This window comes from Alosa sapidissima, chromosome 5 (genome assembly GCF_018492685.1).
Source record: "Alosa sapidissima isolate fAloSap1 chromosome 5, fAloSap1.pri, whole genome shotgun sequence".
Taxonomy (NCBI): Eukaryota; Metazoa; Chordata; class Actinopteri; order Clupeiformes; family Clupeidae; genus Alosa; species Alosa sapidissima.
The window spans coordinates 37,143,445-37,215,533 of record NC_055961.1 but is presented as its reverse complement, the minus strand read 5'-3'; the positions used below and the strand labels follow the sequence as shown (position 1 = coordinate 37,215,533).

The window sequence follows — 72,089 nt, the reverse complement described above, 5'->3', positions numbered from 1 at the left end:
TGGCGTGCCCTGCGCGCGACCGCGCGAGTTCACGTGACAAAGGAAGAGCGCTAGGCTGATCGGGTGTGCGCAAGGAGGTGGCTCCTTTCGGGGCATTGTTTCAGTCATTTTTAATGGCTCAGGTTTTCAAAAGATCATTTCAAAACCGACCTCAGTAAAATCCTAATAATATTAATAATTAAAAAAAAAAAAAAAAAAGTTTCAAAAGGGCATTTTCGTTGATAAAGGGCAAACTTCCTAGTGCTTTAGCACCACCTAGTGTCTATTTATGCACACCTATGTAGGTATGTCTTGTTTAGGCTACACAAGCTTGCATAAATAACCATTGACAACTTGTTATCAGTTAAGCAAGTGCATTATTCACTCTTCATCTAGAAATTCACGTGTACTGTGTTTTCCTGCCATCCATAGCAGTTGCAGTCAGCCTGATCCTTCAGTAGCAGAGTGAAGCGGCACCTAACAGAAATAGAAGGGGGGCGGGGGGTTAGATAAATATGTTCAACTGAGCAAACTAACAGCTAAGCCTACAATCAAGTTATTGTATGCCAGTGGTTCTTAAACTTTTTCTTTCATTCCCCACTTAGATCAAGGGGGCATTTTTAAACCCCACCTGTCCCTCATCGCTCTTAGAAAGTGGTAGGTCAAGCTTAAAATTGTCAAATTTATTGAAATAAAGACAAGTTCCAAATATATCCTCGGCAGCAGAGTTAAAATCAGCTGGTGCTGCAGATATAATAATAAATAAATACATAATGTGCCATTGTAAATTAAACACACATATTTCTGTTTTACAGCAACATATTAGGAAGCATAGGCCAATATTTTACAGCATTGTACAATATTCAATGAAATACCAACATGCTGCATTAAATGGATCCATAATCCAGTCATACTGAGCACTGCTGGTTGGGAAATATTTTTGAAATAAACTTTGCAGGGATGTGATGTAGGCCTACTGTTTAATACACTGGATCACAAGAGTGGCTCCCGAATCAGACGTTTCAGCGATTTCACTCAGATTCTTAAAGATGAACTGAACTGGAATTTGAAGTAAAGGTGATATAACAGATGTATTTTATTTCTTCTCATTGGTACAATGATTAAAATGGCTGAATTTATTAAAAGGGATAAAATTGTACGTTGAAAGTGGTGTTGTTGTTACACGGGCGCCGCCATGTTGGATTTCAACAATTGGCTACGTCACTGGCATGGTAAGCTACTCTGCACTAGCACTAGCAGCCATAGCAGATAATGAGTCTGAGGCTAGTTGACATGGCTGAGGAAACTAACATTAGGCCTAGCTGAGTTACATATTGGCCATAAGCCATTTATCATAGGCTAGCCTACATCACAAAATCTCATACAAAATGAAACCAAACTAGTGAAACAAAGGCGAACACTTTAACAGGGGAAATTAATTGGGCATGAATCATACTGAACGCTATTTTGTCAATGAGCAGAAACACACACGGCATTCAAACTATTGATAAGATGTGCACTATGGAAACTGGTCTGTAACTTTGGACGAATAAATGCCATTGACTTGACATATCCTGAAAAACCTTTTCTTGCTTACTTTATCGCAAACTCGGTGGGGCAGCTTGTAGTCTTTTTCAATTCGTAGAAGGGCGAGCCCACTGTCTATGTGCCATGGAGCCTAAGTTTCAACTTCGGCTTCGTTCACCCAATGCAGTCACTGGTCGCAATTACAAAGTCTGGGAAGGTTCGTTCAATCGTTTAAAGTTTTAAGTGCAGTAGCCTATCTGTCCCCTTTGGAATAATATATCGAAGTAGCCTCAGATGAGGTCCAGTGTTAGATAAGCTACCATACGATCCAACCTAGGAAAGGGCTAGCAGCTAACACCTTGGAAACACACTTATGGCAAACTCCACAAGCTAGCACTCCGACCATAGAGAGTATAAACCATGACTCCGACGATATCACAGATCGATAATAATGCTTTTACTAGCTGGTAACTAAACCACAGCGGGTCTGTAAACAGAATCCAGTGTCCCTTTCTACTCACCCTGAAGCCAGTTGTTCACCGTCTCAGGGCAGATTGTTGATGCGAGGGAGTTTAACTCGCAGTGCTGCTATCCAAGAGACTCGTGCAATATCAACATCCACAAGGTAAAAATCTGCAAACTCTCCACTAATGTTAGCCTAAAATAAACGGCAAACTCGTGTATCCTCCGTGTATCTGGGGTCAACTTGGGGTAAGGAAGTTTTTAACAGTTTCAAGGGAGGGAGAGAGAGAGCCCGTGTGAGTTGCTGTTACGAGTGCCAGTAGTCCATACTGCGTTAGCCTACATTGACGTGACAATGCGTGTTATATAGCTTATTTGTATATGCACCGTAGCCTTCGCATAGGCCTAATGTAGTGGTGGTGAGTGAGTATGCAGTTGTGTGGAGGATGTACAGTAGGCAATGTGTGTGTGTGTGTGTGAGGGATGGAGGGAGACAGAGAGACAGCGTGCGTGTTGCTGTCTCAAGCGCCCCTCGTCCAGTTTTCTACATGACCTGTAGGCTAGGTCTACAGTAGCCTATGTTGTGCCGCACAAAATGTATCTATGTTGTACATTGCACAAAATGTATACACCCCGAAATAAACACATACATAAATAAACATATTTTTCCCGTCACTTTGGCTTCTTTGAACATTTCCCCTACGTTTCGCCACTGCTTTGCAACAGATAGATTCCAGTGTCCATGCTCCAGCAGCGCCCACACAGTCATTTTCACCCAAATGATCCTACTGAAGGTTGAGCTGGAGCCTGAAACCCATCTAGTGGTAGTCAAGACACTACAGGCCTGTCCCTCACAGGCTCAAATTTGTAACCCATGCCATTAAAATTACAAATTTTCGTGTATACAGAATATGCTGCAGCTGTTGCCTATAGAACTTCTCAGGTCCTACCATGCCAGTGACGTCATTGAAACTGGCAGCGTTCTAATACTAACAAAAGCAATTTTGGTGTTGCTTAAAAAAGGCTACGTATTGATTTTTTTAATTACATTTTTTAGTGTCATTTATTTTTAATTGTCATAATCAACACATTATCAATGTTGATTATTTCAGTTCAGTTCATCTTTAAAGGCATAATACTGTCGCGATCGAGGCGCCTGTGCCATAACTCAAGTTTTTTGGTGAATGCAGTAATCTTAGATCTGCTAGGTGAGGTATGTGCTTGTCTTTGCCTTGTAACTGGAGATTTAACTCATTGAGCCACTCATACAAACCTAGTTCAAAACGAAGGCTAAGTTTCAGCCAGTGATTGTTTGCGATTTCCCTCGTCAGGCCAGCTATCGCTATAGTCTGAACCAAACATTGAAAAAAGGCCTCAGAAAAGAGGCAGTAGGCATTTTTGAGGAAAAGTTGATATACAGCATTTTTAGATAGTTCAAAGGGTCCTTAATACAAATCCACCATATAACATTTTTTTTAGGTCCCAAGTTTCTCAGAATTTTCCTTCAAAAATGGATGCCTTGCTCTCAGGCGAGAAAATACTGGTAGATAGGGTAAAAATTCAAACCTTTATGGATCACCACAAAACTTTTCCAGTTTGTCATGTACATTAAGACAAGTATTTTTTGTATTACAAGTTTTCTGAAATGTAATGTTTTAAATATGCAAATTAGGCTTAATCTACTGAAATATGCGCTAATATGCACAAATTTCCAAACTTGACACGTACACATTGGATGAAGTGTAACGGATGCGTAATGAAGCATCAATTGCATTTTTGAGGAAAAATTGTTATACAGCATTTTTAGACAGTTCAAAGAGTCCTAAATACAAATCCACCATATAACATTTTTTTAGGTCACAAGTTTCTCAGAATTTTCCTTAAAAAATAGATGCCTTGCTCTCAGGCGAGAAAATACTGGCAGATAGGGTAAAAATGTAAACCTTGATGGATCACCACAAAACTTTCCCAGTTTGTCACTTACATTAAGACAAGTATTTTTTTGTATTTTGTAAGTTTTCTGAAATGTAATGTTTAAATATGCAAATGAGGCTTAATCTACTGAAATATGCGCTAATATGCACAAATTTCCAAACTTGACATGTACACATTGGATGAAGCATCAATTGCATTTTTGAGGAAAAATTGTTATACAGCATTTTTAGTTCAAAGGGGTCCTAAATAGAAATCCACCGTATAACAATTTTTTTAGGTCCCCAGTTTCTCGGAATTTAAATAAAAAAATGGATGCCTTGCTCTCAGGCGAGAAAATAATGGTAGATAGGGTAAAATGTAACTTCTATGTATCACCACAAAACTTTCCCAGTTGGTGTCTTTTTTGTATTACAAGTTTTCTGAAATGTAATGTTTAAATATGCAAACGAGGCTTAATCTACTGAAACTGCCTGGAGTCTGGATTAAGCAGACTAACGTTAACGTTAACGTTGAAGAACTCTGCATTACGGACCAACAAACTGTCGCTGTTATAAGTCCACCGAGTTGCTGATCTACAAGATCGCCCACGACTTTCGGACTGGTATGCTTCCAGTGATCTCCAGACTAATAAGGCCTAACGTTCACGTTATGTCCAGTGAGTGTAAAGAACTTTGTTGGTGTTGCATCAGTTGTGGAGACACAGCTGTGGGCAGTTTCACGCGAGTCATCATTGCCGTTGGACATTTTCAGCCGGTTGGAAATTGGACTAATTCTATTTTTATTTTTGATTTATTTTATTTATTAATTTGTTTGTTGTCTGTCTTGTATGTCTTGGTGTCACGGGTACGCTGCCGATTACGCCTCTCCTTCCGGCATCTTTTGCGTTTGTTATTTCTTAAATGTAGTTCTATGTCTTGGTGTCACGGGTACGCTGGCGACTACGTTGCTCCGTCTGCTATTGTCTTTGTTAGTCTATGTGTCAATGACAAGGTCTTATATGTGGAGCGCTTTGGGTTGCACTTTGTGCATGTTAAATGCGCTATACAAATAAAACTGACTTGACTTGACTTGACTTGACTTGAAATATGCGCTAATATGCACACATTTACAAACTTAGGCTAGGGGTACTACTATGATCGCATCAAAATGGCTAGTTTTAAAATACTAAGGCGGCTTGACACAACTTGACACTTTGCTTGTACTATTATCAGACAGGCTTCCTACATATGAACTCGAGCATTGATTGCAAAGAATTTACTTTAAATACGTTTTTGTTAGCACAGGACCTACATCGCCTTGTCTTCCGGTTGTTGCCATAGGTAAGGTCCAGTGTTGTTATTTTAAGGAAACTTCTTCTAGGCTACAGAAACAATATTCCCAATGCTCGAGTTCATGTGTAGAGACCCTGGTGATACTACGAGCAAAGTTTCATGTTGTGTCGAGCCTTCTTAGTGTTTTAAAATAGCGATTTTGATGCTATTATAGCAGTGCCCCTAGCGCTCCCAACCTGCCAACCTGTCCCAGACCCTGCAAAACATTGCAAACTTGGCCACGCAGGATATTGAAAGCGAGCTGTTGACAGCACCACAGAAAGGTCAAAGTCAATTAGATACATTTGTTGTTGAGAGGCTTGTTGCCATCTGGGGGGTGGGGGGGGAGGGGGGGGAGTCTCGTTCAGGGACAAACTTAAAAAGAACAAGTATTTAACGTTTGCGTCTGGAAAGGTGAAAACTGTCAAGGCAGACCGAAACATTCTGCAACGCCTCATTGCTGCATATGATGCAGGGCGCCCAGTCAATCTTGACAGCATTATGATGCATGAACTATTTGTTGTGCCCTTGTCTTGGCAGATGTAAATGGACAGCTTCGTTCAGGTTCAAAGGCAGTGTTTACTAAGATTCTAGCTGCTGGCATTCCATGTCCCAACCACCTTGATAACAGAGACCTTTGGGATGAACCAATGCTCATCATTGATGGTCAAGCTCTGGTCATTGCCATTGGAAATCCACAAGCAGCAAAGAGTTTTGGGGACCTTGCTGACGTTTTTGTGGAATCTGTTCTCAGAAGTGGAGCACAATTCCAGCGAATTGATGTTTTGTTTGATCACTACCACACACACTCTATCAAAAGTGGAACACGAAAGCACCGTGGAAGAGGCTTGGTGGCAATCAGAAGACCAATTGAGAGCAGAGATTTGCCTCTTCCTGCAAAGTGGGAGAACTTTATTGCTCATGCAGACAACAAGGCTGATCTTGCACACTTTTTATCCCAACAGCTGATTGTTGGAGCTCCAGCAAATAAGATCATAGTTGCTGCAGGTGGCTTCAGTGATGAATAGATTCTCTCTACTTCCACATTCAGCGTTCTCACTTCCAGGCTTTGGTCTGGCAGCAGGCCGACATGCAGCAGCCAATTCTGCCACCCCCTGACACCATGGGATGGAAAATGGAGGAAAGTTGACTTGTTCCTCAACTCATGTCACTACCTCCGGTTCCGGATGCTTGTGAGGGTTTGGTTGCACCAAAGAATGCAAGACAACTAGATGCAGTTGTAAGCCTAACCCATGTACTGCTGCTTGCAAACGCAGAATGTCATGTGATACTTGTATGAATCAATAATAAGTAAAAATAACATTTCAATCCAATGTGTACGTGTCAAATTTGGAAATTTGTGCATATTAGCGCATAATTTCAGTAGATTAAGCCTCATTTGCATATTTAAACATTACATTTCAGAAAACTTGTAATACAAAATATACTTGTCTTAATGTAAGTGACAAACTGGGAAAGTTTTGTGGTGATACATAAAAGTTTAAAATTTTACCCTATCTACCAGCATTTTTCTCACCTGAGTGCAAGGCATCTATTTTTGAATGAAAATTCCGAGAAACTGTGGACCTAAAAAAAATGTTATATGGTGGATTTGTATTAAGGACAATTTGAACTATCTAAAATTGCTGTATAACAACTTTTCCTCAAAAATGCCTACATGGTTACAGAATCCTGAAATCTGGTCCTGACTACTACGAAAGGCAGCTGGCTGGCAATTTGAGTGCTTAGCTAGCTGCTACTGCCTCCACTGCACACAAACTTACTATGTTGCTAAGCTACAAGTTTGAAGCTAACGCCAGCTTGCTTGCTTACTTGATTAGCCGAGTCGTTTTAAACAGACTTCACACACTCCATTCAAATAAAAAAACACAAATAATTGTAACTTATATTGGGTGTGGTAGGAAAACGTCTGTTTCGTCGTCGCTTGTTGGACGAACCAGACAACAAGAACGTAAACTTTCTTCAAGAGGATGCTGAACAGCAGCAGTGCCTGTAGAATCGGTAGGAATCAATGAGGCAAGGAGAACGCTACTGCGCATGCGCACAAGTTAATTACGGGATGTGTAGTTTTAGGGAGCACCAGATTGTATGCATTAAAAGCTGAGACGATTCACAGGTGACACCTGTGCCAGTGTTCTAATTGACCTGTCGCTAAGCCCCGCCCCCCATTGTTACTGTGTGAAAACTCGGACAAACAAACCAGACTTGATTAGAAATGCATTGTGGACAATGGCAGCTGACAGTATATGAAAGCAGGCTTTGAGGACGTTTTGATCGATAAGAGGATTTACTTTCCTCCAGAAGCTATCAAAAGGGACTTAATTATGCTATGGAGGGGTGTATTCAAAACTTTAGAATACATACAAGGTGACAAGCAGTTGTGGTGAGTAGCCGTGCAAATCACCGTGCAAAAACCACTGACGTTAATGCTAGCTAGCTAGCTAGTCGAAGATTGATACTAAGATATGTTAGGTTACGTTAATATTTGATGTAGTAAGAATATAGTAGTTGGTTAATGAGCATTTTTATCTTGGGATTTAACAGGGAACCTGTGCCCACGTTGTTGGCTTAGTAGCCTACATTATGTCGAGCTGTTGCAAACGCGAGAGACGTCCTGTAGGCTACTGCTGATGAAAATATACCCCGTTTTCTAGCCTCTCGGGGTACCAGCTATCAGAATTACACGTCCAATGCAAAACGTTTGACCATGGTTATCCGTCCGGGTTTTTTGAGTTAATAAACTCCATAAATAACCATTAATTTGTCATTTTATGCCTGCTCCCTGTTGTTTCCTATGGAGTTGTCCGAGCTGATGTCCGAGTCCCATTGAGGCTGGACTGTCATTGGCTCATCAGCGTTCTAAGGGTGGCGCTTAGCGACAGGTCAATTAGCCCGGGAACTACTCTGGGAGCTTAACAAGTGCAGCTGCCTTTAGGTCATTATGACATCACAGCCTTTGAAGTCTATGGGGGAAAAATAGACATGTCTGTACGTTAAGCGGTTAGAGTCGCATTAATTCTTGAAAAGGTAAAAAGAAAAAAAGGTTATAACTAGAAAAGCATTTCCTGAAGGAAATACAGTGCATGAAAATGCAAAAATATGATGTAAAATATCATACAGAGTAAAAACAAACTATATTGGTTGCTAGGTAGATAGTTGGAATGACTGAACAGTTAAATAGGTGGATAGTTTATGTGGTTAAATTATTTGCTAGGTAGATGAGGTTTAATATAGTTGGAATGACTGAACAGTTAAATGGTTGAACTGAAATGAACTGAAAATGGTTAAATTATTTAGGTAGATAGTTGACGATAACTGACAGTTGGAATGGCTCTAATGTTTGCTAGCAGTTGTGCTAACTATGTTAACAAAGATAATAATGCTAACCAAGTTAGTTAATTTAGCTAATGTTTTCTAGCAGTTTTTTTTTATGTTAATAATGCTAATGCTGTTAACTATGTTAACAATGCTAACTATGTGACTTAGCTAAGTGAGGAGAGGAAGCAGTTGAACAGGATGTGTAGTCTTAATAGAGCCAGTTTATATGCTTAAAGCCTGAGACTGGCAGTTGAGCCAGGTGGCCTGACCACTGAACAAAAATGCTGATGTGGTACATGAAAATGTAGCTAAAATGTGGAGAATGCAATGCAATCAAGCATTTTGGACGATATATTGTCACAAGCTGGCAGAATAGGCAACAGGCCGATGTGCGTTTTATTTGGAGACTGTTTTGTGAGACAGAGACTGAGTTTGCTGCTGATATTCTGGGGATAGGCTACAACATAGCCAATGTACGACTTTAGCCTTTTAATATATTTGCTGCATTGGATCAGTCTTTCTAGAACAGGCAAGGGCTTTCTAGCCTCACGTCAGCAGCGCTGCATCACCCATATAGCTAACAAAACAACCAGCGGATGGTGGGCGGGTGCGGTTTTGAAAATTGGTCAAAAAACTTTGGTGCTGATGGATGATAAGTTTTGCTATGCAGTTATGGTTGAAATAATAGCCCATCAGCACATCTCTAGTGTGTGTGCCTCTCTCTGGCTCAGAGGAGAGGGGGAGGCTGAGGGGTCGATCAAGCATGGATTGTAAACTCTGTGGTGGATAGGATCTACAATTAGGTGTTATATTACTACGCTAGGTTGAAGTACTCCCAGTGCTATTGCGCCACACATTGTAGTTCTCCTGTTTATTCGCTTGGAAAATCGCCACGTTTCATGTTGTGTGACCGTAGACATTTTTATCAACTACTCGTGCAACTGTATTTAAGTCGGGAAAACGTGGATGTTTTTGATTACTTCTACGTCTGGCTACGTCTGAGCCCGCTAGCATAGCAACATGCTAACACAGTCGCGCCGCGCACCATGAGTGCACGTACCGACACGGGAGAGGTATGACTCAACTCGTGAAAGTTAAGGTAAGAACATATATTACTACTGACATTGGGTGGCGTGTTCCTTTAAGTCTATGGGGAAATTTTGATTAGTTTTTAATTAATAGTTTAAAAAGTATAAAAGTTACAAAGATGAAATGTACATAGGCTAGCACTCATGTCCTAAGTAAGACCTACGTAACATAGTTTGAATGAAGTTTCTAGGTTAAACGGATGAAGCTGCATTAAACGCGTTAGAAGAAGAAGAAGAAGACGCCTAGGAAGAACAGTACAGTGCATTTTCATGCACTGTAATAAGAAGAAGCCAGGAGATTTCAAGATAGTGGATTCCATCCACTATAATAACCCAGGTGGTTCAGAGTAGGCCTATTGTGTAATAAACTGTACTGTTGAAGTAGATCTACTGTTTTGTTTTTTTTAGCTAGGTGGTCCGTGATTTTTTTTTATTGGATAAGTGGTCCTTGGTCTGAAGAAGTTTGAGAAACACTGATATAATAAAGCATTAAAAGTTAAAAGGAGAACCTTAAAATCAGCTCTGGCTTGAACTGGTGACCAGTGTAGAGCTCTTAATTGTTATGTGGTTTTTGTCAATAATATTGTTGCAGCAAGAACAAGTTGAGGACTTTGCAATAATCAAGTCTTGACGATATGCATGAATTAATGTTTCAGCATCACGCAATGACAAGATGGATCTAATTTTAGTAATATTGCTCAAATGATAAAATACCATTTTGGAGATGGTCTTCATGTGAGACTGAAGTGTTAGGTGACAATCAAAAATGACTCCAAGGTTTGTCGCTGTAATCATGCATCCATCAATACTATAACTCAATTTATCCGACAGGTTTCTTTGACAACTAAGAACTCTGTTCTATTGGTATTTAACAGTAGACAATTCATACCATCCGTTTCTTAATTTCTGATAGGCTTCTAAGATGGGAAAGGCAATTTGGTTGTACAGGAACAAACAGCGGTATCATCAGCTTAGCATTAAAACTGTATACTTGCTAATTAGAGAGTGCATAAGGCCAAGGACTGATCTGGGGTACACCAAACTTTACATCAGAAAATGCAGAAACCATGTTTTAATATACAGAAAAAGTTGGGGTATTGTGTAAAATGTGAATAAAAACAGAATGTAATAATCTGCAAATCTCTTAAACTCTTTTTTTAATTTCAAAAAGGACACAGGGAACATATCAAATGTTGAAAATGACAAATTTGAGTATTTCATGGAAAATATATGTTAATTTCGACTTTGGTACCAGCAACGTGTTTCAAAAAAGTTGGGACAGGGTAACAAAATGCTGGAAAAGTTGTGTAATGATAAAGAAAACAAAAGGAAGAATGTTTCACAACTAATTAGGGTAAGTGGCAACACGATTGGGTATGAAAAAGAGCATTCCAGAGAGGTAGGGTCTCTTAGAAGTAAAGATGTAGGGGTATTCATCACTCTGTGTGAACTTGTGCGCAGACTGCGCACAAATGATGAAACAATGTAATTTTAATGCTTCTTAACACAAAATTGTAACGTATTTGGGGAGTTAATCATCTACAGGACATAATATTATTAAAACATTAAGAGAATCCAGAGAAATATGAGAAATCAAACAAGGGATAGAGCTGAAAAACACATTGGATGGCCGTGGTCTTATGGACCTCAGATCAGTGTCGATTCTAGACATTTTTAGGGTGGCACTAGTGAGGCACTGATAAATTCAAGGGTGGCATGAGGCAAAACATCCAGATAAACAGAAACAGGCTCAAGATGTGAAATTAACATAAATGCATTAGGGAAACCAGGCACCAAACACCATACTCAAATTGAAGGACAAAAAAACACAAATACCTTACTCTCGCATACAATTTTTTGTATTTGAATAAAATGCAAATACAAATAAACAAACTTATTAAAGTTAATTATCTAAGTTGTTTGTCACTGGGCTATGCTGTGCTAAAACAAATCCCATCATGGGGATATTAAAATATATTCCATTCTATTCTATTAAATGAAGATATACAAATATACTCATCCAAGATATTTTCCCCCACAATAACTTATGCTATCTATGGCCATCTATTTTTGTAGCTGTTCAAATAATTTGACCTGCTTTTTGTCTATTTGTTTATTTTTTTATTAATATTATTTTGATATTATTGTTATTATTACTATTTTGATTAATATTGAGGATCATATTGGCCTATGAGGCTCTAGGGGTGCTGTTAAACATACCATTTTAACGAAGTTTGGTTTGGGAGGGACAGAAATACCTTAACAGAGCAAGCAGGGCTCGCCTTCTGTCTAACTCAGCTAGGTGACTTACAGTAAACATTGGCTACGTGCATATCACTTCACTACTTGACAGTACACTGCATCAGGGCCAGCCCTAGGTAGCACTGCAGCCAACAGAGTGTAGCACTGTAGCTGCCTGGCTCATCTAGCTGTTGGCAGGGATGGGCAAAAATACATCAAAATGTATTTTAAATTAAAATATCAAATATACCCTAATTTTAAATGTATCAAAATAAACTAGAAAATACATAGCCACACCATGTATCAAAATCAACTGTATTTTTCTATTTTGAAAGTACCAAAAATACTCTTTAAAAGGAGCAAACCTTTGCAAACCTTCCATATTTATCCAATCTATTCCTTCATCAGTACACTGACTCTGTTGATTAAGTGGACAGTGTTTGAGTTTTTCAGTTTTTCTCTGCCTAGGAGACATGCCATAACCTGCAAACAGATCAACTATGCTGAGCTGCCTGTTACATCTCATCGCCTAAACACTGTGAGATGCACTCAAAAAGTCACAACTGAACTTGTCAAGCGGTACAAAGTGGAGACAAGTCTCTGCATGCCCAGATTGAGCAGTGTTGCAGAGCAACCACATAACTGGTTCCATGTGTTCCAATTGGATGATTAAAGTTCTCAATAAACTGATCATTAAAGTTCTCAAGAAACTTGAGGCTGGTATGAGGGAGTGTATTGTGTGTGTGAGCAACCTACGTTAGTCATCTTGCACTGGATCATCTTCCTGAATCTCAATATGATCACAACAAGTCTGGGCAAATTATTAATTAAATAAAATGTTCAACGTTTTGCTTTAGGCAAAAACAAAGAAAAAAGTATGCCAGATGGCCAGTCCAGCTCAGCGTTCAGGAATTATTTAAGCAAAAATGGAACGTGCGCAATGTTTCATTAATTCCTCCTGATCGGGACGAATAAAACAGGCATGGGGGACAAAAGAAACATACAGTTTAGCCTAAGCTATGTAAACTTCCCATAATTTCAATATTTTACAACAAATGCTTGATTGGTTGAATGGTCATACATGTCATCAGAATATCACTACCTGTAGCCTAGATGCCACGAGTGTTGCAGTGTATGAGTAAGCTTGATGAACCATAAATTAAACGTTTTCCTAACATTAGATTAGGACATTATTGTCATTAAACGCTTTTACAAAAGTATATACAGTTAACACTTAATGACCTAGCAAATGTCGGCGACTTAGGTGTGTGATTAGATAAATAGGCACTGGCAGGTGCAATAGGTAGATAGATATCTTTGCCTGTTAGAACAAGCAGTAGCCTGTAGGCCAATAAAGGCAAGCGTGTTTCTAACGTCTGACACTTGTGCATGAAGAAAGGTCCCGCCTTAGATCATGTTAATGGCCAATCGTAGACTAGGACTAGCATATACTGCCATCCAGGCAATGTCTTTTCCAGGGACTACCTTAAATATTTCAGGAAAACAATGCCAAAATGAATTCTGCACATACTTAGTATTTCTTAGTAATAGTATTTCTCCATAGAGGAAGAGTCCAGGTGCTAAGATGGACTGTCTGCAGTCCAGATTTGTCAAATTATATGCATAATGGAATGAAAAACATGACTAAGAATACCCCATACAGTTGAGCAACTGAAATCCTATATCGGGGACTAATGGGACAACATTTCATTCTCAAAACTGTAGCAAATGGTCTCCTCAGTTCATAAACATTTACAGAATTTTGGTAAATGAAGAAGAGGTGAAGCAGCACAGTGGTAAACATGCTCCCGTCTCTTTTTTTGAACATGTTACTGGCACCAAATTCAAAATTAACATATATTTTCCATGAAATAGTCCAAATTTTCATTTTCAACATTTGATATTTTGTCTATGTCCTTTTTGCTGCTAAATATGGGTTTACAAGAGTTGTATACTATCACATTCTGTTTTTATTTACATTTTACACAATGTCCCAACTTTTTCTGTTTTGGGGTTGTACATGTTGAGTTCTATTTGAAAACTGAAACCAAGAAAACACGCTCGATGGTTGTTGTGTTGTTAGTCAGGAGCGGAGGAGCAGCAGAACTTTACTTCTCTCTTTCTCATCTCATTACATACTTGTCACTAGCGCCCGCTAGTGCCTCCAGTAATCAATGCATTTAGAAAACACAATGCATATAAGGTGAATAGACACAACATCTTCCCCTTTGAACAAAGAATGCCTCTAGTAACTAAATTAGGCTAAATTAACCTGGCATTATCACTCTTAACAGTGTATGTATTTCCGCAACACATTTCACCATAGTAAATAACACATTACTTTCCCATGACAAAGTCTTTTGTCCAGCTAGGTGCATTTCTAATCCTGACAGGTCTGGGCTGGGTATCACAGTCAGAGTCAGACGTTTGTTCAGTCCCTGTATTAACACAGTCCATTGCTCTATCAGAATCAGTATCTGTGCTCAATTCTGGAAGTGCTGAAAGGTGTGAGGCATTCCAGGTCCTTCCATCATCCAGCAGGTAAGTGTCTAATCCTTTTTTCTTCAGAACAGTTTTTGGTTCAGAAAACTTCAGTTCTCCTTTCTTTACTTTCCATGGCTTCCTAACCCGCACTTGGTCACCGGGTTGGAAGTTGGAGGTTTTGGCATGTCTGCGCAAATCAGTGTATTCTTTCATTTTTAATTGTTTATTCTCCACTCTTTCTTGCACAGACGTTTTGTCTGTTGGTGGGACAGGCATGTCGATTACCTGTAGCTTGGTTCTCATTTGCCGACCATGGAGCAGTTCTGAAGGGGATACTCGTGGAATGGGGTGTTGCTCTGTAGTCCATTAAGTAAGCTCTCAGGAATGACTTCCAGGGTTCACCTTGAATTGATGCAGTTTGTAAGCAGTCTTTAACACTCCTATTAAACCTCTCAACTTCTCCATTGGCTCTCGGATAATACACTGAAGATCTCAGGTGTTGGATTCCCCTCTTTTTGAGAAAATCAGCGAATTCAGAAGAGAGAAATTGAGGGCCATTATCACTGATCAATGTCTTTGGATTCCCTTCTCGAGAGAAAATTGAAGTCAGAAACAAGATGATAGTAGCTGTATCAGCCCGTGGAGCAAACGCTACTTCAGGCCATTTGCTAAAGTAGTCTACCATTGATATGGCAAACCTACAGTCAGGAAGTGCTATTTCAATTGGGCCTATGATGTCCACAGACACCTTTTCCCAGGCAGCAGCTGGTAGGGGAACAGGCTGAAGTGGAGCATCATGGGTGACAGTGGATTTATCATTTTGTCTGCATGTAGTACAGTTCTTAATGCAAGTCTCTACCTGACAGTCCATTTTAGGCCACCAGTACAATTCTCTAAGGCGTTGTTTGGTGCGTACAATACCTTGGTGGGTTTCATGGCTTATGTCAATGAGTCTATTCTGCAGTGACAGTGGAACCAGCAAACGATGAGTACCTCTAACGATGCATTCATTCATGACTTCAAGTTCATGGTGAATTGGGAAGTATGGCTGTAAGTCAGGCTCCAATGTAGTCTTTCGTGAGGGCCAGCCTTTCTGTATCTGCACACGTAGCTTGGTGAGTACTGGACAGGCATTGCACTCTGAGCGAAAGACCTCCTCAGACACAGCACTCAGGTCAGTGAGGATAGCAGCTACAGACTCAACATCTTCTGCACATGCATTGTCTGTTTCAGGAAGTGGGAGCCTAGACAAACAATCAGCAACATGGTTCAGAGATCCAGTTCTGTATTCAACATCATAGTCAAACTCCAGTAGGCAAGCAGACCATCTCGCTATGCGGAGACCAGCACGATTATTTCCCTTGGTAGTCAGCAGCGTTGTCAGAGCTTGGTGATCAGTACGTAAGAGGAATTTTCTTCCCCACAGCCAAGTGCGCCATTTCTCAGCGGCCCAGACGCAGGCTAAAGCTTCCTTCTTTACAATTGAGTATTTCCTCTATGCATCAGACAGACTGCGAGAAGCGAAAGCACTGCTCTGCTCTGCACCCTTACTGTCCAGCTGAGTCAAGACAGCACCTACTCCGTAGTCTGAAGCATCCGTTGAGACAATGGTAGGCTTGCTGGGGTCAAAAAGCACGAGTGCAGGGCTATGCACAATCAACTGCTTGACTTGATCAAATGCTGCTTGAACTGCCTTGTTCCAGTGAAATGAGCAGTCTTTTCGCAGGAGAGCTCTCATTGGTTCAACGACAGTTGCATAGTTGGGAACAAACTTGCTATACCATGCACTCAGGCCAAGGAATGAGCGCAGGGTTGCAGGATCGGCAGGAGGTGGAGCTTGTAAGATGGCAGCAACATGTGAGTCATCTGGTAGCAGACCCTCTGGTCCAATCTTTTGGCCTTTTGACGGAGTTGGCATTTATCAACATTGAGTTTCAGTCCTGCATTGTTAATTCTGTGTAACACTGCACGCAGATTAGCCTCATGTTCAGCTTCTGAAGACCCATAAGTGATGACATCATCAAGGTAGCATTGTACCCCTTTAAGGCCCTTGAGGATTTCAGTCATCATCTTTTGAAAAGCTGAAAGTGCTGAACTCAGCCCGTAGGGGACTCTGCAATACTGGTACAAGCCTTCCTGCGTAATGAAAGCTGTGAGCCCTCTACTCTCCTCATGCAGTGTCAGTTGATGGTAAGCGGATTTCAAATCTAGAGTTGAGAACATGACAGTGCCTCGCAATTCTGACAGTATGTCCTCAATCAGTGGCAAAGGATGGCTATCCATAATCGCAGCCTTATTAGGTTCTCTCAAATCAACGCACATGCGTATGCCACCAGTCTTCTTTTTAGTGACTACAATCGGAGAAACCCATTCAGACGCATCAATTTTCTCAATTATACCATGCTCTTCCAGGTTCTTTAGTTCCTTGGAAACAGCTTCATGAAATGAGAAGGGTAAGCGTCGAAGTCTCTGCTGTACAGGCTTCACTTCAGGCCGGAGCTTCACTTTGTGCACAAAGTTCTTAGCACATCCAAATGCAACTGGAGATTCACATTCCTGTTCACATTGAGTGATTGGAGCTTTGGCTTGGTCAAGTGTAGCACAGACCTTCGGAGCCTCTGATATTAACTGTCCACCTTTAATGTGCAGCTGGAGGGCAGTCACCAGGTCCATGCCCAGTATAGGCGTCCCTGTGTTCACTATGTAGAAGTCTGTAGAGGCACTATTGCCATTGTAAGTAACATCAGCTCTAAGGCATCCTAATACAGTCAACTTTTCCCTAGAATAGGTCACAAGCTGCACTCCAGGATTTTTCAAATTAACTGGACTGAAATTTCCTTTGTAAACACTCTCTGGTAGAATAGAAACACCAGACCCTGTATCTATTAGCAATTTAACATTACATTTGTGTGCAGTATTTGGTACAGTGATAGTAACAGGGCACATTAGTTTTGCATCAGCAGTGAAACCTTCAACAGTTAGAATGGATATTTCAGGCACAGTCACTTCATTAACAGGCTTTTGGGCAGATTTGCACACTCTTGAAAAGTGTCCAATTTTCCCACAGGTGTTACATGTACAGTCTTTGGCAGGGCCTGGTTTATCGTTGGCTTTGTGATCTGCAGAACCACATCGATAGCACGTGATAGCTCCGTCATTCTTCTGAGCGGTTTTGGCTTTTGCCTTGCGGGCCTTCTTTTGTACTTGAACGGCAGCAACAGGCTTAGTTTCACTGACAGCTATGGCCTTTGCATCGGCTATGGCAGCTTCAGTGCGTCTAGCTATTTGCAATGCTTTTTCCAACGTTAAATCTTCCTCCATTAACAGTCTTTCACGTATGCGGGAGTTATTTGTTTTCTCTACAATCTGATCCCGTAGCATTTCATCCTCCATCCCTCCAAATTTACATTGTTTCAGCTCTCGCAATGCTACCGACATACAAATCTGTTGACTCACCCACAGCTTGTGCTCGTTGCCTAAAACTGTATCTTTCGGCGACAACGTTCAATTTGGGGCTGAAGTATTTTTCCAAAGCCTGTACTGATCCGTCGTAATTATCACTTTCGAGTGGTAAGGTGCTGTAGATTCGGTTACCCTCCGTTCCCAAGCAGTGAATAAGCAGGGCCCTCTTCCTCGCAGCAGAAAAACCGTCGCCCCCCAATGGCAAGCAAGTAGTTGTCGAACAACTTCTTCCACGTAGCAAATGGAAGTTTAGGTTCACCTGGGCAATCCAGGAACACGGCAGGCGGTTGCAAGGAGAGAAGAGCCATCACGTCTTCACTACTACTCTCATCGCCAATTTGTTGTGTTGTTAGTTCATATTCAGATTCAGAAGAAGACATGAACACACACGCAGTCAGGAGCGGAGGAGCAGCAGAACTTTACTTCTCTCTTTCTCATCTCATTACATACTTGTCACTAGCGCCCGCTAGTGCCTCCAGTAATCAATGCATTTAGAAAAAAAAAATGCATATAAGGTGAATAGACACAACAATGGTGTTTTATGGTCCCGTCTTCCAGGCAGCGCTGCCACTGCTGACAGGCACCTAATCCTAAACCTAACCCCAACCCTAATCCTAACCTTAACCCATGCCTAACCCTAGTGCCTTCCAGGCAGCGCTGCCTTGAAGACAACGTTGGGGGCATAAAACACCAAGAAACAGAAAACACTGTCCCGGGATCCCAATATGCTTCTCTAAATGGCTAAGACGTACACTGATAAAAATATTGAGCCAGATCTACTTAAAAAAGGAAAGGCAACTTTTTGCATCAGATTAATATGTAGTTAAAGCAAGGCTGGTCTTTGTATAGGCTACTTAATTTCTTGTGTGTAAGAAATTAGTTTTGTAAGTAAAGTCAATATTGATTTATCAAGTAAATTCAACTTAATCTTTCAAGTAAAGTCAACTTAGTTTTGTAAATGACTGAACCTTATTTTATGAGTATATTCTACTTAATTAAACTAAGTTGACTTTACTTCCAAAACTCATGTCTTACATTCAAGAAATTAAGTAGCCTATACAAAGACTAGCCTTGCATTATATACATAATCATCTGATGCAAAAAGTTGCCTTACCTTTTTTAAGTAGATCAGGCACAATATTTTGTATCATGTTTGGTCTACTTAAAAACTTAAGTATGTGTCATCTATGTGTTCGAAAAGACAATCTTATCACATGTCAAGATATGCTGCCGTGGAGCCAAGTGTAGACCATACTGATAAAAAGACAGGAGCTGCAATGATTAGTTGATTGATTAATTAGTTGCTAACAACTAAATAATTTGTCAGTAATTAGAATTTTCTTTGAGTCATTTTTTTTAAGAAGAAGAATCCCAGATTCTCTGATGTGAATGTTTTAAATTGAGAACTGGTGATCAGGACAAAACAAGACATTTTAGGTTGCAGCTTGGGCTTTGGGAAAGAGTGATCGATTTTTCACCATTTTCTTACATTGTATGGACGAATCCACAAATCAATTTATCAAGACTATCGACAGATTAATTAATTGGTTGCAGCCCAACACTGGAAACTGAGCAACCCACATGAGTCAAACAATCTCAGATATAATTATGCATCTTAACCCAAAACAAGACTTGGAAGTCATTTAGCTCAAATAAATACATTTATTTGACAAAAGCCAAAAAAACAATTCAAAATACATTCTATTACAAACAAATCAAAATACATTCTACTGTATACACCATCTGTATAGATTTTAAGCTTGCAAACAGACCTTGAGATCATGGACTTTGGAGGACAGTTTTTGGTTTGCATCCTCTAGCTCTAGGAAGATCTTGTGAAAGACCTCAAACGTGTATTTCAGTTTATTAGGGTACCTCAGTTCCAAGGCATAGATAAGGCCCATCAGATAGGTGCAAGCATGTGCCACATCTGGGATACCAAAAAGGACTTCTGCTCCCTCGATGGCTATTCCAGCTTGCTTGGGGAGACCATCCCTGGCTTTGCTGACAACAAAGATGCCGAGGGCAAATGTAGTAATAGCTTCTTGGATGGTCGCAGCATCGTCGTCATTAAAAACCTGTGAAATACAATAACACTTATTTATTGTATAGTAATGTGAAGGATGCATAACTCTTTGTTCCCCTCTCCAAACAGATGATCAGATTGTTATGTGGTACTTTTGAGTAGTATTGTAGCTTAACAAGGGTGTCTACAGGTATCACAGAGTTCAATCAAATGCCATTTAAGGCCATTTTAATTCAATTTGTTGGAGTAATTAAGCAATGCAGCTTTATACAGTATAAAGAGTATCATATATTTGGTTCTGTTAACTACATAATTATACAAATGTTTATACATCAGTGTTATCAACAAACCCTAGGATATTCGTGTACATGCCACTAGATATCTAGTGGCAATTAATAATTAAATACTAAAATATTATCAGTACCACAATGGAAAAAAGTCCTGAACTTTGTGTTTTTTTTATTCTTGATTATACTTTGTGTCCTTCATGCATAGTAATATCTTCTTTACCTGGTAGTCCTTCATTAACTCTCCAGTGTATTCACCAAGGTAGAGTGTGAGTCCTCTGATCACAACTTCTCTTCGCGACTCAATTGTGTCGTCCTACAAAAATATGGAATGAGATTACTAATTAATATGAGAAATATGAGATTAATATAAAATATGAGATTACAGACATCAGAAAGCTACTACATACAACTAATTACTACCACACTGTTGTAAATACATGCCTCATTTAACATGTCAAGGGTCTCATCAAGTTTCTTCCCAACGGCTCCACCCTTCCAGCTTGGCAACAGCTTGGGTGTGTGTTGGTCCAACTTGCCCAGGAATGTGGACTGCAATAGCTTCAGTGTGATCCTGCAGAATTCCTTCTCGATCTGAGAGACCAAGAGATGTAGACAAGACATGGAGATGTAGAAACATAATGAGACAGACACACATGGGCAAGAGAAACAGAACAAAGACATGGACAAATTAATCCAAAGACCACACTGAATAAATCAGTCTGCTGGTTGCAGAACTGGTTACAGAAAGACCTTGCCTCTCATAGACTTAAGTCTTACATGTACATTTTTGGCCTTTCCTTATCTTACTAAACTTCGAGAAAGTTCTATAACATTTGATAGTTTTGACATGATATACTCGTGTGGGAGATTACGTGTACCTTGGATTTTTTTTAAATTATGTAAAAACGGCAAACTTTCATTACGTTAAAAGGATATTGATGACAAAGGCTGCACTTTTAAGATTGACCATGGTTTAGTTTTCGGGTCAAATGGCTTTTTGAATGGGTTCGCCACGGGCAGTTGGTTGTAGTGTTACGGTCCCTTATCACTCAAGTTTATCACTGTTGGCTGTGCCCATTCGTAGCGAGCCCATTTAAGAATAGCCTAGAAATCCAGACGCACCCTAGCGGCAGCAAATAGTTCTAATTTGGCTAATTCAAGAAGTCGTTTGACCAGAAAACTAAACCATCGTCAATCTTAAGTGCAGCCTTTGTCAGTATCCTTTTAACCTAACGTTTGACTCGAGTATTTACACAAATGCATTTTGGCGAGGGTTTTGCTTTAATGTCACACACGACTAGTAGTGCTAGGCTAAGTCCACTAGTTGAGTAAGGCCACTTGCTAACGTTAACATTAATTTTCAAATTAAACAAAAAGACTCGACTAGTTCTACTGTTCTAGAGTCTTTTAGTTTAACTTGAAGATGGAAGCTAATCTAACCATAGACAGTAAAATAAATATAACCAAGTATCGATACTTGGCAAACTTTATTCTTACCTTAACGTTCAGTGGACTCAATCATAAACCCAGCCTCTGGAAATGCGGTCTTCTTCTGCTCTTTTCAACGGATGCGTGCCAGTTGGCGGGAGTACGAAACAGCGTAAATTAAAGAAGCTTTTTGTTTGTTGAGTGTTTGTACTTGAGAAGATCGACTGGGATAACTTAATAATGTATGTTAAATGAAACAACACACAATTTTATTGTAATTTGAACAAATGCAAATTAATTTCAAACAATACATTTTCATGTAAAGATACAAACTGAGATTTTTATTGTTAATTTCACAGATTTCATTTATGTTATATCTACACATGCTCAGAAACACTTTTTTCAGTGTATATGATCAATGTCAGTGTCAAAGGCTGCACTTAGGCTAAGTCAATAAGTATCAACACTGGTGATGACTGATCAGCTGCTAGAAACTGTGGGCCCTCTGACACAACAATTCTGGGCCCCCGATATGGTATTATCATAACCATAAACACACTCTTAAACCTTGTGGAAAGCCTTCCCAGAAGAGTTGAAACTGCTATAGCTGCAAAGGGTGGGCCGACGTCATATTAAACCCTATGGATTAAGAATGGGATGTCACTTAAATTCATATGTAAGTCAATGCAGGAGACCCAATACTTTTGGTAATGTAGTGTTTATATATGGGAAATTAAAAAGTATGTGCCTAACTTATTCTTAAATAGCGCAAAAACAAACTTGAACAACCCATTGCATTGTTTGTACTGTTTCAAACAGGTATATCAAACTTGGACCTTGCAAATGAGTTAGCCTGTAATTGTTTTCATGTTTCAAAGTAGCCTATACTGTACATTTTCTAAAAATGTTGTGGGCTATATAAAAATCACAATGAACAATGAATATGATCTGTTTGTCTGATATTGGATGAAATTGAGATGAAAATATCCAAAAATAGTTCAACAGGAGGAAGAAACCGAGGTTATGCTTGATAAGGCAAATATTTTAAATGCTGTAGCTAAAAGTAAGAGCTGCAGAGATTAATTGTATTTTCGATTGCAAACATATAGTAGGAATCGTGAGGTTCTGGCTCTTCACCCATACCACCATTAGATGAAGCCATTGGTTTCACCTTCCTTTAAAGAAGCCCTATGCAAGTCTGGTTATTCCTTCGCTGTTTCTGGGTTTTCGCCTGATTTGGGCTCGCATTTTTCACAACATAGCTCCCCCTGCAGCTTTGGTAGCAAGTAACTGCTACGCTAAACCCCCACTAGCTAGCGATTTCTTCGGTCCGGGACCAGAAAGTTGCATATTCGGTTTTTCTGCGGAGAAGCACTAGGGGGAGACGAAGCACCCACCAAACGACCCAAAAAGTGTTGTAGAACCATCAGAACGACTCTCAACCTGCATGATTAAGGTCATTTTTGCTCAAATTGTTGCATAGGGCTTCTTTAAAGACAGCTTCCATGTCTCGTCCTGTATAATACCTGGTCCAATATTCTCACCTTATGTGTATTGTCTGCTTCCAATCTCTTCTGTCAGCTGCTTTGAGCTTGGTCTGCTTTTAATCCCTTATTTTTTACTTTGTCTCTTGCTGGGCAACATTCCTCATTATTGTGGTTCTGGTGGGGCAATTGCTCTGTCTCTTAACCACTTTTTAGAGTTCAACACGGTTTCAAACTCGCCGGTGACTCAAGAGTTCACGCGATGTCTTAAGCTCCATTGCTGTGTCATATGTAGGCTACCTGTGGTTTAACCTGCTGCTGCGTTTGACCTTGATTTCAAATGATGGGGAATTTAATTCAAGGAATTCATATCAGACACTAGAGTGCGTATTTAGTGCATGTTAGTCTAATCTCGAAACTGATGTGGTTTTAGCAGAGACCTATAGATCTCTGAAGACTGGAACGACCCTCTTTTAATTTCCTTTTATATTGCTCTCTACTTACTTTTTAATTGTACTGGCATATGTCTATTACCTTCCACACTTCCAACTGCCACTTGTGTGTGCCTCCTAATTTTTATTTTATTCTACTTTCTATTTTATTCTTTTACTTTTAATCCTGCCTGCCTCCCTTTTTACCCTACAATGTTCAGTGCTTTGAGTACATGACTGAAACAAGCGCTCTACAAATAAAATGTATTATTATTATTATTATTATTGTAAATTGTCTGACACATTAATGTGCATTTCACAGGCATTAAAGTCAATTGTAACATTAAAGGTGCTATAAGCAGGGTAACGTCACTTTTGTTGACCTTCAAACAAAACAGAGAGCTAGCTCGCTACTACCTCCCATGCAACTGAAACTCTCCCAAACTCGCATCTTGTCTGTGATTTGCTGGAACAGTTTGTTATGTTTTTATGGGCAAGGTTTGCCCAAGTTGTTTTGTGGCCGTTCTTTGAGCCTAGGCTGTCCACGGAGACTGTGTTTTTTGTTTTGTTTTTTTACAGTGTATTCACTGCACAGGCAGCTAGTGGATGGTGAGGTGATGTTAGCTGTATATGACAAAATTGTTTTAGCTTAGAAACCGCATTACATCGCTTATAGCACCTTTAATTATAAACAGCACACAAATGCATTTTGCCTAGTGTACTGTATATTCGTTATGTTTAGGCAGACCAAATATCAGGGGCTGTAGTCCTATGGGCCACCCTATGTACCACATGGCAAACTGTGCCCTCATGGACAATTATCATGTCACCACAGCAGCGGAGAATTGTCCCTGTGGCAAAGTAGGCCAGGAGAACTTTGTGCGCTACTGGCACATGCATGTTCCCTCTACCTCTTGACCCAAGTTGATATGCCAACAGACTATTGCAGTGCCCGTTCAAACATGCTATTCCTGTAGCCCAAATACATGCCTGCAGGTAGGCCTGCTTTAAAAATAGGATGATAGGGAAAAACATAATTCCAGGTAAGCATTCAATAATGAATAGGCCTACAAATAATATAATAATATAATAAATGTGAAGTGAGCAGAATTTAAGCATGGCTGCATGTGACATTTTTTACAAATCAAAATTACATAATCCTAACAGCTGTTTTGAGTCAAGGTTATATGTTTAGCCTATTGAATAACTTGATGATAGAGAAAACAAACCATTTTGTGGAATGATGCATCATATGAAATTTGCAACGGTGTGACTCAAAAACAGTCTCTGGTGGCCTATAAGTGATATCAAACTCTGTCTGCCACTCGTTGCTTGTCGCTGGTTATGCTTGGCATGTGTGGCATTCTGAGACGTTCTTTAATTCGGGACCATTATTAGTAGAGCGGCTACAGGAAAAATCATGATACAAGCGTGGAATTCGGCAGGTACAGTATGTGCTCAAGACCAATACAGTCAAATCTACCTGATTGGCCACTTGAAATGGCGGCCATTTTCCAAGATGGCCGCCAAAAAAGACCCCAGAAATTGATTTATTGTTCAGAATTGACCAAAGATATTATGATACAAGCATGAAATTAGGCATGTATGTGCTCAAGACCAATACAATAAAATCTGCCTGATTTGCCATTTTTAATGGCGGCCATTTTCCAAAATGGCCACCATGAAAAACTCAAATTGATTTGTTGTACAGATTTGACAAAGGAAATTATGATACAGCCATGAAATTTGGCAGGTATGTGCTTAAGACCAACACAATACATTCTAACTGATTTTCCAGTTTAAATGACGGCCATTTTCCAAGATGGCCCCCAAAAAATACCATAGAAATGGATTTGTTCCACAGAATTGATCAAGCAAGTTATTATACAAGCATGAATTTTGGCATGAAAAACAAAACAATCAAATCTACCTGACTCGCCACTTGAAATGGAAGCCATTTTACAATATGGCCACCAAAAGACTGAATTTAGCCTAGAAGTGAGCAAGAAAATGATAATACAAGTATGTAATTTTGTGTGTTTGTGCTAAAGAGCAATATAATCAAATCCACCTCATTTGCAACTTGAAAATGTAATATGGCAGCCATTTTTAAAGATGGCCACCAAATAAGACACTAGAACTTCATTAATTGCAATTAATTTAGCAGATGTGGCCCAAATCAATGTTAACATTCACTACATTTCTGTTTCCTTCTATGATGAAGTCATTGGAAATTCAATCAAGCAAAAATCAAGCAAAAAGGCATATAACTGAGATTCAGTGTTTCACAAATGAACTATGTACAAAGACTACAAACCCTGGAAGAGCTAAATTAATCTTAGAAATCTCACTGAGGGACAATAGAAGAGAGCGTATGCAACAGCATCAGGACTGACAGAGTCGTGCACCAACTTGCCTATCTAAAATATGACTGTACAACCAGAGTAGGCGAAAACAGGTTTTTTTGTTAACTGTAACAAGGCAAAGAACTCGGATGCCAAGAAGAACAATATGGCAGTAAGTATCTCAGCATGGAAAAAATAACAGTCCATTTCACAGCAAATGTGAGCAATTTTTCAATTGTGTTTTTAAGAAAACACCATCAACATTTCACCCTTTGGAATTAATTGAGTCACTGTAAGAGTGCTCTACATCTACTATTCACATGTGCAACCACATAGTGCTGTGCACAAAAGCCCCAAACGGAAGCACTTGCATCTATGGGTGCAACCTTTTTTGCATGAACACTTAGTGAGTTCCTGACAGTATATGTACTGTATATCACTCTCGAAATCCTTACAATATTTAGACCAAAACTATCTGAATTAAACCAGCCACTGAGGTTATTTGGAATTAATTTTAGCCACTTACAGCGACATTGGACCACTGCTGATTGATTCACTCTGGTTGCCTTGTTCTCTAACTCTGGGGTAAATGTGGGGACAGTTGCAGAGAGCACAAATTATAGTGAGCGGCACATTATTACCATATTAGTACCATTAGCACGTTATTAGTGTTTTTAAACGCCCATATCGAGAAAATCTAAAATTACCGTTATTAGCATATTATTACCACAATGGTATCGCATCACGCACCACCCTCCATTGACATCAAGAATTGTCATTATTAGCATGTTATCACCATGTTATCAGTGTGTTAAGGGGCTTATTTGTCGTTAATAACTGTTACCGCTGTTATTTGCATGTAAAACCAAAAGCGACCTATGCGGCCGGAAAGACGGAAGTTATTATTTGTCTATGGAGGGTCGGCGAATAAAGCGACCAAAGTGAATTCGCCGGGAGCGAACCAATCTGGGCGACCAGAGCGATTAAGCGATTTAGCAATTAAAAGTCAGCTAATATAATGGCAATGAGCGGTTCGGCAAAAAACAATTGGAATGCTCTTATCTTCGAATGTCCCAGGCTGACAAGCCAGAGCCGTTATGTGATTAGCTAAATCAAACATGTCAATGTCACGTCCAGAGCGAAAAAAGCAAATTCATGACAAAGCTTCTTCAACGACCTTGGCTACTTGGTAGCTGCGGTTGTTTCTGGTGTTCACGCATCTTTTGTTTAACAGCAACATCGAGAAAACCATGAATTGCCGTTATTAGCATATTAGTGTCATTGTATTATTAGCATGTCATAACCATTTTATTTGTTTGGGGGGGTGGCATCACGCAACGCCCTCCATTGACATTAAGAACTGGCATTATTAGCATGTTATCACCATGCTATTTGTGTGTCATAAGTGGCTTATTTGTCATTGTGGAACATTTTTAATATCTGTATCACTTCATCATCTATGGAAACATATTTAAAGGAATTATCCGGAGTAAAATGCACTTTAGATCAATTTACGGATGATTGGGAGTACATACTGTACGTTGAGTTGACATCCAAATCATGTCATTCGGATGTGTTTTGAGAAAGTTGTTGTTACTGTTTTTAGTCAAAACTCTTTAGCCTGGAAGTGACACGGGCATGTCATTTCGCCGCTACAAAACGCTATTTTTATACCTCTTCTACAGTTCCAAACAACATTACAGTTATGTGGTAGTGAGTAGAGGGTCCCTAAAGCCAAACCGAAGTATCCCGAGGTCTTTATGTGGTCGGATAGAGTCCAGAATGAATTTCATCAAGCCAGTACCTTTCCGGAAATGTTGCCATCTTTGCTGCCAGCTTCAGGGGAAAGTCCGTAGGAGTCGATTGCTGAGTGTGGAGTAACACGCTCTGGAAATTCACAATTTCGTCGCCGTTTTTTTTTTTTTTTAGTCCAGTATTTCTTTTTTTTAGTCCAGTATTTCTTTCGAAATTGAAATGAAGTTGTATGGACTGGACTATGTTTTTTTTTTTTTTTTTTTTTTTTTTAAAACGGCGACGAAATTGTGAATTTCCTTTAAGGAGAGTGAACAATTATTTACACCACATTTGCAATTTGCACATTTGAAATTTGCAAATTTCTCGGGTCTTTTTGGACGCCATCTTGGAAAATGGCCAGCATTTCAAGTAGCAAATAAAGTGGATTTGATTGTATTGGTCTTGATCACATCCATGCCAAATTTCATGCGTCCATCATAATTTGCTTTGACAATTCTGTGCAATAAATCAATTTCTAGGGTCTTTTTTGGCAGCCATCTTGGAAAATGGCCACCATTTCAAGTGGCCAATCAGGTAGATTTGATTGTATTGGTCTTAAGCACATACATGTCGAATTTCATGCTTGTATCATAATTTGCTAGGTCAATTCTATGCAATAAATCAAATTCTGGAGTCTTTTTTGGCGGCCATCTTGGAAAATGGCCACCATTTCAAGTGGCCAATCAGGTAGATTTGATTGTATTGGTCATAAGCACATACCTACCAAGTTTCATGCTTGTATCATACTTTGCACGATTCTTGCCAAATTGGCCTTTGTAGCCGCTCTACTATATCGTTCGTTGGAATTGTCATTTGCTTATTCAAAGTCTATAGACAGTCCAAAGTAGCCTGGGCTATTTGAAATGTCCGTTTATTGCACATCATTTTTTACATCATTTTGAAGTGCCACTGCATACCTGTGTTGGCTTGTTGTTGCAAAATCCGCAGAGTCTTGTCATCTTGCACTCGCTTAATTTTTACCCGTGTAACCTACACTGATCCAGTTCTGCCAAAGCCCTGCTTCTATCCTCACTGGTAGCTTACAGTACAGTGCTGTGTGGCAGGGGGAGGGACTAGCGGCGAAAGCCAATGTGTGCTTCTTTTACCGATATATTTAACGATATCTTTTGCATTTCTTATTCAAACAACGTCAAATTTGGCACTGCACTTACTCATGCCCGTAGCAAGACACCTGCCAAGTTTGAAATCAGTCTGACAAACGGTCAGCTTCTTGCTTTATAGATAGATAGATAGATAGATGGTACCGTCGTCGGAATTGTTCGGCGTTGTATCTTCTAAAAGGGTCACAAAGTAGCCTAGCCTGTACCATCTGCTTATAATGTGTGCTGCTTGCAGTCTGCACACCATCACAGTGTTGTTTAGGGCATCCATGGCTGTTAAAGACTGCTACTACCACAATGACCATTTAAAGGCCACACCCAAGGCCTTAAGATGATTGCAATGATCATCTTACGACCATAGGCTAATTACGACCATATGCCAATGTAGACTAGTGTGATAAAGTACTTTTTAAGTAAGCTGTGAGAGAGAATTAGCAATGTCCCAACTCCTGTAGGCTACTTCAGAGACTATCAAGATTAAAAACCCAGTTGACCACCATTTTATAATACTTTTTTACGCCTCAATTTCATTTGATATTGCTTTTCAGGCTATGCATATATGAACAAATGTGAATTATCCATATTGTCATATTTGGTGCAGAAAGTAATATGCATGAAGTTGTCGGTTTTCAAGACGAAACTTAGTCACTTAGTCATGGTATAGGCCAGGGTTATATGGTTACACATCTCGCCCAGGCTGTGCTAGAAAGTTTAATTGTCTCAGGTAATGACAATGTAATAACTCACTACTACAGCTGAAGAAATAAACTCACTTAAGCTCTACACATTTGAAAAACGAACCTTCGCCAAGGTGCCTCCAAACACAACAAGGCATTTTGGGTGCAATGTATTTTTCAACAAACAAAAAAACAGTCAACAACTTTGCAAACAAAAAACACAGCCAAGCAGTTAACAACTCTGCAAACAAAAGAAGCAGAACACACACACACACACACAAAAATGGTAAATTGTTGTGCTCGATAATAGCGCATTTTGCACCATACGGCCTCCTTTTGTCTCATAGTGTTCTCCTCTGTTCAGTGTGCATCTCCTCATCGCGACGCGCTTGGGCCCTGATGAGCTCCAGCTTCATCTCATGTTCTTCCCGGCTCATGTCAAGCATGTGTTGCTCAAAGCAGGGGAATGCACGTTGGTGGACTATTCTATCTTTCTATTTGGACTATTATTGACAACCGTCCAACTATTGTCACCTCATTTGCGTCCTCTTATGAGCCATAATAACATAGCAAACAAATGTCATCAATGTTTTCTGATTTATTGCTGTAATCATCTTTATAATGGTGAACTTAAGAACACACCCAATACACTGCTACCAAAGATCCTTGATTACTAACTGCTCTACGCCAACCCTCACTGTTATTACTTTCAGTGCTGGTTCATCATGCATTCTTTACTTAGGCTGCTCTGTATGTATCCATTTAGAGCTTGTAAGTATCATGTACTTATACTGCATGTATATGCTAATGTACTTATCTGGATGTGAATTGTGTGAATGTGAATTAATTCATCCCTCTACCCAGCTGATAGGCGTATGAGTCAAGGTTTTTTTTCAAGAGTTTTTTTCTGGTCCTAGATAGCTTAGTGCTTGCCCTCAGGAATTAAGTTCAAGCTGGGCTCTGAGGCCAGTTCATATGGCACTTTATGGATAAAATTGATCTAAAAGTGGATTGTTAAAATCCTCTCAGTTTGCGACATCTCTGCATCTAGATCCCCTACCGCTCGGTTTCACGACATGGAGTCATTTGCCTCCACTTAATTCATTCAATTCATTCCATTTGTATATTGCAATACCTCAGTGGCCATTACCCCTTGCATAACCTAGCTATAACAGTAGTGTAACGTGGGGTTCCTCAGAGTTCCATTTCACAACCACTGCAGGGCAGCCTTTATAGACTGAATTTCCGAGGTTCACCAACAGTACCTCAGTTTTGAAAATCAGGCACACAGGTCAAGAGTTGCATTAACGCAACATCCAAAAAGCCAAAATGTGTTTGCTAAATGCAGTGCCCCTTAGAGGTCAAAGGCCACCACATTTTATGTGCGTCATTGTAATGGACCCATGTGTCCACATAACAAGTTAGGTTTGGAAACATGAAAGTGTTGCTGAGATATGACCTCACTTCTTGTTTGGTGGCTTTGCAGCTACTGACTGTACTCCTGTTTTTCTCTCTTTCACTCACATATTTGTGTGGCATCACACAATCACACACACACACACATTTACATGTAAACACACACACACACACACACACACTTAAACACACGCACACACACATACACACACAAACACATCTGTACATACACACACACACACACACACACTAAAAAAAAACTACAAAAGTGTGTTTATTTTGCTTAAAAACCAACATTTCTAAAGAGGTGCCAATACTTTTGTCAGTGACTGTAGTCCTGGGCATTACTAACAATGATGAGACGGCCTTCTTGGATGAGGTGGAGAAGCAGACTGCCTGGTGTCAGGCAAAGTGTCTCCAGCTGAGTGTCAACAAAACCAAGGGGCTAATTGTGCTTCCAAATGAAGCAATAAAGAGACCAAAGATGCAGCACAAAGACCACCAAGAAGCACAGAAGGGTCTCATTGTTGCACAAAACATCGCACACCCTGCAGCCCTTCATAACACGCCAATATTGCAGCAGCATATACCCTGATGGTAGATGTGGCCGCATCTAAAGAAGACTGCAAACATGACAATATGTGTGAAGAAACATGTCATGCCCTTTGGAGAGCAGCTCCCAACATGTTGCATATGGAAACCACCCTGGCTCCTTGAATAGTAAGCACATTTTTGTATTAAAAGTGCTCTAAGCGATGCTGGGTAACGTCACTTCTGTTGACTTTCAAAACAAAACAGAGAGCTAGCTTGCTACTTCCTCCCCCTCCCTCTCGTGCTGCTCCCGTGCAATTGAAACTCTCCAAAACGTGCATCTCGTCTGTGATTTGCTGGAACAGTTTGTTATGTTTTTATTTGCCCAGGTTGTTTTTGTTGCCGTTTTTGGAGGCTGGGTTGTCCACAGAGATCGCGTTTTTTTACAGTGATTCAGGACACAGACAGCTAACGGTTGGTTAGGTGATGTTTGCAGTAAGTGACATAAAATGTTTTAGCCTAAAAAAACGTGTGGCAACGCTTAGAGCACCTTTAAATTAATTAATTAATTCATTAATTAATTAATTAAAAATAAATAAATAATATTTCTCAGGAGCCAGGCCTTTGAGGGCAGCCAGAAGTGAACTGGGAAGAGGCAATTGATTTGCTATTGTAAGGCAAACTACCTCTGGAAACCAGATGGAGTTGTGACGTCCAGGCATCAATATCCCCGTCTAGCCCTCCACCTTGATCCTTTGGAGAAGTGGAGGGATTAATGGAACAGGAAGGAATGGCCCCTCTGGGCAGTGCCCTCTGTGTCCAGGTCCTCTGAAAGAGGGCATACCTGACAGCGCAGAACAGTTCTAACAAACTCCTGATAACTGGTCCAGGCCCTCACCACCACTGATGCCCTGACCCAATCCAAGGGGAGTCCCCTAGGAAAAAAACATTGAGAACCCTCCTTGGATGGAAATGGTGTTTCAGAGGAAACTGACAACTTGTAAACTTTTAAAACTGTGCAGAAGTTGGAGAAAAAAACATCAATCATGTCAAATCATCATTTTCCCCTGGCAGGATTTGATCTCAGACCGCCCACATAGCAATCTTATGTTATCCATTATACCGCAATAGTGGTAGTCAAAATCCTAACCTTTAATTAGGCGTTTGTAAAAAGACCGTCTAGCGTTTTCTCGTATTTTTCTGAACGAAAAAAATAACGTTTTTTTTATTTACCGGTTACTATTATTTCAAATACACGTTTCTGTTACAGAACATAAAAAAATAAGTCTCCGATTTTGTTTTTGTTCCTAGCAATCTATCAGGTTTTCATTTTCGGCCCATGAACCGGTTCAAAGCCTTGGTTATAACCTTTTTGAACACTTTAAAACTCATACAATATTTCGGTTGTACTTAGGGACCTCACCACACAACCACAGAAGTGTATTTATATTTTTTGAGCATTGTCAGTGGTATAAAATAGATTTTGTTTTTTGATGTGCTATGTGCTTTCACTATAAGCCATTCATTGCTAATGCAAACAATGGTCTTGCTCAAACAATAAAACAATTAACATAATTTTGGTCTCAAAAGAAAGTTTGAACATGTTATCTTCCCTAAATAGACCCTAGGTATTCATGACAGCACTGCAGATTATGGGAGACCAGGGCTGGCTGGACCAATGATCCCTTGTTTTGAGTTCTATGATTAAAGTGGTGTTGTGCACGTGTGCCAACCTGCCCCAGGCACAGGGTTAGTTGGCACATATAGTCGGGGTTGGTTGGATCACCTGTTATATATAGTCCTTGGCAGTAGGAAGTAGAAACCATCTGGTTTCCAGAGGTAGTTTGCCTTCCAGCCATCATGAAGGCCTTCTACACTTCAGCGGTTGAGAGTGTTCTAACTGGTAGCATCATCACCTGGTATGGGAACTCCACAGTTAGAGATTGTAGTACTCTGCAGAGAGTAGTGCGCTCAGCTGAACGTACTATAAGAACTCAACTCCCTGCTCTACAAGATATCTATTCCAGAAGAGTACTCCTAAGAGCCCAAAAGATTCTGAAGGACTCTTCTCATCCTAACAATGGATTATTCCTACCGCTGAAATCAAGAAGACGCCTATGTAGTCACAAAGCCAGAACTGAGAGACTCAGGAGAAGTTTTTATCCCCAGGCCATCCGAACTCTGAACTCACACTATACTGACTTTGCACACATTCACTCCTCAGTACTCTCAAACATTTCCCAACTCTGAACTCACACTATACTGACTTTGCACTCATTCACTCCTCAGCACTCATGACCCCCCCCCCCCCCCCCCCCACACCCACACACACACCCACCTACAAGACTTTTAGCACTTTTACATCCCTCTCCCTATGCTACAGACCTTTTATTTATTTTCTTATTTCATCACACGTCAAAACACACACACACACACACACATATCTGACTTTCTCCAAATTTTGCACACTTTTTATTTATTATTTTTGATTTCTCCTCCATCTACCCATGTCCTTGATTGCCTAGCCTTTCTGCCCCCCCCCCCACCCCCAACACACACACTTACATCATCACTGTCATCACTTCACATACATACAGCACACTGCTTGCTACAGTAAGCCTCCTCTACATACTTGCTGCACACTGCCACCCCCCCCCCCCCCCCACCCCACATACACAGCACATTGTCTTCAGGATCTTCTCCAACACACATCCTCTACATACTTACAGCACACTGCCCCCACCTACCCACACGCACACTACACACACACAACACAGCACATTGTCTCATGAGGAAGCTTCTCCAACACACATATTGCACACTGCCCTCTCCCCACATACACAGCACACTATCCCATCTCCCCTGTCATCCCCCCAACACACACACCAAGACCCCTGGCAGTTGGGTTAGCCCCTTGAGCCGTGGATCTGCCCAAGGTTTCTTCCTTGGTAAGGGAGTTTTTCCTTGCCCCTGTTGCTCTTGGGTGCTCCTTGTTGGTGCCCCCACCCAATCCCAATCCTCCCCCACCTTTTTTATGCAGCCCTTGCCACTTAATCTACTAAACCCCTCTTCTACTGCACTTTTTACCCCCCCCCCCCCCCCCCCATTAATGCACAAATAGGCTGACACCAGACATAATTTCACTGCATTTCTTACTTCCAGTAACTATATGCATGTGACAATAAACTTCCTTGTATCCTTGTATTGTATCTTGTAGGCCTACTCATAGACATAATATACATAGACGCTGCATTGGCTGCTGGAAACGAGAAATGCGGCCGCCATCTTGGACCGGTCATACTCCTCGTTGCGGTGCAGCAGAAGACACAAGATGCCAGCCCTGTGCAGGATGTTCCTGCTCAAATCGGCGGACCATCGCAAACAGGGCTCGGGGGATTTACTTTTCATAAGTAAGATTTAACATTACCGTACTATTGGTTGTATTTTGTGAATAGAATATTACCAGAGAGTTGAGAAGGAGCAATGATCTTTGATATTACTGTATGAGAATCGTAGCCAGCTAGCTAGGCTATGTTTACTCGGTGTTCACCCGGCTATGAACTGAGACTTGATAAGTCATATTCCATAACACTGACTTAGATTACAACTGACACAAAAAGGCTATTGTAGAAATAAATCATACTAGATTTGGCCGGCGAATTTTACACAAGTGGCACAGACTGTAGCCTATTAGCTGCTATTGGGCAATCGCTAGCTGCTACTTGTAGCCTTAGCGTGTTGGTAGCATAGCTTCACTATTTCCTGAATAAAGTAAATTTTCAATAGCTTAACTTCTTTATTTATCAAGTAGCTTAGCCACACAAGCTACACTTTTCTTGTCATGTGTAATTGGCACAATTTAAAATAGCTTCCTATGTAGAGAACTAACCTACTGCTGTGTTTGTTACTAATACATTTGACTGGGTGGTAGTATTGTGTAGTGTTTTATTCATGGCAGAGTAACTGATAGTTTAGCTCACTACAATTTCGAAGTAGCTTGCCCAACACTGTATTATTCACATGTCATTTACCCTAACAAGAATAAGATGCCTCTCAAATTCCTATTCATTTATTTATTTTATGTCTCCCCAGAACAACTGCCTTGCTCAAGGAGACTGTGAATGAACTGAACAGTCTCCTCACATCCCTGGAACTGAGGAAGGTGCAGCTCTTCATTGCAGTATTGCAGGGCATCTGCTACACTGTGACTGAATATTTGATTTATGAGCTCCACCTTCATCACCTGCATTCACCACTCTGTGTCCCATTTTCCCATCATCTGGTTGACTCAGTCCTCTTTTATGGAGTTTACCCAGTTTCATGTACTGCTATCTTATTTGCCCACCTGCTGTCTGAAGCACTTTTTTTCTTAGCCAGTGTACCCAAGCAATTTTAGCAAGGTGGGAACATACAAAATTACATGCACCAGTTGTCGAAATCATAGAACCAACTGCATGACCGTAGCCTCTGTCTCACTGAGCCTGTGAAGACACTCCCCGATTCTTTACTGATTGCAATGAACGGGGCTGATCTTAGCAGTTTCTAAAATGTTTCTTAATTCCTTTTTATTTAATCTCTTCATTGGGGCTGAAACCTTTCTGTGAACTGTAAATAACAGATTCTGTTGATGAACCCATTGACACTGTACAAATGACAAGTCACATTTTTGTCTTGAATTGATGAACTGTTACACTTACTATGCCAAACCAATGTCTGTTTTTTAAGGATCAGAAACAAACCTGCAAACTTGCACTTTACAATATTTATGGAACTTGTCTAACAAATGCTGTTGATATTGAACCCAGTTACTCCATTTCCTTTATTTATGCCACACCAATGTCTGTTCATCAAACTTTATTTTTGATGGCACTGAACTGAAAATGTTAATGGATTTTTTTCTGTCAATTTAACTCATTAAAACTTGTATCAAACTGCTGTCAATGCTGTCAAACATGGATTAGTTATGTTCCCAATGTTTATATTGGATGTCATCACTTTATAATCATACATCAGAATATTCTATTACTATTAAGCCCACTATGAATATTAAAATACACACAACCATGTTTCCTGTATCATACAGCTTTTCTACTGGGAGGTTTACAACTTATTCTGTCAGTTTACCCAAGTTTGTCACTAAACCACATAGGCCTACTTGGAATACCCCTCAGATGTCTGAATGGCACTGATCTCACTTAAATGTTTATGGAACCTTTCTATGAATAATGCTGTTGATGGAACTTTTCTGTCAACTGTGAACTATATTTAACTCATTAAACTTGTATTAAACTAGTTTGGTCTATGCTGTCAAACATGTATTATGTTCCCAGTTTTGATATCGGACGTCAGGTCACTTTATATCATATATCAGAATATTCTATTACTGTTAAACCCACTATGAATATTAAAATACGCTAAATCATGTGTCCTGTATCATAGCTACATGTATGACCTTTGCAGCAAAAAAAAACCTGTGAGAATCTGTTCGGTATTCAGTGAGATATGATTAATTAAGTGCGCTGACAGCTCATTGCACCGGCCAAACAGATTACACTGAGTGGAGTGGATGACCGGTTCAAGATGGCGGCTCCAAATCTCGTCAGCGCTAGTAGGGAGTATAGTATAGGAGATACATTGGTCTTGACAGTGGGTCCTGAAGAAAAACACACAGGAAAGACATCAGCAAAGCCTTACAGGCAGTGAGATGAGTACTTCAAACAAAAGCAAAAGGAGTAGGCCCATAGACATAATATACATAGACGCCGCATCGACCGCTACTAACATATAGTAGCGGTCGATGCGGCGTCTATGTATATTATGTCTATGGGCCTACTCCTTTTGCTTTTGTTTGAAGTACTCATCTCACTGCCTGTATGTAAGGCTTTGCTGATGTCTTTCCTGTGTGTTTTTCTTCAGGACCCACTGTCAAGACCAATTTGGTCTCTACTGATTTATATATATATATATATGAATCAGTAGAGACCAAATTGGTATATATATATATATATATCAGCATTTTAACCTTAGTGATATTAATGTTCAGCATACATTTAGGTTATTTGTTTGATATTATGTTATTGTCTTTTTAACTTAATTCAGTTGTTTGCTTTCAGTGTTCATAATTTGTCTCTGTAGTTCCCCTTTATCCTAAACACCCCCATGCATTTCTGGTGGTTTGTTGCACTGTTGTTATTACATGCAATTAAAGCCTGGCTGATTGATTGATTTGTTAGTTGGTTGCGACTCTGATTCTGTTTGGAGTTAACACGACCTATTATCACCGCTAGGCTATATTCTAATTGTTTTTAGTGCCTTCAGCTAAAGTGTCTTCATGCTGCTGAACATGGATAGAAGTTGAAGGTGGTCGCTGACAGTTGCTCTCTCGTGATTTGCTAAGTCATTTCTATCGCCCTCTCAAGGCTACAGAAAGTCTTCTTCACCACCAACCCAGGAAATGGGTTACCGAGCCTCTGTGAACTTAAACACGGTGAAGACTAAGCTACGTGTTTGCTGTGTTAGCCTCCTGTAACTTGTAATTCCCAAAGATCTTTTGGTAACCTTTTTTCACTAGAATACTTCATCATCAAAAAGTTGGCTGCGTGATCTGAAAATCAGATTCGCCTCTTCGCCATAATGAGGTAAGTTGACAAAAGACGAAATTATTCTGATTCGAATTAAAATGGTTATAGTTTTGATTTCCGTCAATATGACACTTTTGATTTAGGGATGACGACAGTTAGTGGCTTTCTCTCCCATTGAGATGTTAGCAAATTTTGACAAAAAAAAAAAAAAAAACTTTTGACAGGTCTATGACAGCTCATCTATACCACAGAGGAGGGATATTGGCATTCTGCCCAAGCAGTAGCCTATACATTAGTTTCCTAAACCATTGACAATCAGCAACATTTCATTATAAATAAATGAGAAATTGACTAAATTAAAGTGACACAATTTAGGTTACAAATTGCATTGTAAACCAAACACCACCACCTGAAATATTTCCCATGTCTATAGCAGGTTATATACATTATTTCACTGAGCTTAAATGTACCTCATCTGTTTTATATCAGATTTGGATCAAAGGAAATATTAACAATTTATTGTTATAGACTTGATGTAGGCCACTTTCTCCCAACCTATGGTGATTGCATTGCCATACAATATCAAATATCAATAAAACTGAGATCAGCTAACTGTGTAAAGAAGTCTCCTGGTATATCATGTAGTTATAGCTTCATTTGGTTGTCTAGAAAAGCCATTATGCTACACCTCCTCTCATAGGCTACATGTGTGCTAGGTTCTTATAGAGGACAAGAGTTCATGTTCCAAAAGCAAGTAAGTTGTGATAATGTAAGAGTGCTATCATTGTTGTGCATGTCAAGTTCCTTTTTAATTTAGCAAAAGGGAACTACTTACCATAGGCTCTTATCAAAACATCACAGACTTCCACATATTAAATGCACTTTCGATCCATTTGTCTTTTACAGTAGGCTGCACATTTCCAGTGTACGTCTACGTACATTGCTCATATTATGAGCAAGCAGAAGCGCTAAATGAGCATTTTTGCAAGATATGAGCAATGCACATGAAAGATGGTTTGCTGCACATGGGAGGTGCAAATGACAGATAGATAAAGGGTATATTAGTGACAGCTTTGGACATTGGTTAGTTAGTGGGGTGCATGTAGGTGAATGATGAGGATGGGAACATGGCGATTTGCTATATGCAACAGCAAACTATTGCATGACCCTGACAATCCTGAAGTGTGCAATGGACCACAATTTCCTGTTTACCCTGACATCTGTTGAGCTGTGTTACAAAATGTTAAGCCTACAATTTACCTGCTATCAGATTGCGCATTCACGCCAGTGCTGACATGTTGAGCTTTCACAGCAACAACAAGCTAAAAGACTGGCCCGTCCTTATTTGGTAGCTGTGAGAAAGTACAGTGACTGAAACTAGTGGTCAGAGAGTCAGTACTGTCACAGGAAGTATCACAGCAGATTCAGGGTTAACACTGCAGGGGTAAGAGGAAGCCACTTACACGCACATCCTGTCTTCAGCTCAGACGGTTAGATGAACTGTCTGAGTATTTTTACACCAGCCACTGCTATGCATTGAGCTTGATGTATTCTATTAAAGCAAGAGGCATTTCAAGCATTTAAATCATTCTGCACATTGTAACCTTATGATTATTGGCTATTATTTTAGTTAAAATATATTCAACTCATTTTATTTCTCTCCAAGCCCAATATCCGATGGCAAAATGCAACACTTATCATGTAATTCTGATTCACAATAAGTATACTCTGGACATTCCTGTTCTTTGATACTCTTAGATTTGAGGGACTTTAGGAACTGGTTTTATGGGGGCATTCAATGGTGTGTTGCCTTCTTAGTTCAGAAACGTGTTCTCTTTGTTGAGCTTGAGGGAAAGCGTGCACCCACCTTGTTCTGACAGTCGCTAGGGCAAACTGAGGTGAAGCTGTAACTTTTCTTTTTTTATTCGACCGCAGTATGAGCTGCATAGAGCATCTCCACTAGACATGACAGCCTCGCACACAAAATCTTTATCCTTTGCACCCCATTCTGCACAGAAATATGCAGAAATATGTTCGATGAACCATCTTTTGATAACTATTATACCTAATACCTTAGGCCTGTGCTTTTTTTTTTTCAAGCCTCAGTCAAAAGCTAAAAAACTGAGTTGTTTTTTAAATCAACGGGCTACTATTGATGACCTCTACCATCTTAGCAACACAACCACGGGTAAGGGTACCAGATATATGAGACAAGAAAGCATTACCGGTACTAGCTTCTGAGGTTTTGTCTTGCCTACACTTACTTTTACACTGAGATTCACTCCATAGAAAACACAGACATGGTTTCTTTGAATAATCTGTGTTGTTTCTTGGTCTGCTAAATCGAGATGTTGTTGGAAACTGATGGTGGAGTTCAGTGTTGTAGAACTGAAAGCAGTGGTTTAGCATCAGTCAGTTAAATAGGTAATGTAGAACGGCATGCTGTCTACGTGCTCATGACCCCGAGAAGGCAGAAGAAACATTTGAAATGGCCATAGAAACGTCTGTAACTGGAATCTGTATCCAACCATGGGAAGTCTGATAAGTCAGCAGGATCACTGGTTTCATTGGTTATCCATTTCAGCATTATCAAGTATTATTTATGTTATTATGTTATGTGTAAATATTTTTTATCTGGTACAGATTTTTATATCTGTTTAAACAATAAACATGGACATATGTTTCTAAATCATATCTGCCCTTTTCCCATGTCTGTGTCTCATGACAGTGAGTCCAGTATCTGCCAGGCTCGGGCTACTGTTATGATGTATGATGATGCCAGCAAACGATGGATACCTGCAGGATCAGGTGCTCAAAGTGTTAGCCGGCTACACATATACCACAATACCAGCAACAACTCCTTCAGAGTCGTGGGTCGCAAAATACAAGCTGACCAACAGGTATGATAACAGTATGCTGTTATTGTGTATGTGTTGTTGTGAAATGTAATCAATGTGTTTGGCGAGGACTACAAAATATGTTTTCATATTTTCCAATCTACCTAGAGCAGTATAAAACGAGAGTAAAGTAAACTAGTATGTGCTGTGTATACTCTACATCCATGAGAGGAAATCTTATTGCAATTTACCAGTATCAACTTTAGTCCTTCCCACCATGCTTAGACAGCCTGTGTAAAGTACTGTATATCACAAACCTCTTACTCAATCAGCAGACTAAGCTACTATTCTCTTTCCCTTATTCCACCATTAAAGGTGCTCTAAGCGATGCTGGGTAACGTCACTTCTGTTGACTTTCAAACAAAACAGAGAGCTAGCTTGCTACTTCCTCCCCCTCCCTCCCGTGCTGCTCCCGTGCAATTGAAACTCTCCTAAACGCGCATCTCATCTGTGATTTGCTGGAATAGTTGGGCTGTCCACAGAGATCGCGTTTTTTTACAGTGTATTCAGGACACAGAAAGCTAGCGGTTGGTTATGTGATGTTTGCAGTAAGTGACATAAAATCTTTTAGCCTAAAAAACGCGTGGCATCGCTTAGAGCACCTTTAAGTTAAAACATTTTTTGTCACATACAGCAAACATCACCTCACCATCCGCTAGCTGCCGTAACCCACAATCCACTGTAAAAAATGCGGTCTCTGTGGATAGCCAAGGCTCCAAAAACAGCAACAAAAGCAAGCTCAGGCATCATTTGGACCGTAGTTACTAGTTACTCAGTCATTCAAATGGTCATAACCATTATAGGCTCAATTTACAAACACTTCAAAGGATAGAATGCAAATTTCAATAAGACGATACCATAGACTGTATAGTTCTATATATATACAGTCTATGGACGATACACTCATGATAAGGAAATATGCATAATGTAGGGGTAGGCAGGCTATGTGAAATTATTTTATATGGCACTATATGATGCTATGCTATTTGTGTAACTATACATTTTGCCTACTTTTAGGTGGTCATGAATTGCCCAGTTTTGAAAGGGCAGAAGTACAACGAGGCAACACCCAATTTCCACCAATGGAGAGATTCTCGCCAAGTGTGGGGTCTCAACTTCAGCACTAAAGAGGATGCATCCCTTTTTGCTGCTAGCATGACGAATGCCCTTGATGTAATGAGTGGACAGTCAAACACAAGTAGGAAATATTCTCGACAAGTGCATTTATGTTATTTTCCTGTTTTTGTTTAGTTGTAAAGTTGTTTATTGTTTTGTCGTGTCATTCTTTCAGTGCCACCGCCTGTACAGAACGAGCCCTCTCTAGAGGAGCAGGAGGAGCAGAAGAGGTGCTCAGTCCAAGACATTCTATACATACAGATCAAATCTTTTCCTTCTGTGCAATATGCTGCCCAGTTTCTTCAAATTGAAAAGACATCTGTGCACACTTGTTGGTCTCTTTTTCATGAAGATAATTGTAATAAAAATGGAATGTTTGCCTCCGTATGACTAGACTGGAGAGGCAAAGGCAAGAGCAGCTGGCAAAGGAGAATCTGGAGAGAGAAAGACAGGCTGCTGCATCAGAAGCACCTCCTGCTCCCCCCTCTGCTTCTGCAGCACCTCCTCCACCTCCTCCACCTCCTCCACCACCCGGACCTCCACCTTCAACATCAACAGCAGCACCACCTGCCCCGCCTGGCCCTCCACCACCTCCTGGATCAGGCCCACCTCCTCCACCTCCACCTCCACCTCCCTCTGGTGGAGGTGGGGGAGGTAGTGGTGGTGGGCTTGCAGAAGCCCTCGCTGGAGCTAAACTACGTAAAGCAGCTAGGGTGAGAAAGAACTGCTATAGACCACATGCTCTTGTTTTTCTTGTCAAAACTGGTGTGTTCATCTGAAGTTCATGATCCGTTCAATTAGGCAATAAGACACAAGTGAGAGTAAGGGCAGTAGGTGATATCTCCATGTATATATCCTTATTCTCTATAGGTTCTTAAACACATAAATAAATAATGATGTTTCATGAAGGTTTAATTTTAGGCCATGTAAAACTAGGCATTTAACTTGATTGTGAACCCACCCATTTGTCAAAGATTATGGTTTGTTTTTCTTTGTTTGTTTGTCTTTCTTTTCTATTGAAATGCAGGTCTAAACCTCTACATGGTGACAATATGATATCTTGTGTCAACATTGCACCTTTTATGGGAATGTACATAGAGCCTGAAGCACAACACCTAGATTAACAAAGAACGTTGATAACGCCTGTTCTAGTACTAGTTATCTCTGATTGTGCATTTAGGGTTTGTCGAGCTGGTTTACTGGGTATATTGCATTTGCTTTATACACTCCTCTGGAGCATTACAAATTAATATTTACAGTGTGTCTGGAATCAAACAGTACTCGGACTGACCAGCAGTAAGCTAGAACATTCTAACTGAAGATGAACTCTGTCCGATTTCGGTGTTGCTCTTTCGTGTCAAATGCTGTTAGGACACAATGTGATGAAATGCATCTTAATCTGACTACAGATCCTAGATCAAGTCTCCAATGCCAATGTTAATTTTATCAGTCACACAGCCCACCTATTTACCAACTCGGTCTATTTGCAGTTTTCATATAGCCAACAGTATAATCATATTTCATGTAATATAAAGTGATGTCATTTCAGTTTAATTGAAGTGAGGAGATGGACCACTGGCAGCTGAGAGCAGCTATAAGGGGAAAAAAGTTACTTAATCACTGTTTCTACTACTGTACTGGCATGTCTGTGAAACATCATGCGGACAGATTGCAGTGATAAACCTGATAATCATTTTATAATGCAGGAGGAAAGTGAATCCAAAGCATCAGACAGCAAAAGTAGTGGAAGCTCAGGAGGCGGTGGTGGTGGAGGTGGCGGCGGTGGTGGTGGAGGACTCATGGGAGAAATGAGTGCCATGCTAGCAAGACGGTTGATTCCCTACAAGTTCTTCTGTTCACATTATTTACTACTTCTGTCTCTAAACAAACTGTTAGATGTGATGAGTTGCAGTAACAAATCCTCCCTCCTGTCTCTGTTATTCCTTCACCTGTGTTTTTAAGGAGAAAAGCTACTGATGCCCCTACTCCCCAAAAAGTGGATCCTCAAAGTGTAAGTTCCTGTGAACTCCAATCTGACCTAATCACAATGGCCTTGTTTTGATCCTCAAAGCTGTGCTCAAGTTAGAGCATTACAGATAAATATACAACACATTCATTTTAAGAGTGCATATATTCTCAAATGTATGAGATCAAAATATTTTACATGAATACTGAATTTGGCCCAAGTCTAGTCAATCCATGAACTCATTCTATACTTAATTGAGCGGGTGTCACAATAGTAGTAGTAATAGAAAGTAAAAGTGTTCTAAACCTTGTAACTGTGACATGGTGAATGCTTTGTGACAGTTTGTAGCAGCTGGCAACGATGTGCAACATTTAATTTACACCGCTACAAGTCCTTTCTGCAACGGTTTCGTCTTGTCGCGAATCTTTGGTGTGAATTGGGCTTAAGATTGAGTACAAGATAGGAAGTAGAACATTGCATTTGTGGAGTGTACAACTAAAAATAAATTGGTTTCATTTTCTGTCACTTCTGGTGTAGCCAGCTCCATTGTCAGTTAAAGGCCCAGTCAGGGATTCATGTTTGTCTGTGTTTGTGTTTACGTTCATTAGCAGACGCTTTTGTGCATAAAAACGTACATTATATTTTAACCAAGGACCAAACGAAACACTCCAGAGAGGTAGCTCACCCCTACCTTCAGTATTCCCAGAGAAATTCCTTGCAGGGTTTTGTTTTTGTTTTGGGGACAGGCTGCCCCCACTTTGTTTGTTTCCAGTTTTCGGAGCCTGAGCTCCCTACAGAGACTGTTTTTTTACACTGTACTCACGGAATGGGCAGCTAGCGGTCGTGAGGAGATGATTGCTGAATGTGAAAAAAAATGTTATGGGCTTGAAATCGTGTAAAATCCCTGACCTTTAATTATTGCAGCATACACTTCGCTAAAGGAACAATTGCAGTTGCACGCAGTTGCAATAACAGTTGATGTAGACTTACATTATTATTGTAAATATTACTATAAACATCAAATGTTAGTATATAATATACAATTATACTATTATATCATCATTACAGTTAAACATTTTCAGAATAATGTTGCCTTAAGGGTAATTATAGAAATTAATGATGACTTTGTTGTTCTGTTGTAGGGTAATAGCACTCAGGAGTCCTCAGCTTCAAAAGTGTCTGTCCAAACTGGTGAGTTCAGTGACCATGACTATTTTTTAATCTATCTCTATATCTATCAATCTATTTGTTTACCTGTCTGTGTAATACAGTATGTCACCAAAATGATAAACAACAAGAATAATTTTGAACCTGACTTTATCTAGTGTTGTAGGAGAATACCAGTGATTTTTCACATAGATCTCTGTTTCTAGAGGTCACCAAGTACTGTCGGTACAAAACCTGAAAACAATCGGTTGTACCTAGCTCGAGTTGCTGCAGCCAACAGCCAGAGCTCCCAAGCAGCTACAGTGCTACTACCAATGCAGTTCTAGAGTTGTATACCTTACTAAATATCACTGTGAGACTTATTCCCCTCAATTGGTACCAATGGACCAAAATTTGGGGGAGAGGCTCAAGGACTGCAAGTTGCACCCCAAGAAATCACTTCAGCTATATCAAGCATTTCATCATGACCACCGCGCTAGCGAAGCGGCGGTCATATAGGTTTAGTCAGAGTTTTTTTTCTTCCAGATTTTTTTTCTTCTTCTGTGAATTTCTGTCGATTCCTGGGACACTGAAAGACCATGCTGCACAAAACTTGTAGCCCACAAGGATGACACGGAACCATTAGTTTTGATCCGTTGGCCCCCCACACCGGGCCTTCCAAACGAGGGTAGGCCAGACCTAGGATGACCAAATTGTTTTTGCTTGTTGGTCTCCATATCAACACATCCCATATCCACTCATTTGAGGTATAGCGCCACCTAGTTAAAAATGAAAAGGCAAAAACGAGGCATTGTAATCGCTGGTATTTTTGGCTGACAGGTTCAAAACTGCACGCAATTTGTGGAAAGTGTAGAATAAGTATGACACCCTCTGAATGCCAAGTTTCATGTAATTCCGTTCAGGGGGGCCATATCAGCTACACACATACACACATGCATGCACACACACAAACACACATAAAGACATACACACACAGTACACGTGCACGCACAAGCACGCACGCACATGCACACACAAGCAGGCACACACTCACAAGCACGCACACACACACAGGCACGCAAACACACAGTGCACATGCACGCACAAGCACATATGCACATGCACACACAGGCAAGCACACACACACACGCATGCACACACACACACACAAGCACTCAAACACACAGACAGATAAACACACACACATAATCATCCAATTACCCCACACACACACACACACACACTCCACACACCCACACAGAAGCACACATAAAAACAAACACACACTATGTAGAAACTAATTTACATACATAAAATTAGGGGATGGAGTAAATGGAAACAAATTGACAAGCGTGATTTTTTTTGTGGAGAGAATGTGCAGGACTGGGCGCTGGTCATATTTTGTACATCTAACGTAACATTGCATGTGCAGACTATCTGTTATTGCACTTCTCCAGCTTCAACTTGATTTATCTTATATTTCCACTTAGTATTGTCTAATCTTTTTTGTCATTTATTTTAGATGTCAAAAAACCCTGGGAGAAGACTTCTACTCTGCCAAAGTAAGAATTGGCCTGTTATAGCAAGATGCTGTCTTGTAATCAGGTGGTCTGTGACTCTTCTGTGAACTGATTACACTCAATGCTAATTTTCAAACAGAACTTCATCCAGCCCTCGACCTCAGGAGAGCAGCAGCCCCATCCCATCATCCCCTTCCTCTGCAGCGGTGTCAAGGTATTCTTTACTGGCTCTCTGGGGGGATAGAGCAGTCTGCTATGCCCTCAACAACTAAGCTACAAAGTGCTGGTTGGGTTTACATACTCTATGTGCCTTGCAGTGTACTCTTGATATTAGCATGCACATAGGCAATGATTGCTACTGAATTATTAAACTTAATTCTATACATTTTGATATTATATATTATGGGGGGAGCAGGGTATTGAGGTTTATAGGGTATGAACTAACATATATTTTATATATCAGGGGTAATTAATAGAATGCAATTCTCTCAAATTCAAATTGGATAAATCCATGTCCTTAAAATAGAAACATCTGAAAAACAGATAACAGAAATCCTGTCTTTGCTATAAAGGTAGTAATATGTCTCTATACTGGTGTATTTTGCTTGGAGTATTGAGTGTGGTAGACACTACATACAGTCAATCATATGCGCTCGATTAGCATTTTCAAGGTTTAATAAAAGTTAAAAAAAATCCGCCATGCACTGACTGGGTGTAAGATATAGGAATAAGCTTTGTGTTCCGCTTTGCGCCAACTTGCGCCAGGTCCCAGATAGGGGCCATAGACTTACAAATACATGAAAAAAGACAGCATTTACCATTCTCTTTGACCATTCATTGACTGCAAATTCTTTATTCTTTTAAATGTCTGACAACACAACAAAAAAGGATCAAGCCATCAAACAACAACAGTGAAGTAGGCTCATGTAGTGAGTCTCAGTTGGAGAAATTTAAAGAGGTAAGTAGGCATATTATGCATGAATTAATGGATACTAAGTTTTAGCAGCCCTAGTCTTTCAGAAACAGATATATTATTATTTTGGTTTCCATTTTGGTTTCTGAATTTCTTTGTCTGAGCAATAGATGAAATTAATGAAATTGTATTCCAGTCACTCTGATTTCTGTGTATTTAGGACATCCTTGAGGAAATGCGCAAAGAACTGCAGAAAATAAAGGATGAAATCATTCAAGGTAATCATTTTTTTCTGCATTAATGAATAATTAAATATTCAGCATAACAGCATCAAAATGGTGTTTTTTGCTGACAACAGTCCAGTTGTCTCATTTGCATAGCATGTATCCCATTTGCATTGTTTCACAAGGGAATGCAAATCTAATAGGCAGAACTCAAATTTTTATATATATTAAATTTTTATAAAAAATTATTCCTGAACACGGTGACCAGTCTCGGTTTTGATTCTTTCTACTTGATTCTAATGTTTTGGTTCCCAACCCATTGCACTAAGTACTAAGTAGGGCAAATCGTTTATCAATAGTATCTGTAGTCACAATATCTTCGTTTTATTTCAGCTGTCATTCAGGAGCTGCAGAAGAATGTTGCTACACAAGATGAACAGTGAACTATCTGGCTGTTTTGAGAAAATAGCAATAGTTCATTTTTAATTCTAGAATTAATACTTTTTGAATTTCCAGAAGAAACTAAAGGTTCTGGATGTACTGGTGTAATATTTATCCTTGCTTACTTCATGGGATGGCAAATGATAAACAATTCTGCTTTCTTTGATAAACATGGTGATAAAATGCAATTTTTGTAGTCTGTATCGTGATGTAGGCTGAAACATCAGTTGTTTAAAACCAGATCCTAAATGACCATTCATGCCTTTTAAAACTTAGGGTTTTGATACAAAAATATTTTTTATTTCCAGCATCTTTGTTGTCTCTTATTTAGATACATTATTTAGAACCACATCTGTCACAACAGAAGTCATAGTTTGACTAGATGTTTTTGTAATAAAATACAAAATTAAAGGTACAGTCCTTGATTATGGCGTAAAGTTCAACAGCAAATTAAATTATATCCCTCCCCTCAATAATCCTGTAATGTGTTAATTGACTATAACAATAATGGAGGCTACAATGCACACCATGAACTGGCTTCACCATTGTGAGAACCAGGGAAGTGGTGATACCAGTATTTGCTAATATTGATGCAACACTGGGTGCAATCAAACAATTGGCCGAGTAAGTAATTTTTACCATCTAGAGGAACATGACCGAGGTTAACTTTAAATGAGAGTTGGTCATCTTTATTTTTTAGAAGTTTCACAAAAATAGTGTTGCTTCTTTGTTCGTTATGGCCACACCCAAGCAGAGAGCTGATCGGTGGGTTTCCATGGACACTCTTATTACGATTAGAATTGAACAAATGGCTCAATCGGAATAAAAATGACACATTTAAACACCTTGATCAGAATAAAACTGTGGATACGATTAGAATTTAATCAGAATGAAAGGGGTGGTGTACTTCCGATTGAATAGCCATGTATACGGTCAATCGGATTGCCTGCTGCATCTTCTCAAGGAGAAGTAAAGCAACAATGGCTATTCTGGTCAAAGATTCTAGTGTGCTGACACCCAGGACATTGCCTGCCATGTTGTGTGTCATACAGATTAGAGTCCCAGAGTAGGCTACACATGCACATAAGACAGATAGCTCAAGGAAAATGTCACTGAATTTGATGAAAAGTGTATAATCTATTATAATCACGGACTACACCTGCTTCAGGCAATTACGTTCATTTGAAATGATCTGAATAGTGTTGTGTCCATTCTTTTATGTTAGCTTTTGTCTTGAGAAACGATATGCACTAGCATTGGAAAGTGCATTGAAGTAATCTGTTGCTCATTCATGTTATATGCATATACACCCGCCTTAAAGGGACACCAGGCAACGTTTTCGTGTTAATTACTCATCTTCGTAAATCAGTATATGGTTAAATGACTCATTACAGGGCGAATGAAGACTCTCTCGCCCGCCCCTACTGCCTGTAGGAAGAATATCCCGCTTGCAAGTTCAGTGTATCCTACCCGCCGACCGAAGCAGGATCAATTACATCCTCAGAGGCAGGCTACTAAACGCTAGCGATTGTTGCAAACGTGTGTATAATGTCAGAGCCGGCGAAAAAGCAGCGAAAACCCTTGACGGAAGATGCAAAGAAAAGGAAAAGAGCTTCAGACCGAGCGAAGGGGGAGTTTCGTAGAGAAAAAGCATCAGGCTTGCCTGGTGTCCCTTTAAAATGGCTGACCTAAATCAACAGCGGTCCAGCCAATTGGTGCTAATAGTCTCACAATTAGTGAAATGGAGATGATAGATAGATAGATAGATAGATAGATACTTTATTGATCCCTCACTAACAGCAGACAAAGTAATTAAAAGTATATAATATAAAAAAACACAACTAAGCAATAAGGACTGTAGAAGATAAAGAATATACTAAATATACTAAAATACAAATTATACTAAATAACACTTAATCTAAATCAATTCTAAAAAACAGTATCCACATAGTGGGTGATTAATCAATCAGGTGTGCTTGCAATGACTGAAGCAGGGACTGAGCCTGTGGTTCTCTGTGCATAAGGTAAGGTAAGATGCTCTTTGTGAATGAGTGTCATGGTGATGGTGCAAATGAGTAAGTCAAACAGTGCAACAGTGCAAGAATAAAGTCTATATATCTATAAATAAATAACTATATTAAGAAAGGTATAAGTGTGGTCACAGTTCGGCTGTGGCATGGAGGGAGGGGTTGTGCCAGTGGTAAAAAGTGGCTAGTGGACAGACAGTTCAAGACATGGAGGTGGTGGAGGTAGACAGACTATGCAGAGAAGTCTATTTCTCCTCTTCCTTTAAGTGAAGCATTGAACAGTTCAATGGCCCTGGGGATGAATGACTTCCTCAGTCTGTCTGTTGTGCAAGGCAGTGAGCGAAGTCTCCAGCTGATCAGGCTCTTCTGCTTAACAATAGTGCTGTGGAGTGGATGACACTCATTGTTCAAGATGTTGATCAGTTTGTTCAGGGTCCTTTTATCAGATAGTGAAGTGATGCACTCCAGTTCAGCTCCCACTACAGAGCCAGCTTTCCTTACCAGCCTGTCAAGTCGCCCAGCATCCTTCTTCTGCTTCCTCCCCAGCATACCACTGCATAGAAGAGGACGCTGGCAACAACAGACTGGTAGAACATCCTGAGGAGCTTGCTGCACACATTGAAGGAGTGCACCCTCTTCAGGAAGTCAGCCTGCTCTGCCCTTTCTTGTAGAGTGCATCAGTGTTGGCTGACCAGTCCAGTTTATTGTCCAGGTGGAGACCCGGGTACTTGTAGGTGCTTACCACCTCCACATTGACCCCATCAATGGAGACTGGTAGCAGAGTGGGCTTAGACCTGCGGAAATCCACCACCATCTCCTTGGTCTTTGAAGTGTTGAGTTGGAGATGATTGAGTTTGCACCATTGCACAAAGTCCTCCACCAGGCTCCTGTACTCCTCCTCCTGCCCGTTCCTGATACACCCCACAATTGCAGTATCGTCAGAAAACTTCTGCATGTGGCATGTCTCGGTGTTGTAGCAGAAGTCAGATGTGTACAAGGTGAACAGGACTGGAGAGAGCACAGTTCCCTGTGGCGCTCCGGTGCTGCTGACCACAGTGTCAGAGGTACGGCCTGTACTTTTGCATTCATTCATGCACCTTACTGCCCTGTAACTGACCCTAGGCAGATGGGTCAGGCCCTTGAGTGGTGGATCTGTTCGAGGTTTCTCCATATGTATCGCCAATTCTAGGGTTTTTTTCCTCGCCCCTGTTACTCATGGGCTCTCTCTGAATGTTTTAACAATCTGTAAAGCGTCATGAGACATGTGTAATGTTTTGGCGCTCTAAGTGAAATTAAATTAAAATTTAAAATTGAATTGAAATTGAAATTCATTATTCTATCTTGGAAGTGAAATTTAAAATGGAAAAACAAGTGGTAGGCTATACTGTTTGAAGTTCTATAGTCACTTGCTAAATGAAAATGATGCCGTATTTCCACCTATTTCAGGTATTAGGCTACAAAGACAATGTTGACTTAATGATTGTATAATGTAAAATGCAATAAAGAAAAATAAATGTAATTCTAAGTGTTATTTGGACCGTAGGCTATAGACCTACCTAAAAGATCTCAACTAGATTATCTGATCAATGTTCCTTTGGTAGCGGTCATACATTTTCACCAGGTTGGACCAGTCTCTACAGAAGTGTAAACACTGATGCGCGCAGGGATGGCCATAGGCTAATAGCCTAAGTTACTTCTATATGCTGACGAAACATCAACCAACTGCCAATCACGATAACCTATAGCCTACCCCTGGCTTGAGTCTCCACACCCTGTGCCGATGTCTGCAGGCATCGCATGCTTTGGCCACAGGTCACAGATTGTCTGTATGTTATAGTGTTTATGCCTCAACAGATGCCATATCATTCAGATGGCCACGATTAATTTTCCATTTCACTTCCAAAACAGAATAATGATTAATGAATGAACACGAATGAAGTACACGGACCACCAAGGTGCTAGCTAGTGTATTTTGTAAGTTCTGCTTAGTTTCAGTAAACTGTAAGGTTGTGTCATACTTGTTTCTTCTCACATCTGAACAGGACAAAATAACATAACAGCAGTCACACATCTAAACCAGGGAAAGTAATTTTTAAATAAGATTGTCTCCCCTTGTGTTTGGAACATCCACTCGTACAGCATGGAGCACTATAGTGGATAATTAACTACCATATTGTGATTCACTACATGTATATAGTGCATTATGCTGTGAAGGAGTGGATGTTCTGCACATAAGGCCTGTCTACCAACAATGCTGCAGGGCTTTTTTAGTCTACGGCAGTGGTTCCCAACCTGGGGTCCGCGGACCCCACTAGGGGGCGCCAGAGATTGCAGGGGGTCCACACAATGCTGCCTGGGCTGAGGTTGTGAGGTTGCCAAAGTTATATTTGTGCACATTAAATGTATAAAATCCCAACAACACACCCAATTGGATAATCAAAATTCTGTATAATTCAAATGAAAACATATTTTTGTTCCACATTTAAATTCATGTACCGGTAGCTATTTATTATCTCTGAACTTATAATTTTGTAATTAATCACTTTGTATTAATTTTGTATTCTTTTTGTGTGTGTATGTGGGTAGGAGTTCGGGTATGGGGCCCTGGCTTGTCTTAGACACAGGCAAGGGGGCCCACAAGGTAAAAAAGGTTGGGAAACATTGGTCTACGGCATCTACGATCGCAGGTGCAGCAGTTTGAGAATATTATATCTACCTGCATCTATGTCCATGGCCCAATAAAGTTCTCATTTCTTCATTCCTGATAGATAAACAAATGGCTCACCGCAAAACAATGAAATCTTAAGTCAGATTTATAAAAAGTACATTTAATTACTGTGAAAAGGAAATAAAGTTGACATATGGGTTCACAACAGCTTCACTGCTGTCGTCTAGGAGACCATCTGAGTGTCCACTCCGGCAAAGAAGAAAGCCAAAGATCAGTGCAAAGGCTACAGGGCTGAGTTCTACAACCCAGCAGCATAGTGTCCAGTCGAGCGTTATGGTGGTGGCGAGGGGGCCACAGGCCCTGTTGGTCCTTGGTGGATATCTACATGTCCTCCACACTCCACTTGTAAGCCATGTCTTGCACTGCTTTCTTGTCAGCCATCCTATTGTAGCGCTTCTGCTCAAAACCGTTGGACCTGCCAGGGAGAGAGATTTACAATAAGCTCAACACGCAGTACTTCAGATAATCTTTCTTTAGTCCTACTATCAAAAGATGCATGTTGATACAGGCGCTGCTTGTACCTGTCCACACCATCCCAGCGGTATCCGGGCATGATGTTAAAGCGGTTTGGAGGCGGGGCTGGTCCTCTATACCGTGGTTTCTCTGAAAAAAAACACACAGGTGCATGAAGTATATGATGGCACTACGTAAAACAAGGCAAAGTTCCTCAGAGTAGGCTCCTGAGGTGCTGACGTCTAACACACCTTTAATGCCTTTCAGCTTGTTCTCCTTGGCTTTCTTCTTGCGCAGCAGGGCAGCCATGGGATCTCCATCCCTCTCCTGCTCCCTCAACATGCGGTCCAGATCCTCGTCGTCTCGGTGCCGGGCCAGAGGCTTCTGGGCCTCCCTCAGGGCGTCCTCCACATTCTGCTGCTGCATCTGGCCCTGAGCCAGCCTACGGAACAGAGAGAAGTTGAAGTAAATATGTTTCATTTCCACACGAGCACATTTAAGAACAAAGTGACAGTGAATAAAAGAATAAAAGAAAAATAAATAAAAGGAAAATACCAAATATGGAGTATTTACAAAGAAATAACAATAACAGATCAGAGGGGATGGAGGGGAGTTGTATTGTGCAAAAGTTCAAAGCAACTCAAAAAAATACTAACAAAACATAAAATCAGATCAACTTAAGAATATATTTAATGAACAACCACTTAAGGAATCAATTAATACACTCATATCTACCTCCTGAACCAACATCACCACCTCAAACCACCTTAATGCCTTTTCCAGAGGTCAACCGCCGCTGTGGTGTTGTAGCCAGTGTAACTATACCCATCACTGTAGTAGTTTTAAGCACCCCCACTCAGGAAAAGAGATCCCATTAAGGGGGTTCTCATGCAACACCAAATCGGTGATCTATATGATCACATGCCCTTGTGGCCTGTCTTATATGGGTAAAACTAGGAGAGCCCTAAAAACTCGCATTGCGGAACACAGACTAGACATTAGCAGGGCTTAAATCAATACAAATATCTGTGCCTGAAGTTATCAGACATTTATGAGGACGTCATATATACTGTAGTCTCATTGCCTATTTTCCAATCTTACACATACCAACTCACGCCTGAATTCAGGCATGGTGCCTCAACACTTTTAGCCCTACATTAGGTGCAAAAATATTACTTCATTCAGTGGCGGCCCATTTGGCTGAATTTAACCATCCAATCTTCTTACTAAAATACATAGATATTGAAAAAGTCTCTACCTCCAAGAGGGGAAACCTGAAAAATTTACTCTCAAAAAGAGAAAATCTCTGGATAAGTAATTTAAAAATATTATCTCCCCATGGTTTGAATATTGACTATGATCTAAGGTGTTCCATGTAATGTCTGTTTATTGGAAATGCAAAAGTTCTTTATGATGCTCATTAGAGCTGATGTTTTTAACTTGTTTTTGTAGACCTATTGGTCAAATTGTATGTATTTTCACTTGTATTTTATAGTGAATGTATAGCCTATATGAAATGCTTCCTTTTGGGACCACACCCATTTTGGTGACTCTCCAATGGGGGAGCCCTGTTGCCAGGTGCGCTAAATGAGAGTTACATATAATGGGTTGTGTGTCTTATGTTTTGTCTTCTGTGTTTTTTATGATCTGATGAAGGCCCTATAGGCCAAAACGTCATTGCCTAATAAGCCTTTCCATATGGAGTCAGAGTGAGTGGCACATCTTGATTGTAATGTACAGCAACATAATGACATAACACATTGTCCTCAGAAAAATCTAAAGTACTATCATCTGGCACATGTCAGTTGTATGGGGCTTTCAAAAATGGCCATTTGGACAAGTCTATATCCTGTGGAACTATAATAATTGAGAAGCACTACAGACTAAAAATAAATAGTTAAATAAATAATGAATTTTAATATAGGCCTAGAAATATTTATGGTTAATCGATAGTCGATCATTAATTCTCCCGACGATCGACTAAGAAAATGTAATCGAATGCCCATCCCTATTGAGAAGCACTACAGACTCACCCTTTGCCCCACTGAGCGTATTTCTCATCCTTCTCCGCCTTCTCCCCTGCCTTCCTGCTCTGTTCCTGCCGCTCAGCTTCGATGTCCCGCTTTCTCCCCGACTTGTCTCGGAAAACAGTCTGCGCATTACGGGATTCCTCTGAATATGAAATAACCAAAATAATGATATTAAATAAATATATAATTGTATAAAAAATATACACATGACCAACAACAGGAAGACAGATGTCATGAATGGAGACCTTCAAGAGGTTTGTTGTGCTTTTCCCTCCGTCGAATCTCTTCTTGCTCCTTTCTCAGGGTTTCCACAGATACGAGACCTGCGGCTCCGCCTGACAGCATCCGTGGAGCCTGGACAACATTAACAGGTCAATCATGTCAATCAAGTGAATCCATGCCATTCAAATCCCTTGCAATATTACTCCAATGTGATGCATTCAATTTTGTCCTGTTATTTGGTTGTCGGTTAAGCTTTTTATGTGTCTTGACCGTCCATCTGTTATATGACCTTTGCTTAGGGCTTCAAGTAACAATTATTTTTACCGTCAATTAATCTGACAAATATTTTCTTGATTATTCGATTAATTGTTAAATCGAAACAATGTCCTACTAGCTGCACAACAATTTCTCCTCAGGGACAATAGAGTCATTCGACTTTTAACTTGTCACGCAATCACTTAAAGGTGCAGTCAGCGACCTTCTGGCTGCTATTTCCGTGAGTACAGTACACTGCAAAAAACTCAGTCTCTGTAGGCTACACAGGCTCCAAAAACTGGAAGCAAACCAAGTGAGAGCAGCCTATCCCCCAAACAAAAATGAAACCTTGTGTGGAGTTTCTCTGAAAATACTGAACGGAAGGCTGAGCTACATCTCTGGTGTGTTTTGTTTGGTCCTTGGTGAAAATATAATGCATGTTATTTTGGACAAGAGCGTCTGCTAATAATTTTACATATAGATATAAAACATAGACTTCCAGCAGAATCGCAAACCGCATCTTTAAAAACAACTTTGTTCAGAACTAGGGGTGTCACGATTTCGATTGTAGCCACACGATTTGTAGCCACACCCCTAATGTATGCCAAGATGCAAACACACACACACACACGTTAAACTGGGGCGTCAACACTAACTTTTGGCTGCAGCCAATAAAAAAAAAAAAAACAGTCCTTCTAGTTGCAAAGTTTGCAGGTGCAAGGCTTGTTTGATGCTAGAGTAGTTTTATTTCTAACACTATTCTATCAACACAGACATTTACATCGATAGTCTGCCGTTATAATTTATTTGCCTCGGGTGTACTGTGGAGTGGGTAAGACTGTTTTTAGTGGCAGGCTAACACATACCGTTGACTTGCGCTAGCCTAGCACCTGCAAACTCTGCAACTAGAAGGACTGGATGAAACATGTTGAAAAGGTCTCCACTGATAAATATCACACTTCCTAACTTGGAAACGAGGTCCTTTGTCCAAAATCCTGAACTACCCTTTTAAGGCAAAAAAAGCACATTGACAAGTAGTGCATATTCCATGAACACTCTTCGGAGTGTGCTGACACAATCAAATTATCATTCTGTGTTTAATGTTTGTTTCAAAATAAAAGCCCCAAAAACAGAATAGGAAAAGGCCCAAAAAAGTAAAAAACATAAGGAATGCATTAATAGTAGATCGAAAATTAAATTGGATCGTAACTTTTAAAATCGAAAATTAAATGGAATCGAGGATTTTGAGAATTGTGACACCCCTATTCAGAACACTAGTACTTCTTTGGGAAGAGCTAGCCGCCTGTGACTTGCTAGTGTACCTGCGCGTCAGGGGAGGCGCGTCGGCGAGGGGGAGAGAGATCAGAGTCAGACCCTCCTCCACCCTGCGGTCGCTTCCGAGGAGGGGAGAGGTCAGAATCAGAGTTTCGGCCACCCTGCCTCTTCTTTCGCGGGGGGGATAGATCGGAGTCGGACCCTCGTCCGGTTTGAGGACGTCTCCTCGGTGGCGACTGGTCCGAGTCGGAACCCCTCCTGTTTGGACCCTTCCTGCGTGGCGGTGATAGGTCAGGATCTCTGGAACTGCCTTTGGACTTTTTGGAGTGTGAGGACCCTTCTGTAAATAATAAGTGAAAAATGGTTTGAACCTTAATCCGCATAATATAGTCACACATGTAAATGAAAGGCCATACTGCATATTGTGATTTCAAGCAGACATATATTATGGGTGGACATTCCATAACCATTAAGTGTGAGTAAACAAAATACTGTGCCATTGTGTTTGTAACGGTCATGTAAAATCTCAAGTGCCATTTGGAGACAACAAAAGAAATCTTAACAACCAACAGCTACCCACAAGGCAAAAATGTAAGAGAGTAGAGTGCAAGAGAGTAATTCAAAGTGTTTGCACATACACGATTCATGAAACCGCATATGAGATATCTTTTGCTTTATGTAATATATAACTTTTAGTTACATTATTACTGTATATAAGTATATCTAAACAAACAACTGCACCTTTGTTGTTTCTGTTTGTCCTCCTCAAGGGGGAACCCTTTGAAATCTTCCTTGGGGGTGAAGGTGAGGAAGAGTCATGCCGTCCACTTCGGACATTTGATCTTGGAGGTGAAACATCTGGTGAATCGTGACGTGCTCTTCGCTGCGGTGAGAGGTCTGGTGAATCATGACGTGCCCTTCTCTGTGGTGAGATGTCTGGGGAATCATGACGTGCTCCTCTAGGTATGGAGTCTTCAGGAAAATCATGTCGTTGACGATTCACTGAGGATGTTCGCTTCTGGATGCTATTGTCAAAACTGTCTTGACTTTCCTGGGATTCGCCAACCGAAACTGAAAGACCATGGATATTCATAAACATAGCTTCACATGTGTGAAAATAATAGAAACTGACAGTCAGTATTATAGCCTACAGTAAGTAAGCACGATGCATCTCTCACCTGACTCGTCATCACCCAGCGTCCTCCACTTGTTGCTTGTCCTGAATGCTTCTAGTAGCCTCACCTCTTCTGGACGCTCGTCTATGAATTCCGCAACCTAAGAGAGAAATGTTACGTTACAGCCTTTCCATAAAGGTCTGACAGATGATTGCCAAAGCAAGTTCTTTTGACGACAAGAACTGACAAAAAAAAAAAAAAGTTTTCAACCTGGACCTACGTTGCGCTAGGTTTCCAAATTAATCAGCTAAACTTACTCCCGGAAGACACTTCTACCCTAACAGAACGCAACTTCTAAAGTCGATAGGCTTACCACGGGGGCTTCGTCGTCTTCGTCTTCGTTCTCCTTCTGCTTCTCTTCACTGTTGGTATCCAATTGCATCCAGTCCACATCGTCATCCACAATTTTCATCCTACAGTTATGCCAGGTAATCGTAATCATTACATTTGACTTCTGCCATACACCCACACAAATACAACCACTTACTGTTTGATGTAGAACCACAATTAGTACGTTTGTAAGTAATGATTTGAACGGCAATTTCAGTGAGTAGCTGGCCTGCAAACTTAAGTAGTCATGAATGCTAACGTTAATGCTTTCAATAGCAGTTGCTAGTAAAACATGCAACGCCATTTGTGTGTTTTACTGACCCTTTTCCAGGCTGTAGAATTCGTTTCTTTTTAACTTTCTTTGCTTTAGATTTCTTCGAATCTTCATTTCTTGACAAATAACGTTTCAGATAGTCCGCTTTAGAGAGAGCAGCGCCTTTACTACTGCCTGTGGAGGCAGCCATTTTCCCTAATACACAATCGCATTACGTCACCGTACATAATGCCTTGAGGGACAAAAAGGAAGAACGTGAAGAATGAAGACGCACAGAGGCAACATGGGCCTAAACCAGTGGTTCTCAAACGTTTTCTGTCATTCCTCACTTTGGAAGTGGGTAATTTTCAAGCCCCACCTGACCCCATCAACTCGGCAAAATGGTAATGTTAAAAAATGGTTCCACGTTGCATTTTCTGTCCGCTGGATCAGATGGTATTTTATTCTGCTTGTCTGTTTGACTCCTTTGTTTAGTGTGTGGCTATTTTGTTTTGAATCTCAAAAAAGAAAAGCATTATTAAAGATTAACAAAAAAACAAAACAAATTTCCTCCTGTTCCTCGCGTCCCACCTGACATGTCTCTATTCCCCACTAGTGGGGCCCGCCCCACACTTTGAGAACCACTGGCCTAAACCCTCATCAAAAGGAATTACAAGATTTATATAACGCTTTTTAAAATGGTTGCTTATTTCAGAAAGTGACACATTGGTTTTGGTCCTATTATTTGGACTGAGACAAAGAAACAGAACTGCACAGAGAAAACAACACCCGTGAAGCAGATGTAGGCTAAGTAGGCCTACACTGGGCATGACATTTATTCAGAGTGCTGCATATGCATGACCGTCCATAGTCAGTTTGTGGTCCGTCTGAAATTAAGAATTACAGTGCTTACACTATTACACCTTGATCCTGAGAAAAATAAACCAACTTATCAGAAAACCTGTCAATCACCGTAAACATAGACCTATTTTCATAATTAATTGTTGCTGAATTATTATTTCCCAATATTAACTTGATGGGTTACGATATAATACAAGAAATAAAGAAATATTTAGGGAAATAACAGGGAGGGGATCAACCTATTGATGGGAAGACATCTTGAATCAACCACGTTTGTGGCAAACATGCTTGTCCATGAATGGACAAATTGCAGCCTTGCATTCCCAACACTTTTCTATAGTGTGGTTTAACTCTGTCTGATTTCCACAGACCTGACATTTGGCACTTTTCTGTGTGTTTTGGCCCCCTTGCGGTTCCTTTTGTTGTTTCTTTATAAGTGTCTCAAGAGACGTCTTTGTAGCTGGGTCTGTGCAGTGTGCTATGCCAACCACGGTGAGCCGCTTAGGATCCCAAACACAGTCCTCCTCCAACCCAGCAGTGGGGGGCAGCCAGGCTGTGTCGTAACCATGCTGATGCCAGGTGTGTGACATGCCTGCGGCCTGGCCGTCTATCTTCTTCACCTTCCCAACCCTCACACTGAGCTTCAGGACCACTCTTTCATTGGGCGGACAAAATGCGGGATAACCCATGGCCTTGTTGATGTTTCTGCTGCAGTAGACTCCAGGTCCCAGCCTCCCCCCTGCAGAGGGCCTGAACCCGGAGGATATGATGGCCGTGGTGTTGGTCTTGTGTGTTCCGTGGTACATAGTGTAGCCACGGCTTGACTTTGGCGCCTGGCCTGGTTTCAAGTCCCGTGATTTCTCACAGAACACTTCCCAGCCACTGAATTTGATGGACATTGTAATGCCTAGGGAGAGGGATTGCATCATAATCAGCATGATTTTACACTAAGTGGGCTACCTTTTTCTTCATTTTATGTGGTGTATGAAGTTGGGCACTTTTTAATAATTAAATGTCATTAACCTCTTTGGAATCTATAAAACTGATCAACCTATTTTATTGGTTAAACATCAACCATTTCATAAATCATGACTATATTGAATGTTGTCGATATACAGCCTTATTCATCTTTTATCAGTCAGAATGAAATCTTTAACTGTTGAATTAAGCTTTATTGTTAATAATTAGTTCCTGTGGAAGTCAAATCATAAAAGTAAGCAGAGTATCTAAATGTACAGTCCCATGATTAGCATACCATGCACTTTTTCCAATTTTCCAAAAATTGTCTGTCTGTCTGTTCATTTTTTGTTGCTCATACACAGTCCAATTCAGTCGTTACTTTAAACTTCTTTAATGGCCCCATGGACCTTTTGGGCCAGAGGCCCTTCTTCAGAGCATTATCCCTGTTTTTGTATGATTGATGGAAGACAACCCATCATGGTGGCTCAGACCAAGCTATAAATAACCCTAGCCAATATACATGCTTCAGGAGCACTCGGGAAAATGAATTAGCTGTTGAGCTCACATATCAACAACCTTTCGAGACGCCTCAACAAAACCGTCGACTACATCTTTGAAATTCCTCTTGGCCTGCAGACCTGTCAAGTGAAATCAACTTGAGATATCTCTGTGCTTATGCTGTTCTGCTCTTGCTTTTCTGGTGATACCCTTTTTAATATCATGTTTTATCCAGTGCTTTTGTTATGATTGTGAAAAGTAGCAGTTCAACCAGCTCAAAAAGTCCTACACCTGATTGAATGTGTGTGTTTTTATATGGTTTGTAAATAGGAAATACTGGCCTACCTTCTGGCGTCTACACTGCTGTTCTGTTTTGCTTCAAGTTTCAGTTTCACTTTATTTGCTCCTCCTCCCTTCTCTTCATTGGATGATTTCTAGAGAAGTCATCACATCAACACCCTCTCCTGCTTGAACTCTTTCACACTTTCATTTCTCACAAATGAATCACAATAACCTTTCATACATTACAGTATGATTTCAATAAATTATGGAGCTGATTAAACTATAATAGCTGGCTAGCATGCAGCTGTGAATATGTCAGTACAACACACACAGTAGTAACCATTAGGATAATTACAGTTACTGACTACATACATTTTTTTGTTTGTTTTGAAGGAAAGAGAAAACGGATTTATTTTGTAATTTTGTGGATTTATTTGTTTGGGGTGTGTATTACCATGTTGAGTAGCACGAAGCAGCTGAGATCAGTCAGGATTAGTGGCAACAACCATTTGCACATTTAGCACAATTCCCAGAAGTGCAACAAAGCATATAATAATAACAAAAAATAAACAAAACAAACCTACTAACTTGTGTGACTGGTGTGTTGTAATTCTATGCACAATAGTGAGTTTCCCTAGACTACCATTCTGCAGTATTGTCCTACTCGTAGTGCGCTGTGGATTCATTCAGTGGGTTCAGTGGGACGTCAGGCCCAAAGGCAGGAGTAAGTAGAGGGAGCTCAGCAGAGAAAGCATCAGAGCACCATTAGACAGAAATGCACTGAGGGCAGAGCATGGCACTAGTTGATCTGCAAGGCAGAAGGAACAATCAAATATTAGCTATTGAGAAATTGTAGTTAACATTATGAGATAACTTAGTCGATAGCATTTTCCCATCTTACCAGGTTCAATGTTAACAGATTCCAAATGTCCAGATATTTTGCACATGAAAGTTGTGTTTTCCGACAAGATGAAATCTTTGATTGTTAGCCGTAGAATGTCGTCCAGAAGTTCAGCGTAGGCCTGATCTCGTCTGAATTTGTCGTCCGCCATGACGCCAGAGACATTGGTGTTTATAAGGGTCTCTTTGCCTCCTGTGGCCATGGAGAACTCATATTCCATGCGGACTTGGTTTGGCGTAGGGTCAACTGGACAGTCCACCCGAAGGTCATTGTCCTCTTCTTGGCACACGGTAATTTTCTCACTCAGAACAGGCCCCACAAAAACTGGAAAGCAGAATGCAATACAGCGAGTTAAATGTCTATGCAATTCTGCAAAGCTCAGCGCAGTACCACCACCTACATCCTGACTCAGCTCGCGTACCCCCACCATCCAACACATACAAACGTATTGATGCATTCCAGGCATCATGTTTAATTAGCCTCCCTACATGATAACAAATAACAAAATCAAAATGTGCAACTGGTCTATGAGCTCTCACACTAAAAAAACAGCGTGGAGAACAACATAAGTATAAGTAAGTATATATACTTTTTTGATCCCGTGAGGGAAATTTGGTCTCTGCATTTAACCCAATCGGTGAATTAGTGAAACACAAACAGCACACAGTGAACACACAGTGAGGTGAAGCACACACTAATCCCGGCGCAGTGAGCTGCCTGCTACAACGGCGGCGCTCGGGGAGCAGTGGGGGGTTAGGTGCCTTGCTCAAGGGCACTTCAGCTGCGGCCCACCGGTCGGGGCTCGAACCGGCAACCCTCCGGTTACAAGTCCAGAGTGCTAACCAGTGGGCCACGGCTGCCCTAATATATAATACATAATGAAACACAAAGAACAAAGAGAACATAGGCTTAACATAAAAAAATACATTTTAACACCTTTCTGACATTGCCCTTTTCTTCTCGCATGGAACCTAACGGAAGCTTGCGTACAGTTTGGGAATCCCTGTTATAATGTAACAGCAGTAGGGCAGTGATGACAAGGCTGTATGTGGACACAACATGCTTGTCACATTTAGGTCACTTATTGACATGGATTTTATCATTGAAATTCCGTTAGTGTAACTTCCATAATGACCCATAATGATGTTTGTCTGTCAGTGCTGGCAGGACATACATGTATGGCTTTATTCAGCTGGTGCACTTTCTGGGTCATTCCTCCTCTCACGCCAACCTTACTGAGTGCCTCTGTCTGTCCCACTACATCCCTCCCGTGTGTATTTGCCTGGCACATTTATAACCCAAGCTGACTGTATAAACCAAGACCCAGTGTGTTACACAGTCATAGTCCCTACACAAAATGTGTGTGTGTAAAGTGGGCCTTACCTCCCAGTATGATCCCATTAACGAGCACAGCGGTCCACATGACTTTCAATCAGTCTGCAAACTGACATATCAGACATGGTAAGAGTCCATTCATATTGATTTCACATAGACATTACAAAACAAATTTAATATAGAAGATTATTGAAATTATTGACACAATCCATAGAAACATTATGTAGGTCCTACATCATAAAGTACCTGTGATTATAGTTAGCTACAAAAACAGACATATCCAGACAGACTTCATCCCTTGCAGACTGGAGATAAGGGTATTTGCCAGGTAAACTGTTTCTGTAATATTTTATTTGAAATTGATGTTAAAGGTAGTACAAATAATGTTTATCTCTTATTATAACTATTCATTCCATAGCCCTATGTTGCATTGATGTGGAGCAAAAAATGTTTTTGGCAGTCTTCATGCAAACCATATAATGTAAACAAGCATAATATACAAGTAAGTGAAAACATACGCATATATCCTGGATTATACTGTATACATCCAATTGTATATCAACAGTTGAATGTAGAGAGACATTCAATACAGAGACAAATCTGTAGAGATTTATCTGTCATTTCAAGAGACTGTGTGCTCTTGGACTAACACACACAATACTGCTGCTTCCACATGACCACACAAGGTCAAGTAAGGTAAAGCCGGCTACAAGGTGATGAATTCCTTCAGAAGGTGATATTATCACGGGAGAATATTAAAACAAATTGATCAAATATTAAAGTACTTGTTGTAGTACTTGAGTGCTGCTTAGATGCCATATGAGTAGATACTGCCTCAATAGTTTCCCCTCAGCTCTTCAAATTTAGCCCCCAGTGACGTGAAAGGTCTTTTCTTAAAACTCTCAGGGGTCAATGTGAATTATTAGGACACAAATGCAACAGAGAACACAATATCCCTGTACAACCCAAGAGTCTTTTGTATCCTTCCTGTGTCAGGTCAGCAGTCTGCAGGCATCCCTGTACTGCTGAGTGGAGAGTTCTAGATGCATCTGTCCCTCAACAACAGTGACCAGAGATTCCCAGGGCTGCACAGCTCCACCCACGTCCCTCCTTGGGTACTGCACGGATGTGAGGTGGAGTGCCTCGTCCAGGCAGCCACCCCTCCCGTCCTGCCTACGCACATCGCTGCAGTGGAGGAGGGGGAAATCGTCCACCCCCCCTCCCAGCAATTTGGCTCCGGCCCATCAATTAGACATGTACAGAAGGTTGTTTTTCCATGCCTCAGGCAAACACCTACATACTGTGTGAAGCATGCAGATGACCTTCTGGTTACTGTGCTAGCAATGCGTGAGCTCCATCATGCTCCTGATGAGTAAGGGGCACTCAAGCACTCCAGAATAACATTTCCTCAGACATCACAAGTACCAGCGCTCACGTCAACAGACACTCAGATCACTCAGCATCCCTTAAATAAATAACAAACGAATAACCAATGACCTCCACACACACCCTAGCTTAAGACATCCAGAGAGCTCTGGAGCCATCATTAAGGTGCACCATGAGAAAGCAGTTTTAGACGGGCTTACCTCAGACGTGGAGTGCGCGTGTGTGTGTGTGTGTGCTGCTGCTGTCGTGGCTTCCGTGTGCTGCTGCGGAGACCAGGCACGCTGGCTCAGCCTTGCAGAGGCTTCTCTCCTCGCTCTGTCCTGCTCAAGGAGAACGCACAGCTATAAGGGAGTGGAGGAGAGAAGCAGGAGAGGGAGGGGTGGGTGAGGTGGGCGGGGTTGGCGGGATGCTGGAGAGTCCTTGCTGGGATGTCCATGCTGTAAGATGTGACTGTAAATGTAATGTTAAAAAAGGGAAATGTAAGTGAATTTGGCTAATGAAGACACATTGTCAAACAAGCATGTTTTAAGGGATAGTGCTTGTGCAGACAACTTCAGCATTCCTCTCCCTCATCCGCTCAACTGGAATGGTTTGATCCTGTAACAAGCAAGTTTGGTTTGAACTGGAGCTGAAATACAACAACATTTATGTTTACAGTTCAATGTTTACATAAAAAAGAACAGCAACATTGGAGTTCAAAACACTTCAAACAGTATTACCCTTGTTTTCTGAGATCATATTGTGCAATCTAAGTTATCTTCAAGGTGAAATTGAATACATTTGGTCAATACATTTTTGCATGTAAATTCAGACTCTGTTCACACGAATACTATGCCTCATTAAATTAGAAAAAGCCTTATCTCTTCCAAACACTTGGAACTCCTCCAAAGGCTGATGGGGTGTGGAATGGAAGATCAAACTATAGAACTGCAGTATAGACTTCTGGTCAAACACTGACCATCTAACTTCTGAAAAAATATACAGAAACCTTGCAAACACCACAAACAGCATAGCTGGCACTTTGTTGGTTCTGTGTGACATTTCAACTTATGTCTTAGGCAGTATTTCCATTTAGCCATTTAGCTGCTGTTTTTATCCAAAGCGGCTTACAACAATCAAGGTACAATAAAGGTACAGTGCGACTTGGATGTTGTTAGTGCCACAATAAATACTACTCAATATAGTTGGTGATTTATTTTGTTTTATTAAGTGTGCTTGCAAAGCAGCACACTTATTGTTCTTTTTAAGTTTTATTATTTTTCCCGTCTCCCTAATTTTTTGTCAGCTCTAGCGCCTAGGCCCTATGAGACAGAGACACCGTTCCAACTTTAAAACGTCCGGTCAGTACCGGTGTAAGTTGCTTGCGAAGATGACGTCAGGTGGGCGTGTCGTTCGTCCACCATATTGGATTGAACAGAAAGCGAAACTAAATTTTCACAGGTCACAAATTTGGTCCGAGCGCCACGAAACTTGACGTACATTATCCTTGGACCAAGCCTCACAAAAGTTACCAGAAGGATTTTTGATTTTCGAAAGCGTTTGCTCGTCACAGCCAAACAAAATCGGTGGCGAAGCTCCGAAACAGGAAGTCGTCCATATCTCAGGAACACTGTTAACATATCGATACCAAATTTTGTATTTAAACTCGGGACTCCAATGTGAGGGTGCATAAGCTAAAAAAAAAAAGAAAACATTCCAAAAGTTTCCAGCATTTGGGCAAACCACCCACCCGTATTTGGTAACTATCACCTTCCACATTTGCAGTTGTACATCTATCACAATGCCTTCCAAGTATGCACAATGTCTCCGGGCAACCTTGCCCAATCATGAAATCTTTGCTCAGCCATGGGATAATATGGACTTACGAACTGAAATAGCAAGGAGAACATTAGCTATTTATTGCTGACGTAGTACAGTTATTTTCACATTGACGGTATTCAAATTAAATCTTTCATTATTGTTAAATATCATGATGGGAGAGTATTATTAAAAATGTTGTATGCAAATGCATATATGTTTACGGGCATTTAGGTTTTACTGTGTTGTTTTGTTGTAAAGACATGCAAAGCATTCTGGGCCATGTAATGAACAGTGGTCGGCAGCACTCCATACGTATTAAGGCCCATACACACGAGTCCGATTTTTCGGACTAAATATTCGCACGAAATTACGCAGCCTATTAAACACATGCATTCGTATTAGTCTGTACACACCGAGGATGAAATTCGTTGCGATTAAAAACATTTTCGCAACGGTCTCATTTCATGCGAAATTTCGCATGCGAAAAAGAGCTGTTGACCAATCAAATAATGATTTTGCAGGGTTCCATTGATGTCACAATAGAACGACGAGCAGAAAAAAAGCTGATAGATTGGGTGATCCTACTCTCCTGCTCACGATGACTAGTCTCCATAATAGGCCTATATGCCAAAGTTACAAAGAGTTTACGTTACAGTAGACTCTCTCAGGTGTTCAAGAGTACTCCTGACGAACTTCTTACGTAGTGCGAACTCCTTACAGACAGCTTTTCCCACTTCTTACCACCGTCCCAATTCACACTCTAACCAAAAAGAATGAAATCTCATTACAGCAGTGAACAGAGGGCTTCTCACTGCACATATTTGCAATGAAAAAATACAACATGCATTCATGGAAATGGAAGTTTTAAGAATAGGTCATGATAGGCTATGCTGCTGACAACAGCATTATGTCCAGGGTTACCACTATCGTAATTTTGCCTCACATTTCCTGGTGCGTTAACTTTGCTTTATGCTTCATAACTGAAGTAGCCCAATGTGGAACTCTGAAAAACTTTCTGTGGATCTTATAAAGGTAAGCTAATAACTGGTAGGCTATCATTATTAGCTTTTGCTGTGTGTTGGATCATCGTCATACAAGCTGATCAATTTTTACCACTTGTTGCAGCAGTGCGATTTTATCCCATGCTCATTTCTACAGGCTGTCTCTGCCTCCGCTCCTTAGCAGATACATTTTGACGTAGCCTGCGTGTGAAATGATTTCGTGAGATGTACATGATATAGGCTATGGCCGTTTTATAGCGTGTTGGCGTATAGCATTTTGGCATGTAACATTTTAAATGAGGCCTTGCCTATCCTACAACTTGTTAGGCTACACCAGTCCGCCCAAATTGCATACCTCGAGTCCATATGCGGGCACCCCTGGCTGCAGCTTGCAGATCGGGGCTGGGCTCAATGTGGGGCAGAGCACAACGTTGAGCTCAGCCCAAAATCAGCTAGTCATTCCCTGCTGACCTCTCTGTGTCCGTCTATTTACCCGGACTCGGAGTTCAAATTTTTCTCAAGGAAGAATGCTTAACTCTATAAAAGCGTATCCTCCGTAACTACTGCCAACGTTAATCATGTCCCTTCCCGCCTAGCGTTAGAATCTGGTTGCGTGTGTGTTGTGTAGTGGGGTGGGTGTATGGGTGCACTAATTAGCCCAACCAACTTATGTTCCATCAGTGGTTCGACTGCACAATTATCACAATCACAACATATTGCACACTGCCCTCTCCCCACATACACAGCACACTATCCCATCTCCCCTATCATCCCCCCAACACACACACCAAGACCCCTGGCAGTTGGGTTAGCCCCTTGAGCCGTGGATCTGCCCAAGGTTTCTTCCTTGGTAAGGGAGTTTTTCCTTGCCCCTGTTGCTCTTGGGTGCTCCTTGTTGGTGCCCACCCCCCCCCCCCCCAATTCCAATCCTCCCCACCTTTCTTATGCAGCCCTTGTCACTTAATCTACTAAACCCCTCTTCTACTGCACTTTTTACCCCCCCCCCCCCCCACTTTGCACAAAGAGGCTGACACCAGACATAATTTCACTGCATTTCTTACTTCCAGTAACTATATGTGACAATAAACTTCCTTGTATCCTTGTATCTTTGTACAATAGCACAAGTAGAATAGACAAGGGATGGCCGTAAGCTTTAATTTCCCCAGCACCTCTCAAGCCAATGCACGGTTCCATGAATGATCAAGGCTATAATCTGTTTCAAATCTTGATGATTTTATGAGTTCTCCCTGCTTACTGAAAGTCGCTGTGTGAACCTGCGTGACGTGAGTGCGAAATAGAATGCGAAATATTAAAATAATCGCATCGGACTTGGTGTGTACACTTTCAGTGCGAAAATTTCGCACACGAATTTTTCGCATTTTTGCACTGTTATTTCGTATCGTATCTGGTGTGTACGGGCCTTTAATATGAATAGGTGTTTCTGTAAACCTAGGGACAATAAACAGCTATCTCTGTTACAAAAACGAGCTGTTAATCGCTCATTGAAGAGGGAACTATGATAAAAAGATTGTTTTCCTAAAAGCATGGAGTTGACAAAAGAATAAGCAGGAAATGTCACGTTAATGTTAAATAGCCTACATCTGAATGCTAGGTGGCAATGTTGTATTACATTTCACTAAGTGTGAGCTTCACAAGTAAGGAAGGTGCAAATATTAATTTATCATGGGAAATTATTGGAAATGTTATTCCTTGTTTATTCTAATTGCAAACCACACACCTCCATTCGTAATCACACGTACACTTTTAATACCTTGAAAAGACTCTCACAAAGATCCTTGATTACTAGCAAGATAGAGCAACGTAATTCGTTACTATGGGAGCAAAACGGGACAGTTCCGGTCTGCATGTGGGAGTGTCACTAAATAAACTTTCTCTCTTAATAAGCAATAAGAACAGATAAACATAATTGTGTTCACAGTATTATTGTCTATAATCATGTGTGATACCAATGAATCATTCTTTAGGACATGATATGAATAATTTAATTAGTCATGTGAGCCGAGCTAGCTAGCTAGCTAACGCTAGCTTAAAATGCTACACAAGTGGATGGGAGTAGCTATGGCAATACAGCTATGCGCTAACAAGTGACTAGTAGTTGAAGGACTTCGCTTAAACTTAATATACTGTTGCAAATTCACTTGAGTATAAACTATCCACTTTAACTAATGTCAGTTATGTTATTCAGCTAGTTGTCATTTCAAAGAAATTACACTTCTCCGTTTAAAATGTTACCTTAGCTAAGAGGCTAGCTAGCATGCTAACAACCTGACAGTAACTGGCAGCAGCATGGTCTGATATTAAGTTATTTTATTACAAATCCAAACGCTAAAAAATTACACTTTTAGGCTTGAAATGATCCCAAACACTTACAGATTATGACAAAATTTTCCAAAAAACCCTCAACAAATCCAGAAAGACATAATGACCAATTTATTGGTAAAATTCCCCATTCCCCCATAAAAAAGTCTCCATTGACATTAGTGCAGCGAGGGTTTACTCTGGTCTGCATAAAGGGGGATTTCCCCCCCTCCCTCTTGCAATAATTGAACACGGAAATTGTTGAACGTTTGCGCCTCTCGCTCCGCTTTAACCATAGACAGTAAAAGAAATGGACGAACAGACTCCGTCGTTTTCAATGGGAGGGCACTTAGTCAAATAGAACGATTTTTCAGTTGGTCCCCCCAGTACTGCGCAGACTCACACTTAAAGCAACACCAAAGAACTTTCCCTCTGTCGCACGCACGGTATTTGTTTATCCAGCACCGGCTTTGCAAATAACGATGTCCACAGACAAGGTAGAATATTTTGCATGACTTATAAAAGTACGATGTATTGCGACATCAGATGCAAGTCAAATTTGTAGTTTCTTATGTCTCATTCCATCGAACTACAGATCCGCTACCCGATCTGGCAAACTTACATAGTGCGGTTATAGCCGATAGAGGGCCACTAAGCGAATGCAGAATTGCCGTTCACCCTGTTACGAGTTGATGAACCACTGAAACGATTTTGGAAACATTATTTTAAGGTATAAAAAATTTGGTGTTGCTTTAACTTCGTGACGTTAGCCATCGAACTGAATCTTGTAACTCATATGATAGATACACAGAAATTCTTCTCACACTTCCTTCGCCTTCAAAGTCATCAAAGTTAAACATTTATTTATGTATTATTATTATTAATATCATCCTCACCAAGTCGTGTTAATGTTGAAGCTACCATACATGATCATGCATCTTCAAAAACAGTCAACAAAACAAAAAAGTTATAGCCTTGAAGCTAATCTTCTTTCCACTTTTCCGACCTACGGTCAATCCATCGAAAACCTCTGTAATGATTAGTGCCGTTTTTAAAAAAATTAGGTTTACTTTTTTATTATTATTATTAGGTTGCCTCTGTGTAATGCTTTACCTTAACATACGGTCGTGTATGCTAGGTTTTGCTTATGAGTTACCGTCATAGACAGTAAGGTGGACTGAGCTTCTTATCCAAACAATACGGTTATCTCCCTACGGCGCGAAAGAGAGATTACGTCAAAGCTAGCTTCCCTCCAACCGAACAAGCTAACCATTCTTCTTACGGGTAACCAACGTTACGGACGAGGTAGTGGAGTCTGTTTTGCCTTTGTAGTGTTTATGTGGATTACACAGAAGCTACAATATTGGCACAGGATATATGTTATATGAAGTTATGGTATTTCAAAAAAATCCTAGAATGAATGGACTTCTATGGGAGTTAGCAGAGAGGTGGTCCCTCCAGCCTACGTCGATTCTTCTACTTCCGGGAATTCGCCTGCCCCCTTGGCTTTAACCCTCTCTGACTCTCATTTCGTTTATTTGATGTTGCCTAGCAACGCACCCTTCAGAGCAAAGATTCTAGAACAGAGCTTCAGAGAGACACGTTTTGAGTTCTTGGCAAAGTACCTAAAATATCGGTTTCCATGTGTATGTGCTGGATGGTGTGCTTCCTTTATGAAAGTAAGTGTTTTCTAGAGTTACAGACATAATGAGTCATGTTGTAGTGGTCAACATAAATGTGCCCCTTCTGTTATTAGAATGCTAAGCGGAGAAGCATGCTAAGCAGAGATTTAGTATCATTAATTTCTTGTGTGGCTAGCTATAG

At 40.5% G+C, this 72,089-nt stretch overlaps 3 protein-coding genes across 3 annotated transcripts; 1 reads left to right on the top strand and 2 right to left on the bottom strand.

Annotated features, from left to right (window-relative positions):
• Window positions 1-37,741: 37,741 nt before the first annotated feature.
• LOC121708592 (vasodilator-stimulated phosphoprotein-like) lies at window positions 37,742-48,650 on the top strand. Its single transcript, XM_042091362.1, has 13 exons — window positions 37,742-38,008; window positions 40,680-40,851; window positions 41,866-42,046; window positions 42,140-42,194; window positions 42,359-42,677; window positions 43,671-43,795; window positions 43,927-43,975; window positions 45,073-45,121; window positions 46,599-46,638; window positions 46,736-46,810; window positions 47,485-47,554; window positions 47,730-47,787; window positions 48,127-48,650. The coding sequence occupies exons 1-13, from the start codon at window positions 38,004-38,006 to the stop codon at window positions 48,174-48,176; spliced, it is 1,248 nt and encodes a 415-aa protein (XP_041947296.1). The 5' UTR covers window positions 37,742-38,003; the 3' UTR covers window positions 48,177-48,650.
• Window positions 48,651-53,013: 4,363 nt separating this feature from the next.
• On the bottom strand, window positions 53,014-59,235 carry bud13 (BUD13 homolog). The gene is made up of 10 exons (XM_042091325.1): window positions 58,991-59,235; window positions 58,653-58,752; window positions 58,343-58,439; window positions 57,906-58,235; window positions 57,212-57,504; window positions 55,658-55,766; window positions 55,416-55,554; window positions 53,634-53,824; window positions 53,451-53,532; window positions 53,014-53,344 (listed from the first exon to the last, which is right to left on the bottom strand). Exons 1-10 carry the CDS (start codon window positions 59,131-59,133, stop codon window positions 53,251-53,253), a joined length of 1,578 nt encoding a protein of 525 aa, XP_041947259.1. The 5' UTR covers window positions 59,134-59,235; the 3' UTR covers window positions 53,014-53,250.
• A 490-nt stretch (window positions 59,236-59,725) lies between these two features.
• LOC121708624 (gig2-like protein DreN) lies at window positions 59,726-61,654 on the bottom strand. The gene is made up of 2 exons (XM_042091422.1): window positions 61,587-61,654; window positions 59,726-60,690 (listed from the first exon to the last, which is right to left on the bottom strand). Exon 2 carries the CDS (start codon window positions 60,680-60,682, stop codon window positions 60,047-60,049), a length of 636 nt encoding a protein of 211 aa, XP_041947356.1. The 5' UTR covers window positions 60,683-60,690; window positions 61,587-61,654; the 3' UTR covers window positions 59,726-60,046.
• Window positions 61,655-72,089: the final 10,435 nt, after the last annotated feature.

What these genes read in the sequence shown, in the direction of transcription:
- LOC121708624 (XM_042091422.1), bottom strand. Translation starts at nt 60,682, where the DNA reads ATGTCCATCAAATTCAGTGGCTGGGAAGTGTTCTGTGAGAAATCACGG.
- bud13 (XM_042091325.1), bottom strand. Translation starts at nt 59,133, where the DNA reads ATGGCTGCCTCCACAGGCAGTAGTAAAGGCGCTGCTCTCTCTAAAGCG. An exon ending in TACGCTCAGTGGGGCAAAGG is followed by an intron (nt 53,825 to 55,415) that starts GTGAGTCTGTAG and finishes TCTGTTCCGTAG; the next exon opens with GCTGGCTCAGGGCCAGATGC. An exon ending in CAAGCTGAAAGGCATTAAAG is followed by an intron (nt 53,533 to 53,633) that starts GTGTGTTAGACG and finishes GTTTTTTTTCAG; the next exon opens with AGAAACCACGGTATAGAGGA.
- LOC121708592 (XM_042091362.1), top strand. An exon ending in GAGCAGGAGGAGCAGAAGAG is followed by an intron (nt 42,195 to 42,358) that starts GTGCTCAGTCCA and finishes CCGTATGACTAG; the next exon opens with ACTGGAGAGGCAAAGGCAAG. An exon ending in TCCTCTGCAGCGGTGTCAAG is followed by an intron (nt 46,811 to 47,484) that starts GTATTCTTTACT and finishes ACAACAAAAAAG; the next exon opens with GATCAAGCCATCAAACAACA.